Genomic DNA, 54,122 nt, shown 5'->3' with positions numbered 1-54,122 from the left:
AGAAAGGGTGTACTTGATTCAGAAGAGAGTTTTAAGAATTGTTTGTAATGTTAACTATCGCTCGCATACTACCCCACTTTTTTATGAGCATAGAATTCTAAAATTACAAGATATATATGATTTTCAACTTGGTACTCTAATGTATGCATACAATGCAGGCATCATGCCACCAGCTCTGGTCACAATGTTCATGAAAAATAGTGACATACATAACTATTATACACGAAATGCTTCCGCATTCCACTTACCCAAGTTACATACAAGTTTTGCTTTTAGGACAGTTGTAAATACAGGACCCAGGTTCTGGAACTCTCTCAATTCAAATATAAAAAAATCGGTAAGCATTTATACTTTTCAGCGTGTACTTAAAGGTTATCTTCTTAATTGTTATTTGTGAGTTGCTCTAGGTTAAGATATGCTTTTATATACTATGTTATTTTTAATTTTGGAGCCTATAAAACTGTATATAAGACTGGAGAATGTTATGATATATCAATATATATTTATCTTGTATCTTGTCTAACTGGATTCCTCTGCAGAGGGTCAGCCCATGTTTTTTTTCCTTTTGTATTCTTTTCTTGTGTTTCTTTTAACTTTGTCATGTTTTGTTTTTTTTACTTTACTATTATTATTTATACATACGATCGTCCTCTTTTTTTCATGCCATGTTATCCATACTTATTTCCTCTTCCATCATATATCACTTAATTATATCATATTGTTGTTAGTTTATTAGACTTCATAACTGTACATTCAAGCAATGTATTCTATTAGTGTGTGTTTTTTGTCATTGATTAGTTTTAGTTTGTCTTTTTTGTTTTATTGTTGCATTTTTTTTTTGTTTCTTATGTATTTTTTAAAGATATTACATGTCAACACTGAATACTATTCAGTCATGTACTTGAAACAAAGGAGACCCTAGCCTTACAAGCCTTGCTTTTTCAGGGGTTCTCCTTGTCTTTCTCTCAATACGTTTAGTTATTTGCTATGTTTCTTTTTTTCTACTGTAACAATGATTTATGGTTAATTGATTTTTTTTCATTTGTAGAATGTGAAATCATACTTGTAAGATAAAATGTATGTGCAGAAAGAAAGACGAATAAATATCTTATCTTATCTTATCTTTATCTTATACTTAAAATTGAATAAATATCCTGCAAAACAGATTTCTCTGACACTTGAGAAACACATTTATGCCTATGAGACAAAGCTCAGTTGTCAGTGTTCAAACATGCTAAAACAAATTGTCAAAGTTGCATGCCAAGAACCATATTATGTGACCTCATTATGATGTCATGAATATGTTTTATGATATCAGCTCAACCTGTGTAACTTGGGACAAAGTTTTTTTATTTTGTGCTAACTTTTTTTTTCGCAATAAAATGATCAGGCAAGAGCCTTTTAGAATCAATGCCTCATATCACATTGAATTAGAACACCAAACATTGATGAGCTTTATCTCACCATGTTTGAATGAAGCTTACTTTACAAATGTCCATGGAAAAAAATAATGCTGGAAAGTATAACTTTCAGTTGTTCTTGAGATTGAGATTAACTAGAGATTGAGATTGAAAATTCATTAAAAAACAATTCCAAAACAAAATGCTAGTTTTAGCTTTAATGGTTAAATTTTCATCAAAAGTGGATCTATTACCATTTGGAAGAGGACACTTCCATTGACGAAGCAACCGAGAGACAACTTTTAATGACCATTTTAGATTCTAAATACTTCTAAGTTTGTGAATATCTGCATTAAATTCATATAAGATTTAAGTATGCCTACAATACATGCTTAATGCTAACGTGCGCACGACATTTAACGCATTGTCTCAAGACTTAAATATTTGTGAAATACCCACTGAAGTTCACTTAGCTTGACAGTGAATTGACTGATTCAATATCCAATTCTATGTAATGAAATGCAAGGATTTTTAAACTAGTAGAAAAGCAAAGCATGTGCGCTGGCTTCATTGGGCTAATATATAAGTTTCGCAAACATACACATAGATAAACATACAAGACAGCTATATTTCAATATGACTACAAAATGAAGAACTAAACCTCTGATTATAAAAAAAAGAGTACTTGAAATAAGTAGCACCAGAAATCAAGGAAAGGCTGTACCATCCTTGGCATTTGAAAACAACTCTTTTAAAATAAGTTTACATAGCACCATGAATTGATACTGTGTTTGACATATGATGGTAAAATATTTCAAGAGGGATGCAATTTGATTTCCTCACATAGTTTTGGCTCTGAATATTGTAATCAATCCCTACCATGCCAATCACGTTTGAACAACTATTTCAAAATGAAATTTCAAGCAGTAAATATTACTTTTCAAATGCTTTCTTATTCTTGCACAAAAACAGACATAGATGTGTTGATGAATAATTAACACCATACTAAGTTTCAGCCTTCTGGAACTGGGTACGGGGTAGACCCTGTCAGACACCTATGGGAAACACTGAATTTAGTATTCGCTTCGGTTGGATACTATGCATGTTGATCGCATGAGGCAATACTTCATCACTTGTCATCTAAAGCAGTTGTTGGAGATTCTCTTGCATCAAATGTCCATGGAATATTTTCTTTTTCACATGTAAAGACCAGATGCTGGTAATCTTTGTCTCAGTCTCACTCTTCCACAGTTTGGGATGTGTATGCTCTGAATGATATATATAAACAGAAAATGATTATCATTCAATGAAAAATTGAAATGATGAAGGAAAGGAAACATAAACAGAAAATGTTTATCATTCAACAATGAAACAATATGGAAATTAAAAAGAAAATGAAAATGGAAAGGAAATATAAAAAGAAAATGATTATCATTCAACAATGAAACAATATGGAAATGGAAAATAAAACAAAAAGGAAATGAAAATGGAAATGAAAATTAAATGGAAAGGAAATTAAAAATGGAAATGAAATGAAAATGGAAAGGAAATGATAAAGGAAAAGTATATGGAAGTGAGAATGGACATGAAAAAAAAAATCAAAATCAAAATGAAAAAGAGATTGTACATGAAGAAATAGAGAGAAAAAAAATTTGATATGAAAATTGCTTTTGATTTCGTTCTAAGGCAAAGAGATTCGTTAATGGTCTTACAAATTAACGAATGTAATCAAAGTCATTGGGCAAGACATTCAATTATAGTCATTCCATTTAAAATCCTCAATAAGAGTACAAAAATAGTTCTACAACAGCAATGAACAATCTTGGAAATCTATATCACGCATGGCATTCAATATGATATTAAGACAATCATATCAAGGAACAGAAGCACATTCCATGTCAAAACTTACGCCATGCAAATAAGACAAAACATTCAAATGAAGCTGAAATCTAACTGATGGACATTGAAAAGTATAAATGGCATCTCTCAAATAGCCAATGCCAAAGCTCAAAACAAATACTTACCATTCTCACATAGTTCTTTATTTTGAAAATGGAAGGTCCGCTTACTCTTCTGAGGATGAGTCTCCTGATATGGGTTGCAGCTGACTGTAAAAGCAATCAGTTTCAATCATTATTAATAATAATCATTTTACTGTGAACATCTAAATAATCTATAATTAATGCAGATGATGTAAGATGGGCAATAAGGAAACATACAAACATGGATGCATCTATACATACATGTATATGTTAACAGTTCTTGCCATTTATATAATATTTTCTGAAGATGATGAAAAAAAATAGAGAAAAAATAACAAATGATATCAAAAGTCTAACATCTCATATACAAATAATGGCATAAATGTGGCTTGTCGGAAAAAGTGAAATTGATACGGGATAGGGTTAATAGCAGCAACTGTATGAATATAAAATTTGGATTCCCAGCCATGGTGTTTTTCTTTCAGCAAGAAATTGTGCTGCACTGAACCTCATTAACGTGAATGGCGACATGGAAGGAATTTAATCCTTGAAGTTGAAACACAGTGCACATAACAGCTTTTACAATATTAGCAGGAATTAGAAAAAATATTTTCTTCCTTTCTGGGTTAAAAAGGGAGTATTGTATGCAAAAAGAGCCGAGAGGTATTAGAAACTAAGATATCATACAGAACATGAACACTCAAGTGGAATGCCTCTGGCAGTCTGCATTACGCAATTCGATATAGCAGCAGTGCTGCCTTTGAAAACAGTTAATGAATAATTATTCACAGAAGAAAACACTAATGTGATAATGAAATATATCCATTGACCCAAAATGACCTTTAACCCTAATTCTCCCGGGGGGGGGGGCCATAATGGCCCCCCCCCCTTGACAATTTTCGCGATATATCTGCTGCGCAAATTTTTTTGACCTCGCCGCTCACTGACTTTTTACTTTCAAGTCTCGCGCAAATTTTGAGACCAAATTTGTGACGCCCGGGTACACGGTTACGACATTATGCAACATTATGTAAGTGCATGTCAGACCCAAAATTGCTCATAAACATGATTTCATGTACAAATCCAATGCAAATTGTGTATTTAGCCAAAATTCATAAATGTATCATTATTTCTACTTTTACTGATTAAACTGAATTAATTTTGCCTTGTTTATGATCAGAACTAAGTCTGGAATGATTTCCATTGAAAAAACAATAAAAAACAAAAAGTAAAAAAACAAAGAAATACATAAGAAATTCATAAAACAATAAAATACATAAGAAATTGATTTCCGAACCGAAGTTTTTTTAATTGCGATTGTTAAGATTGCTACAAAGAATTTTTTAAACAAAAATTAGCATTCTAGGAGCTTTATTTAGTGAATTATAGCAAAAAGTATGATTTATGCATAAATTAGCATAATTAATTCATATAAAATAAAATCTCATTATTTTGGAAAATTTTACCATACAGCCTTGTAGATTACATCGCACACTACCAGTGTGCAAATTTTTGCGTCGCTCGCGCAATCGGCGGCCGAGATCTTAAGGGGGGGCCATAATGGCCCCCCCCGGGATTGACAAGAATCAAAATACCCCGGGAGATTGAGGGTTAACAATGATCATGTGCACTAAGACATGTGCAAAACAATTATTCATACTTGATTACCATTATGTCTCATGAGCTAGATCCATAAGCTTTCTAAGTTATGATGCCAATTCAACACATGCTCCCAACACGGCAAGAATTCATTGACCTTTAAATGACCTTTGACCTTGGCCATGTTCCTGAAACGTGCACAGGGTATGCAGGGATACATTGCTGCTCTTATGTCCAAGTTTCATGAACTAGATCCATAAAATTTTAAAGTTATGATGACAATTCCTCAAATACCCCCAACATGGCCAAAGTTCGTTGAACGTAGGTGACCTTGGTCATGTGACCTGAAACTCGCACATGATATTCGGGGATACGTGGTTGCTCTTATGTCTAAAATTTCATGGACTAGATCCATAAATAAAGTTATGATGACAATTCCTCAAATAATCCCAACATGGCCAAAGTTTGTTGACCCTAAGTGACATTGACCTTGATAATGTGACCTGAAACTCAGGCAGGATCTCCAGTGACACACCATTACCCTTATGTATAAGTTTTATGAACTAGGTCCATATACTTTCGAAGTTATGCAACATTTCAAATACTTAACCTTCATTAAGATTTCGATATTGATTCCCCCAACATTGTCTAAGTTTATTGACCCTAAATGACCTTTGACCTTGGTCATGTGACCTGAAACTGAGGCAGGATGTTCAGTAAGACTTGATCACTTTTTTGTCCAAGTTTCATGAACTAGTTCCATATACTTTCTAAGTTATGGTGACATTTCAAAAAACTAAACCTTGGTTAAGATTTCAATGTTGACGACACCGCCGCACACTGGGCCAGAATGAGTTGAAAGTGCGCCAAAATTATAGTCTGTGTTAGATTTTTACTTTAACATGTTGATTAAGGGTAATTTTGGGCGTAAAATCAACTGAACATAATTTAAAGCCGATATGACGTCACCTTGATACCAAATTTTGATTGGCTACTTAACACCTATCTATAAAAAGACAAATTACGCGAAACAATGTGTAGTATATAAACTTTGTGTTATGTGCTATTTTAAGATTGACCAGAGTGAATGTTGGTTTATGCTTCTCACATGCCTAAAAAGTGTGTATGAGATGCCGAAAAAATAATTTTATGGCATCAAAATGATCATTAATTAGATTTTTTTTAAATAATTTAAACTCTGAAAAAATATTAACCGTGCTTTATCAAGCTGTGTTGACTTGTGTAAAACGCAGAGTATATGACGCCACGAATGTACATGTATCACCATGACAAGGGTTTTTGGCTGAAATTATTATACAAGTAAGTTTTATCTCTGGAAGAGTTGTGGGTAGCCCTTATTTGCGTTAGCAACCTTTATTTTGTTTACATTATGCCCGGAATTCAAGGCATTTTCATGGAATGGAAGGGGAATCGTCCTCGCCATGCAAAAGTGAACGGCAATGTACACCCCATACGGTGCGCTGACTGCGCGGTATAAAAATGACCGTTTCGGGGGTGATGTGTCAAGTAAAATCGGCTCTAACATAAAAACGGGCAGCTAAATTTGGTATCAACTTAACCAAATAGCACCTGAACCGCCTGAGACCGCCCTTCCTATTACATACTGAACCGCCCTTAACCGCCCGTACGTTTTCTTTGCGCTATAGTATCTCTTGTCTATGATTTACCGTGTTAATATTGCGTGTGCATACCGTATAGGTTGGCTGCTATATAGATCTGCATAGAAAAGTGTATGCTCCTATTGAGTATAATAGAGAAAAACCGATTGACATGCATCGGTGTGTAGCAAGTTCCAGACTGTTGCGCAGTCGATCTCAGCAAAGATGGCTGCGTCCATGTCTCGGAAAACCACTTACTTCGCCGAAGAAGCTCGGGCGTTGCTATATGTTCATCAAAACGTTGGATATCACACAGAGTGACATCTAGATGTGAGTTGGAATTAATTTTTGACATATTTGATCCAAGATTTGGCGAAAACTTTAGTATTCTGTCAGTGATACTTTACATTTTTTTGAAGGCGTGGGACTGGGGCGGCTGAAACCCGAACTTTTGTTTTTTTTCTTCTCGCTCTGCAAACGATTGTCAAAGGTCAATATTCGTACATCTGATTGAACTTTGCCATGTACCATTCTATTCAACAGGTCCTATGCTACAAAATAAATATAACTTGTAATGAACAAAAGTAAATTTATAACAAGTTGAATGCCTCTGGCCGTCTCACCTGCATCACGCGATTCAATATAGCAGCAGTGCTGATTTTGAAAACTACTATAACTCGCACAAGATGTTCAGTGATACTTGGTTACTCGTATTTCCACGTTTTATGAACTAGACCAATACACTTATAGAGATATGATGGCAATTCAACAAATACCCCCAACGTGGCCAAAGTTCTTTGACCTTACATGACCTTCGACCTTGATCATGTGACCTGAAACTCGCACAGGATGTTCGGTGATACTTGATTACTCTTATGTCCAAGTTTTATGAACTAGACCAACACACTTTCAAATTTATGGCTGTAATTCAACAAATACCCCAATTTGGCCAAAGTTCATTGACCCTAAATGACCTTTGACCTTGATCATGTGACCTGAAACTTGCACAGGATGTTCAGTAATACTTGATTACTATTATGTCCAAGTTTCATGAATCAGATCCATAAACTCTCAAAGTTTTGATGGTAATTCAACAGATACCCCCAATTCGGCCAAAGTTCATTGACCCTAAATGACCTTTGACCTTGGTCATGTGACGTGAAACTCATGCAGGATGTTCAATGATACTTGATTAACCTTATGTATAAGTTTCATGAACTAGGTCCATATATTTTCTAAGTTATGATGACATTTCAAAAACTTAACCTTAGGTTAAGATTTTGATGTTGATTCCCCCAACATGGTCTAAGTTCATTGACCCTAAATGACCTTTGACCTTGGTCATGTGACATGAAACTCAGGCAGGATGTTCAGTAATACTTGATTAACCTTATGGCCAAGTTTCATGAACTAGGTCCATATACTTTCTAAGTTATGCTGTCATTTCAAAAACTTAACCTCAGGTTAAGATTTGGTGTTGACGCCGCCGCCCACGTACGTGCAACCCGGAAATCTTATGGGCGCCGCCATTAATTTTCCATTTCGTCAAACTTCGCGCTGATTGCTGGATCCTTTTTTGGTCTCATGAAATCTGAGCCAATCACAACCATCGTTCCCTTACAAAATATGAATATGCATGATTATAAAAGAGATTTTCACCCTCTTTCATATCATATATATTTTGTTATGGTTCTTAGTTAAAAAATAAATTAAAATATCACTTTAAATGACCCATTTTTCTCATGAAAAAAATTGATTTAAAATAGCTATATTTTAGTCAATCATATAAAAAAACTGCAACTTTTTTATGAATTCTTTCAAAAAATATATTATTCTAAATGATCATCCCGATCTTTTTCTCATTTACAATTACAAGTGTTAAATTCATCCTGAGGCTGCAGTGCCATGTGAAGAACAGCAAATTCAGAGTGAAATATTGTGAGATTTGACATATGTATCTCTGGAGGACGATTTTTTGGAAAGTAAGGGATATTTAGAATTATCGCTCGAAGGATTCAAAAGAATACATTTCAATCGTTAATATTTGGGTGGCTTTTGAAATAATGTTGCTAATAAATATGTTTTTTAATAAAAACTAACGATAGATAAAGCCGCCAACATGTGAATTTCACCGTACGCTGCCTTCTTAGGCGCCCGTGCGTAGCGGCCTCGATTTTCCCTGGAACGCGGTGGCCTGTGTAGTCCCATATTGGACTTTCCGCGTTACATCGAAATTTAACCTACTCATAGTTATTCATGATCCTCTTAAAATATAACTAAATGTTGTAAGATTCAAATCTGTAGGCATATCAATAATATATGTATTCATGAATATCATTTGTGAATTTTAACCAGTTTGAGATACAAACACACTTTCAAATTCAATATTCAAAGTGAGTGACTGAGCTGAAATAGGTGAACAGCTCCAACTCGCGACTGATTGTGCAAGTCAAGCCAAGGCAATTGACTGTTAATATCTTCCATTATGCCGATTAAAAAATGTTCAGTTAGATCCATCTTACCTTTGTATTTTTGTGCTCAACGCCAGGTCAACGGTACTTGATAGTTGAGTTGCTCGCTGACCAGGCCAGGTCCACGTCCACACGGGGGAGGGGGCGGGGGTGGGGGATCAGTCCGGGGCATTTTCAATGATTTTCTTTAAAATTAGACAACCCCATATCTGCATTAACATTTAATGCAATTTTTTTTTTATAGATCTTTGATACAAAACTTTCTTAATTTCATCTCGATCACTACCAATCATCTCTCTCGCTCTCTTTCTTGGGGTTAAGGCCAGAAGGGTACGTGCGTTGAGGGCTCTTCTGTCAAGATAGCATATTCATCATGATATACGCACATGTTTCTCATTGATATCTTGCTCTTTGGGTCTGAATCAAAATTACCTCATCAATACAGTGAATAAAGAGATTGATCTGGGTACATATTGTTGCCTTGACTAGAGATCAGAAATTGATTTATCAGAAATTGATTTATCAGCATTTTCCTTTTTTCACATATGTTTCTGACATCTGCTAAATCTTGAAGATTTTGCAAAACACACGTAGTGGACAGCATGAAGAGTGATGAGAATTGATTACAATTATTTTGCTCTTTTCTCATCGAATATAAATTTTCTTTCAATTAATTTTGTATGGTTATTTACTGTAATTGAGATTGTGGTATGAACAAGAATATTTTTTTTTAAATTTTATTTAATATTACTTCATATTAATCTTCTTATCATGACCGCTGAATCCATAATCATATTCGGTTCAGAGTATACCAGGAGTAATCTGTCTAGCCAGGAGCAAGCAAACATGGTTCGCATGCTTCAGAAACAGATTTTGTTTCAGGTAAGAATGTTCATGCCCTGGCTACTGATGAAGAGCATGCATGTTTAGTTTTGTTTTTAGTTTGATAAAAATTGTATTTTAACAAGATTACCACAATGAGCATATTTTCCTTGCATGTTGAGAGTTAATCAGAATGTGTAGAAATGAGGGGGGGGGCGGTGGGGGGGGGGGGGCAACATTATGATTGTCTACATTAAAAACTCAATGATTGTATTAAAACTTAAAAGACCAGTAACAGTGAGAGAGAGAGAGAGAGAGAGCATAAAGGAAGATTAATTTGCTTTATGAAATTGTGTTGTTCACTTGCATTCAATACAGGTCTACATTGTTCTGTTTACCTTTCGTATAATAATATTTGAAATTCAATATCTATAATGTGTTGTAAATTTTTTTAATAGGGGCCAGCCAGATGAAGAGTTTTAAACATTAAATTCATTTATTAAATTCATTTAATAAATTTCTCCTCAAAGTTTCCAAGGGAAAATAAGAGACATAAGCTACCTCCAACTCCACTCGTGATAAACATATAACATTACCATGAAAAACATTTATATAAATACTAACACAAAATAAAAAAAGAATCAAATTACAAAATTGCAACATTTACATTATAATAGCAATAAATAATAAACATGATTTTTACATAAACAAGTACAAATTGGCAAAATGATTGAAGGAATAACAGCCAGTGGAAGAAGTTACATTGAACAGCCATTATAATTGTTATTATCATTACTATTATTATTATCATTGTCATTAATTTATTTATAATTATTATTTTATTTTAATTGTTATTATTATCATTATTATTATTTCCTGCTGCAAAAATATAAAACCAATCATATATTATCATTTCTTTGTGATTGAGTATATTGGCACAGCTACACATGTGGGGCAAGGGGAGGGGGGGTGTACATCCTTTTCATCACAATATTGCTCTTTTAGCTTTAATTTTCTGGTAAATGTTTCAGGAAAATTCAAAAATGGAACTCTCTTTGTCTTACGAGGTATTTTAATGCCACAGAATCAGCACGATTTTGTAAGATTTCGGATGTGGTGCTCCATAGACACACACATAATGACACAGTACACACAAGAGGGGCCTGCGGACAAGGGTAGATTCAAGACTCAATAGCGGGAAAGTTTGAAATTAACACTTGTAATTGTCAATGAATAAAGTGTTGCAAATGACCTAAATAATACAAAAAATCATGAAATTAGAATACAATAAGTTGCAGAATCGAGATATTATTGATGATTTGAACTATACCCAAAATGTGCAAGAGCACCACCGTAACTCGGGAGGACGTGCGACGCCGGGGAAGAAGGCTTTGTTTTACTCATTAAACATCATGAGTATTGATGAATTTTATATGTATTGATTCGTTATACATTCCTAAATTCGAAAATCGACACGACTTATTTCCCGGACCATCCCTAAATTAATTATTGTGGCCTAAAGTCACCTTATAATTACGAGCCTGTCTCTTACGATTTTTTTTGTAAAATTTGACGAGCGCCCTCTCGCAACGTAGTGGTGAAATTAACCAAGATGGCGCGACACATATACTTTCCATTGACTGCGTGTAACGTGCACGTACGTGCGCCGCCGTCGGAAAAGCGGCGCCTATAGTCTCACTCTGCTATGCAGGTGAGACAAAAAAACTATTTGAATTTGTTTGGAACAATGCCTACTTATTACCAGTTTTATTGTTTCCTCCAGTGAGTAATTGCCATTATGCATAGGAATCTGTAGGCGCTATAGGGTTAAAGCTTAGACATCGGGAAAAATTACGCTGATAGAATTTAGACGGAAATCCACAGAAATCCAAACGTTTCTAATGTAAATGCAGAAAACATGAATTTTCAGCCTATTTCAAGGAATAATCATCCTATAAACCTCCTGAAAGGTGTCCTTTATCTACTTTGAGCCCTTTCACACGAAAAAGGAATATATCAGGATTATGTGGGAGCAATTTCAGGTTCCTACATGAAAAACCTCCTGAGAAATGGCCTGTTTATCAACTAGGTTGTCATATACGCGGTATTTCGCAAAATGTCACATTTTAGGTTTTGAGGTAGGAAATTAACAACCTTTATGCAAATTCCGGAATGAAATATTTTGCTGAAGTATTCTTCAAAGTGTTGTCTTTCAGCTGGGCATGACAAAAATCAAAAATCTGAAATTGCCCAAAATGACTTTTGGCGCACTTTTGTTTCGCCCCGGCCCACTGTGCGCCGCCGTCAGAAAAGCGGCGCCTATAGTCTCGCTTGCTATGCAGGCGAGACAAAAATGCATGAACCAATACACACTTATCCTAATTTTTCAATGAGCACATATAAATGTCAAAGACAGTTACATGCTTGATGGTCTAGAGAATTTTCTCCCTTTTACCATGCGAGTTGCAACAGATTTTCCTCAAAACGTAGGTCAAGTAAAACGTAATTTACAATTACTGGCTTTTCTTTCATGATATCAGTGAGTGTATTACAAAGCAGCTTGTAACTTATACACAACCTTATATAGGACAGGAATAAGTTCATGGGTGCTGATTCAGATTCTCAAATATTTTCACTACCAACAGCTTAAATCAACATATGTTCTTTGCAGATCTGAATTTGTGATGTTAATGGAATCTAAATGCAAGATAATTCATCAAAATATGGTTAAGGTTATAGGAAGTTCAGTACCACTTTGTTAAAATATCAGGGTCAATTTTGGCTTTAGTGCTTAAAAACAAGTCACCAAACTCACATACCTTTTTATACTTTCTAAGACGAACAGAACACTCACGTAGGCGGGCACATCTTGACAAGTCCAACCTGTTCATCTGTGGAGAATGTCTTTTCAGGTCCTTGACTGCTTGCTCGACGGTTCCCTGTTATGGATATCACAGAAGGTACAAGTGTATACTACTAAAATCCATATCACCAAATCATACTGATTAACATTGATGAACAGACAGTATTCTTACTCTGTTTTAAGAGAAATGAATAGACAAGAGCAAACAGGGAGATTTTTATGGCCCTTTGATCTAGAGTGGATATTCTATAACTTTGCCTTTAAATCAATGGTTATTTTTCTGTACTTTCAAAGTGGGGAGTGCTGTTTTCACGTCCTTTATACTTGGAACATAAAATTGCCATCATTAAAGGACAAGTCCACCCAAACAAAAACTTGATTTGAATAAAAAGAGAAAAATCCAACAAGCATAACGCTGAAAATTTCATCAAAATCGAATTTAGAATAAGAAAGTTATGACATTTTAAAGTTTTGCTTCATTTCACAAAACAGTTATGTGCACATCTTAGTTGGTATGCAAATGAGGGAACTGATGACATCACTCACTCACTATTTCTTTTGTATTTTATAATATGAAATATGAAATATTCTAATTTTCTCCCCATTGTCCTGTGAAAAAAAGTTTTATTTCTCCCTGAACATGTGGAATTACCATTGTTTAACATTTTATGGTTCAGTCAAGTTTGTCCTTATTGTCAAACCTGTAAAAATTGAAATATTGTATAATTCAAACGATAAAAAACAAAAGAAATAGTGAGTGAGCGACATCATCGACTCTCTCATTTGCATGTAACTGACTCGTTCATTTAACTATTTTGTGAAAAATAAGCGAAACTTTAAAATGTCATAACTTTCCTATTTTACATCCGATTTTGATGAAATTTTCAGCATTATGCTTGTCTGATTATGCTCTATTGATTCAAATCAACATTTTTCTGAGGTGGACTTGACCCTTAAACAATTCAGTATTTTGTTATCAGTATATGAAGAAATATTCACTCTGAAGGGTTGCTCAGACATGGTCTGCACACATATTTGTGCACTGTCCTTGGCAATATGTGGAACTTGTGATATTGTGCACCGTCTTACAAAGAGTTACGATTGGCCCTTGCTGAGTTGATTAATCAATGGCTCTTTGCAGCAGTGAGATTTTAAAAAAATCCCTTCCCTTGACCAAGTTTTTGAAGGATAACCTCCTAACCCGTTGAGTGTGCACAAAATCTTGCAGAGATCTATCTTACCACATCTAAACAGAGCTTATTCACTACTTGCTTAGCATACCCCATTATCATGTTGAAGAAAAGGAGTGGCCTGGTCCTCGACTTCCTGGCCTGAGTCAGCGACGGAACAAGAGATAGGAGCTCCTTCCATCATCCCATTATGATCTAGAAGAAAAGAAGTGCTCTGGTTTCCTTCTTCTTGATCCGAGTCGATGATGTAAGGAGAGACAGGCGCTTCTTTTATAAATCCATTATGATCTTCAAAAGAAGACGAGCTCTGGTCTCCAATTTCTTGTCCTGGGTCAATGATGAAAGGAAAGGCTGCAGCTTCTTCTTCCATTACCTAGTTTCAGAATGAAATGTCAATATTGATTGAAAGAATCAAACAAAATAGTTTCTTTACATAGTGTTTTTACTGCATAAATATTGCCAATCAAATATAAGACTTCATAAATGACTAAGATAAAAGTCTCACACAAAAACAATAATAATAACAAAAAAATACAAATTCTTTCAAGGAGCGCAATGACAATAATTGCACAAACAGTAGAACCAAACTTTGGGATATGTGCCTGAATATTTGACAAGATAAACTGGATGCACACAATACAATGAAATTTAATAGTCCTCGGCTTGTTTCCTGTGATATAACACTTCAGACTATATCATTATTTTCTCATTATTTGCTAACCATGCAGGTTTAGGATCAGATCTGTATTTTCTCCTCAAATCAGAAGGTGACAGGGACTTCGGTTTCAGTCACAATTATTTGCAATCAATTGCTCCTTACAATGACTCCCAATAATAAGTAATAATTATCATACCCTATCATGATCTTGAATAAAAGGAATGTTCTGGTCTTCTTCTTCTTGGTCTGAGTATGAGATGGTAGGAGGGACAGGAGTTTGGTTTTCAGCTTCTTCTCTTTCCATAACCTAATTTTACCAAGTTAAAAAAAATCATATTTATTATTAAATCTCTGTATTTCCTTTAAATTAAAACGCGATGCTTGACACACACGGAAAGATATAATTCTTGTCAAAATTTATACCATTGTTTATAATGGCAAGGACTTAATTCCTTGAATGATGGAAGCACTATTTGCACCGTTGTAATAATATGTGGGAATGCCGAACACTATGTCCAGTGGATATGTGCAATACTATTACGATAATAGCAGAATATGCCTCGGTAAATACATGAAAAGTAATACATATGTTAAATGAATGTTGTTCATGTTGGTTGAGCCAATCAGTGCCCCCCCCCCCCTTCCCAATAGCTGAAAGCTGAGAAGGTCACTAGTTAGACAGATTTCACTTCTCTATGAGGGGCGAATTCTTACCTCAAGCTTTACCATGACAACCGAACATCGACGCAGACGAAGAGTTCCCAAAGGCGAGTCAGTGTTGGTAATTGGTTGAGATCTTTGTTTCACTTCATTGATAACTGCTGTGTCTGACACCTGGTTTGAGAAACAACAATCAAAATCAAGCTGTGAGTTGGTTTAAGGGTTAACACAATGTTGACATCACCTAATCAACAATTCACATTCTGATTACAAATGGAAATAAATTGGTAACTCATAATACTGCTATCCTGGTGAAAATATGGCATCTGATACCACATGGTTGCAGTCCATTCGGTACAAATTTAATAATTTTACAATTCGAAGATTTGCCCATCGAATAGAAAATAGTGTTTGGTATTTCGGTGATCACTGATAACAGCTTTGATCTTTTAATGATAAGATTTATCATGATATCGAGTATGTGTAAAATGAAAGTTTGTAGCACCTGTGTACTATTTCATTCTAAGGAACACTAAAACTAGAGATGCTCGGCGGGTCGCGCAGCCGAGCACATGTATCCCTTGAACCAACCGCGTCATCCGTCATTGCGATATATAGAGCTCACACAGAAATTTGACAAATAAATACAATTATCATGGCGACAATGACCCTGCCCACATTTTGCCTGTGGGTACCAAATTTGCAGAGGTACCACATCTGCAGAGTCACGCAGCAGCGTGACTCTGCAGAACCTAAAGTATTGTCCAGTATCACCTGTTGGGGAATACAATTATAGAGTAATCTGGATATATTTTGTAAACCTAACCCTAAGACCCCCCACCAAAAATGAAAGGCATCTTCGCTTCACCTTCTAATATTGCTTCTGTGTGCCAACTGTTATGACAAACTGGAAAAAAAGCAGAAGTTACAGGTTTTACCAAGTTTTCCACAAAAATATGTTTACCATGGCAACCATGTCTCCACCCACTCCAAAATCATTAGGTGGCTTTGCTTTACCATAATGGACTTTCATGACAAATTTGACGATAATTGGAGAAGAAATGCAGCCAGAAGAGCACTCACAAGGAAATCTCTGCTATTTCCACAAAAACTCTTGTTACCATGGCAACGATGTCTCCACCCACACCAAAATTAATAGGTGGCTTGCTTTACCATAATGGACCTTCATGCCACATTTGAAGATGATCGAAGAAATACAGCTGGTAGAGCGCTCACAAGGACATCTCTGCTATTCCACAAAAACTCTTGTTACCATGGCAACGATGTCTCCGCCCACAGCAAAATCAATAGGCGGCTTTGCTTTACCAGAATGGACCTTCATGAAACATTCGAAGATGATCAGAGAAGAAATGCAGCTAGTAGAGTGCTCACAAGGACATTTCTGCTATTCCACAAAAACTCTTGTTACCATGGCAATGATGTCTCCGCCCACACCAAAATCAATAGGCGGTTTTGCTGAACCATAATGGACCTTCATGCCACATTTTAAGATGATCGGAGAAGGATTGCAGCTGGTAGAGCGCTCACAAGGACATCTCTGCTATTCAACACAAACTCTTGTTACCATGGCAATGATGTCTCCGCCCACACCAAATCAATAGGCGGCTTTGCTTTACCATAATGGACCTTCGTGCCACATTCAAAGATGATCCGAGAAGAAATGCAGCTGGTAGAGCACTTACAAGGACATCTCTGCTATTTCCACAAAAACTCTTGTTACCATGGCAATGATGTCTCCGCCCACACCAAAATCAATAGGCGGCTTCGATATACCATACTCGACTTTCATGCCACATTTGAAGATGATATAGAAGAAATGCAGCCGATAAAGTGCTCACAAGGAAATCTCTGCGGCGGCAGACGCGGCGCGATGAGGCCAAATCCATAGTATCCTCCGAACTCTGTTCGGGGGATACAATAAGTGTACGCAAGTGTACATTACTAGTATGCATGATAAGGGCAATTAAATATGCCCTGGAAAACATACAAGTCAAAATCAACTGTCATATTTTGTGCTCAATTACAATAAATTTGCCAGAAATCATGGAATACCGATATGATTGTGCTTAGAATCCATGATCTTCATAAAAGGCGATTTGCCACTTTTTTTCAGATCAACATACATTTTGCTACTAAAACTTTTCCAGGAAATATTTTATTACATTTACAAAATCATGAACTACAAAGCAAAAAATACAAGATTACATTGTAAGTTTGTACCTTGACCTTCGATGTTGGGGTCAAGCCAAGCATAGCCATGAAAGAAGTGTGGCTCATTTCAGTCCTTGGTGGTGAAGATCTCTGTCTTACTTCTGACAGTTCTCCTTTACCTTGTCCCTGAAATCAATAAATGAAAAGGAAGTATCAACTTGAGAAAGTTGCATCTACATGCTCTATAAACATCGTGCGGTGGCCATGAACGACTGTGGTACGTTAAGAGTGGTTGTTACCCTTACATCACATGATTAGTCTATCTACATAGAGCAACTAGGCTTTAATTCTCTTTAGCCAAACCATCACAAAGGAAAGATTTGTATTACGCTAGATATTGCACATATAATTATCGTGTATCCGTTATAAGAATGCATGGATACCATCTTTAGAATGCTACACGATAGAAATGTCAGGAAACCAATTAATCAAATGTAGATTCAAGTGCTGTTAGGCCAAACTATTTTCAAATGAGGGATGGAATGAATTTGGTGACACAATGAATAGAAAATTTTTTCCAAAATTTGGAGATAGTTTTCTGCATATGGTGGTAACTTTGGGTGAAGTTATTTTGAAGAATTTTCGGCTAATCATCAGCCTAATTCACTCCTTGATATCCTATACAACGAGAATCAAAATGAAATCAGCTTTCAAGAATTTCCCGTCTAAAAGACAAATTTTACAGAAATTGGAACAAAAAAATACACAAAGTAAACTGCATATATTGCAGTGCATTATAAATTTTCATCATTTTCTTAAAATTAAAAAATCAATCTTCAAAATTTATCATTATGAATCAGCCAGTAATAGCATTATTACGTTTCCATGTACAATTTTCACTTCAAGTTCTCTCACCTATTACTTAAAAAAACACTGCCTGTCTCGTCTTTATCTACTGCATATACATTTACCTTTGTGTGGAATTCCTTCATAATAGAACAAGGTGGTAAACGTAACTGTCTGGATGGGAGATCATTCGATGGTGAATGCCCTTTAGTGACCTTCAGTGATTCCGCTACATTCCACTCTCCCAATTTCTGCATAAAGGTAAAGGAAGGAGGGAGCAGGAAAGCTAAAGTGAAGCCATAGATGTGACTTCTAATAAGGTACCTTAAACCAAAAACATCCACTCAGTTTCTGTCTTCTCTCTTTCGATTCTTAATTTCTGCACAGAGTCAGCAAAGAGGAAGCAGGAAGTCTGCTTCATAAATAAAATCAAATAAAGTATTTAAAAAATTCATGCATGACTTTACAAACAGCATTATGAAAAGCTAGTCTTGTGCAGTTTGGAGTATACAGACATCACAGCAGAACATGAACTTGTGTATTCCCCCAAATCATCAACATATAAATCGCTGAGTCAAATGACCAGAGCTGCAAACCTACACAAGAACATTTCAGTGTTACAAAATCAAAATCAGTATTTTAATGAGGAAATCAGTATTTTCTAAGAAATACCATAGGACAACACATAAAACTGTTAATTTAGAAATCAGTATTTTGCATGAAACCATCAGTATTCTTTTTCAAATTTCAGTACTACATGTAAATACGGAATATTCGTACTACTTGGCAGCTCTGAATGACTGAAAAGACAAACACATCTGAGGTGAACTGTGAATGTTTCAATTCTAAGGCTTCAAAATATTTATACATGACAGAGGCAAGAAAGAAACGTCTGGGAATAATTGTGTATTGTCTTATCATACCTCACTGCATAAATCTTTGCAGTCTTTTAGGATTACAGAACACCTTCTTGGCCTACACAAGGTCATTTCCGAAGATTCCTGTTCCTGCTTACAAGCTGCCCCTTGAACCTGCGTGTAGTAAATAATGATAAACAAGCAATCACAACAAGGAAACCAATTCCAAGGGTTCACATAACGTAACTGAGACACTAATATGGCAGTACGCAGCATTTTTTTCTCCTGGGGGTTTGTTTGTTTTATTTTTATTTCTGCGTTCACAATACATTATCAAAAATATTTACATTGTTTGTAATATACAAAATAATTCATGATGCATACAATATAAACATAATACATAATTTGAAGGAAAAAAATGGTGAGGGCATATACTTTACATTTGATGTCGAATTGATTTAGAGGTAATTAACAGTCTGGGGTTTGTGAGATGAAAGTTTCCAGATGTACGAGTTGGGTAGGTATGGACAGAACTATTGAACTTAAACATATCATCAAAAAGGGGTGAGGTGCAAGAATATTTCAAACAGTCAATAACACATGTGGAGCATTTTGGCCGTGTGGATTATTCTCCTGACTATGCAACAGACAGTTGCAGGTTCGAATCCCAACCATGGCGTAATTTCCTTCGGCAAGAAATTCATCCACATCATGCTGCACTCAACCCAGTTGAGGTAAATGGGTACCTGGCAGGAATTCATTCCTTGAAATGCTTCCGCGCTGTTAAAGGCTGTGGGGCTAAAGCCGGGGTTATAATATCCAAGTCCTTTGGAAGTGCATAGGGACGTCATATCATAATGTGATATGCGCTATACAAGAACTCTTATACTATTCTGTAAGTAAGGGACATGAGTCACCGAGATGATCACGGAGATGTTTTGAGCATTTTAATTGATATTGAAGATTTCGATGCACACTAATGTGTGAATTTTTGTTGAAAACTTGTAAATGAAAAAATTGGTATTTGACAATTTCTAACAAGTTTAATAAAGGGGCGACTGCACCTCTGTCCCTCTTTCCTACTTACAGGCATTGACATTCACACTTTTTTGTCTTTCAAACCCAATACTGATATTTCTCTTGAAGTATTCAATGTTGTTACAGTTTAGGTGATACAATTTCAAAGATTATGGGAACTGGGTAATTCAGTAGTCAATGGGATGAATATTACTTTGTAGGCACAAAATTACACATCTCATAATAATATAAGCTGTTAACTTCAGTAACTCTACACCACCAGCCAGAGCTACTCACCAGAATAAAGTCATCAGAATCAGTGTCCATTGGCTCCTCAATATCTTCATCAGGTCCTTGATATTAAAATGAATAATTCAGAAAAAAATACATATAGTTACTGAAAAAAATTATGGTAAAATAATTGATATGGCCAGCTAAAAGAGAGAGATACAGAGAGACATATAGATAGATAGAGTTCTTGAATCTAAACAAATTAAGTCATTATTATGCATTTTCTCTTCTCAATTAGATGACAGCAGTACTGAATACTTTTGTTTGTTTCCCTTTTTTTTCAATAAGAGGCAATATGCACGGATGAAACTTGGAATAAAGACTAAGATATTGGTGACAAAGTGTTATGAAAAGATAAAATTGGGTTCACTCTATTAAAATTAATTATTAGCATATAAAATTAGATCTTTTATTCTTATTCTCACCTTCATGATTATCTTGACTGATATCATTGCGGGGCTGCTTCCTCAGTGACTGTCTTCTAGATTCATTAAAATCTCTTAAATCATTAGGGGCTTGACTTCTAGGGGACTGACTCTTAGACTCATCAAGATTTATGATATCATCAGGGGCTTGCCTTCGCGGTGACTGTCTTCTTGACTTAAGATGACTGATATCATCAGGGGCCTGCCTCTTTGGTGACTGTCTTCTTGACTTCAGACGTCTGATATTATCAGGGGTCTGCCTCTTTAGTGACTGCCTCCTGGACTTGTTAAGAGATGTGATATCATCAGGGGCTTGTCTTCTAGGTGAGTGTCTTCTTGACTCATTAAGATCTCTGATATCATTAGGGGCCTGCCTCTTTGGTGACTCTCGCCTACATGTAGACTCGTTAAGAGATATATCTTCAGGGGCCTGCCTCCTTGGTGACTGTCCCCCATAATCATCAAGATTTATGATATCATCAGGGGCTTGCCTTCTCGGTGACTGTCTTCTTGACTTCAGACGTCTGATATCATAAGGGGTCTGCCTGTTTAGTGACTGCCTCCTGGACTTGTTAAGAGATGTGATATCATCAGGGGCTTGTCTTCTAGGTGAGTGTCTTCTTGACTCATTAAGATCTCTGATATCATTAGGGGCTTGCCTTCTTGGGGATCGTCTCCTAGTCTTAATGTCTCTGATATCATCAGGGAACTGTATCCCAGGTGACTGTTTCCTAGAATCTTTTCCATCTCTGATATCATTTGGGGCCAGTTGAAGATCTCTGATATTATTTAGGGCCTGTCTCCTTGGTGACTGTCTGCTAGACTCATTAAGAGATACGATACCATCGGGGGCCTGCCTCCTTGGAGACTGTCTCCTAGAATGACCAAGATCTCTGATATCTGGGGTCATTATAAGATCTCTGATATCATCAGGGGCCTGTCTCCTTGGTGACTGTCTGCTAGACTCATTAAGAGATACGATACCATCTGGGGCCTGCCTCCTTGGAGACTGTCTCCTAGAATGACCAAGCTCTCTGATATCAGGGGTCATTATAAGATCTCTGATATCATCAGGGGCCTGTCTCCTTGGTGACTGTCTGCTAGACTTAAGATTTCTGACATTGTCTGGGGCCTGCCTCTTCGGTGACTGTCTTCTAGACTTAAGATTTATGCTAATCACAGGAGCCTGGTTACTAGACTCATTAAAGACCCTGCTCTCATAAATTGAATGTCTATTAGATTGAGTACAATGATTGTTAGCATCTGGTGACTGCTTCCTAGCATGATTACAATGACTACCATCATCAAGTAATGATGTCCTTGATACACCAAGATGGTTGCCAGCTTTGGGCGATGGTGTTCCAGATTGATTAAGAGCTCTGCTATGACCATCAGGCGACTGTCCTCTAGATCTATTAAGATCTCTGGGTGAATGTCTCCTAGGTTGATGACGATCATTGAAGACACCAGGTGATGGGGTCCTTGATTGATTATAATCTCTTTCACCACCAGGTGACAGCTTCCTTGTTTGATAACGGTGACTGTCCGCACCCAGTGTTGACGTCCTAGGTTGAGGTACATCACTCCTAGCATGAGGTGACTGTCGCCTCGATCTAATCCCAGATCTGCTCGGGTAAGCTGATTCTATGAAGTCACGGTCACGATCCTGTGTAACACAATATGACTGTTCCATGCTCTGATCAAGATCTTTGCTTCTGTTGCTTAAGTCACTCCGGCCAAAAACCCTGCTCCTTCTAGTTTCCTCATTTCCAGCTTCATTATCGGATTCCATAACCTCTTTCATGATTTTTAAATACAGACTATCCGCAATCTGTCGACTCCTCACCCCATTCTCTGAACAGGTTGGTGTACTAATATCTCCCTGATAAAACACAGCTCCTTGTTGTAAATCTTCTGCCTCCTCTTCTCTTCTTCCATCCAAATTCTCCCCAACATTGTCCAACTCTTCAACCTCCTCATCCCCTCGCAGTTTTCTTCTTCTTGTTCTCCCACGCTTTGGACCATCTTCATTCCAGATTTCCCGGAGAAGGCTATACAGATCTTTTTCGCTAGGAGGACCAGCCATGCAGAGTGAGACAAGTCTCTTGTAAATGCCCTTTCTTTCCGAATTTCCATTATTGAAGAAATCATGTACATCACAATGAAAACGACCATTGTGTGAAGACAACTGCAAGGGAAAGACAATATAAAGGGTATTAACAGAAGATTACACGTTAATCTCAACATAAGAAGAAAAAGTTCTTCACAATTATATAAATCTCTAAATAATGAAAGATTGTTATCTTTCATCAAAAAATCTTTCAACAAAAAATCATAAATGTATGACTATTTTTACTTTTGTTGCTTCAAATGGATTTATTTTATGCTATTTATGATCGCAAAAGAGTCCCCGGCAAAGTTCATCGGAAAAATCAATTAAAAACAAAGGTTTGAAAAAACAAAGAAATACAAATTTAGAAAAAAATACATAAGAAATTACATTTTTTGCAATTTTTTATGGATATTTGTTGTAAAGGTAAAAATTGATACTCTCACCAGAAATCTACTAGCTTAATGAATAGAGTTAAAGGCAAAAACATACAAAATTTAGAGCAATTTCATATGCTTATTTGCATAATTAATAAAAAAATATAAACAGTTAATTTTTGTCATGTAACTTTGATGCAGAAGTACAAGAAATTGCTGATAGTACACTTAATTGCATGTAAAATCAAACACACACAAATAAGCGGAATTCTACTACACAGTGAGTGGCTGTATAATAGAAAACATAAAGTTCAACAAATCCACTTTTAATATTTTGAACTTGAAAAAAAAAAAGCAAATATGCTAAAACCATGTAATATTACAGTTGTAAGTAGTTTAAGGACGTTCCACAGTTATGTTTGTGCGCATCATGATCTGCGCATATTTTACACTCTGCGCGCTGACGTCACAATGGATGAACTGGTGATTTAACCAGCTAGCTGTAGGTAATGTGAGCTGAGTTTTCTCCTTATCTGCACTAACTTCAGATCTGATGTGTTATTTTATGAAGCTAATAAACTAGAATTATTCCATGGACCATTTTTTTTTATTCCTCTACAATTTCAAAATAGTTTCTCTGTAGTGCTGCAAAGTATGATGAATATGACCCCGAGTTTGAATTGGTTCGGAATTTTTCCTCACATAGATACAAAGCTTTTGGCGCGTTTTCAAGGGTGTTTTAAGAAGCAAATTTGCTCTAATAAGAGTGCTGATAGTTTGAAAACAAGCACATGAACCCATATTTTTTATATGTTTGCACCTCTTTGGTATACCTTCTTCTACTTGAACTTTGCAAAATTTGGTGAAAATGACATGGGTTTTGACTAAAGTGCAGCATTTCTTTTACTTCTCAAGTTTGTTATTGAAATTTGAAATGCTTGACGTTGAGTATCTTTCCCGCAATTTCTGAGAACTAAGAGTGTTGTTAGACTTTAATGAGCAAACAATTGACAACAATATAAATAAATCATCCATCTTACGGATACAATTGTTAATCATATTACAAAATTTGATGAAATCTTCATGGATTTTGACTGAGTAATATAGCTTTAAACTCATTGTTGTGATCTCGTGAGGTCTAAATATGCCAAATACTTTTGGATGCACAATTCTTAAGAACATCCATTTTGGGTTAACTTTGAAGCTCTATAGCAAAAAATCAAGCACATGGACCCATGTTAATTTGTGTATATTTGGAATATTCAGGTGCTAAAGTATCTTTGTGCAAAGTATGATGAAAATGACATGGATTTTCAATGTTTGGGAGCAAGACTGCGGAACTACTCGCATTTTAGACGGTATATCAACAGACTTTGCTTGTTTTCAACACATTTTGGGCTGTTTCAAGCCAACTCGCAATAGTCTGGACACTGATAATTTGAAAACAAGCACATGGACCCTATAATTTAAATGTCTTGACTTCTTCAGAATATATTCTTCTACAAATCTAGAGAGTATGATGAAAATGACATGGATTTTTAATATGGATGTTTGGGAGCAGAACTACGGAACCATTCGTATTTTAGACATTTTGGACGGTATCATCAGACTTTTACTTGTTTTCGGCGCATTTTGGGCTGTTTCAAGCCGACTCGCAACATTTTGGACACTGATAGTTTAAAAACGAGCACATGGACCTCATATTTTTAATATTTCAACGTCTTCAGAATATATTCCTCTACAAATCTAGAGTATGATGAAAATGACATGGATTTTGAATGTTTGGGAGCAGAACTACGGAACCATTCGTATTTTAGACATTTTGGACGGTATTATCAGACTTTTACTTGTTTTCGGCGCATTTTGGGCTGTTTCAAGCCAACTCGCAACATTTTAGACACTAATAGCTTAAAAACGAGCACATGGACCCCATGTTTTTAATATTTTAACGTCATCAGAATATATTCTTCTGTAAATCTAGAGAGTATGATGAAAATGACATGGATTTTGAATATTTGGGAGCAAAACTACGGAACTATTCGCATTTTAGACGGTAATATTACTAGACTTTTGCAAGTTTTCGGCGCATTTTAGGTGGATTTCAATATTTTCAAGCCAACTTGCAACACTTTGGACACTGATAGTTTAAAAACAAGCACATGGACCCTATATTTTTTATATTTTAACGGCCTTAGAATATATTCCTCTACAAATTCAGAGAGTATGATGAAAATGACATGGATTTTGAATGTTTGGTAGCAAAATACGGGAACCATTTGCATTTTAGACGGTATCATAAGACTTTTGCACGTTTTCAGCGAATTCGGCGCACTATAGGCGATTTTCAAGCCAACTCGCAACAGTTTGGACCCTGATGATTAAAAAACGAGCATATGGACTCTATATTTTAAATATTTTAACGGCTTTAGAATATATTCCTCTACAAATTTAGAGAGTATGATGAAAATGACATGGATTTTGAATGTTTGGGAGAAAAACTACGGAACTATTCGCATTTTAGACGGTAATATTACTAGACTTTTGCACGTTTTCGGCGCATTTTAGGTGGATTTCAATATTTTCAAGCCAACTCGCAACACTTTGGACACTGATAGTTTAAAAACGAGCACATGGACCCTATATTTTTTTATATTTCAACGGCCTTAGAATATATTCCTCTACAAATTCAGAGAGTATGATGAAAATGACATGGATTTTGAATGTTTGGTAGCAAAATACGGGAACCATTTGCATTTTAGACGGTATTATTAGACCTTTGCACGTTTTCGGCGCATTTAGGCGATTTTCAAGCCAACTCGCAACAGTTTGGACACTGATAACTAAAAAAACGAGCATATGGACCCTATATTTTTAATATTTTAACGGCTTTAGAATATATTGCTCTACAAATTCAGAGAGTATGATGAAAATGACATGGATTTTGAATGTTTGGGAGCGAAATACGGGACCATTCGCATTTTAGACGGTATTATTATACTTTTGCACGTTTTCGGCGAATTCGGCGCACTATAGGCGATTTTCAAGCCAACTCGCAACAGTTTGGACCCTGATGATCAAAAAATGAGCATATGGACTCTATATTTTAAATATTTTAACGGCTTTAGAATATATTCCTCTACAAATTTAGAGAGTATGATGAAAATGACATGGATTTTGAATGTTTGGGAGCGAAATATGGACCATTTGCATTTTAGACGGTATTATTAGACTTTTGCACGTTTTCGGCGCATTTTAGGCGATTTTCAAGACAACTCGCATCACTTTGGACACTCATAGTTAAAAAACGAGCACATGGACCCCATATTTTTAACTTCCCTACACCTTCGATATGCATTCCTCTACAATTTAGCAGAATTTGATGAAAATGACATGGATTTTGAAAAAAGTGCAGCTTACAAAATACTTTTTTAAATTTTTGAATAGATTCACGTCTTTGAATATTTGTTTTTTTCCGAGTTTTTGCACCATTTTTGCCAAATGAGGGCGCTGCTGACTCCAAATAGATACAGTTTTACCAATTAAAAGACTTTCTCTTACTTTAGTATCTACTAAGTTACATATCCTGAAAGTTTTATGAAGTTTGATGCGTTATCCACTGAGTAAAGATGACTTAAACTCATTTGGTGAATTCGTGAGGTCTAAGAGAGGCATAATTCTCTTGATTGTGCAACATTTCATATCATTCAAATACGGCGACTTTGAAGACCCGTAGAAAAAAAATAAGCACATGAACCTATATTATTTTTTGCATTTTCATAATGTATAGATACCAAAGTAACTCTCTGCAAAATTTGGTGAAAAAGACATGGACTTCATTTTAACTGTGGAACGTCCTTAAGTATAATTCTTAATTGACCATTCAGTGTTCCAACTTACCCCGATATGGGGTAAGTTGGAACACTTGCGATGGTCTTGTTCAAGGTCGATTTTTTTTTTCTGTAACCATCATAGAGTTAAACATTTTATGGGGTACATTTGAAGCCCTTAGATATATGCTTCAAGCTGATACATTGATTGTTTCTCAAATAAAATCTGTTTGGATTTTACAGCCATTTTTGTCAAAAATTTTCGAACTAACCCTGGTCTCCCCTATACACTAATACACTACAAGAGTATTTTGTGACACACTAAAAACTGATTCATAACATTAAGGAGAAAATAAAGATGATAACAGACCAAGCAATCCTAGCAAATTGTAATAATGAAAAGAATCATATAGGGATGAGTAAACACTAATCAGTTGCTTATAAATACAGTGCGTATCAATAAGTATACCCTTGAAATCCTTGTAAATTTTTGAAGCCTTTCTGCATCAGTATAATTATATTGATACAAGATTTTAAAAGCAAATGACAATACGCATGTCGACTAGTTTCCGCTCAAGTGAGCACCAAATACATTTTAAATGTCATGCAAAGTTACTTTCAAAACAAGTGGAACACCTCTAGCAGTCTCGCCTGCACTACGCAATTCGATATAGCAGCAGTGCTGACTTTGAAAACAGATATTAAATAATTATTAACAAAAGAAAACACTCATATGATAATAAAATACTATGTCCGTTGGCCAAAAATGACATTTGATTTGACCATGATCATGTGACCTAAGATGTGTGCAAAACAATCATTCATACTTGATTGCCCTTATGTCTGTTTCATAAACTACATGTGAAGATCCATAAGCTTTTTAAGTTATGATGCCAATTCAACAAATACCCCAAACATTTCCAAAGTTCATTGACCTTAAATGACCTTTGATCTTGGTCATGTGACGTTCAGGGATACATGGCTACTCCTATGTCCAAGTTTTATGAACTAGATCCATAAACTTTAAAGTTATGACGACAATTCCACAAATTCCCCCAACATGGCCAAAGTTCATTGACCCTAAGTGACCTTTGACCTTGGTCATGTGACCTGAAACTTAGGCAGGATCTTCAGTGATACACTATTACTCTTATGTCTAAGTTTCATGAACTAGGTTCATACACTTTCCAAATTATGATGACATTTCAAAAACTTAACCGTGGTTAAGATTTCGATATTGATTCCCCCAACATGGTCTAAGTTCATTGACCCTAAATAACCTTTGACCTTGGTCATGTGACCTGAAAGTCAAGCAGAATGTTAAGTAATACTTGATTACCCTTATGTCAAAGTTTCATGAACTAAATCCACATACTTAAAGTTATGATGACTTTTCAAAAACTTAACCTTGGTTAAAATTTCAATGTTGATGCCGCAGCCATCGCCGCCATCAGAAAAGCAGCACCTGGGCATTTTCACCACAGATGGGACACAGAGGCAAAAAAATCAAATTGATATGTATGTCAAATGCTTTATGTTTTTTAATAATACAAGACCTGAAGTTTCTGAGACAATTTTTTTTCGACTCTGGCAGCCATTTTTTATTTCAAAATGGCCGCCAAAGTATGGATACAAATTAGTGTTGAAAATGGTATATTGATACATATTTTGTTCTGACAGATATTTAAAGAACAGGTTTGATCAGGATGTTTTCCCCTGTGATTTAGCTTGCTATTATGACACTTTATAAATCCCATAGAAAGAATCACCAGTAATTCATTTATCTGATAAAAAAATATTGATGAAGTATGTGATATGGTATGTAATGTCAGTTACCAAAAACATGACCTTTTTTTCTCATTTTCCAGAAAAGAGGATATATTATATGAAACTTGGTAGATTTCCTCCTTAGGTAACACCCCTCCATTCTACACCAAAATTAAAGATAATCAATTAACAATCAAGCCATAGGGTACCATTGAATATGTGTAATGTCAGTTACCAAGTGGAAAATGTAATGTCAGTTACCGAGATGAAATGTCAGTTACCATGATAAAACGTTGGTTACCAATAGTGAAATGCAGATGTGGTCAATTTCATGGTGTAAAAATATTGTATACTTGTTATTTAAGTCTTTCACTTAATTAAATCACACCAGAAGGAGCTTGCTATTGACTTTAAAAAGGTATAGTTCACAAGGAATACTATATAAAATTATGAAGAAAGTTGCATTCCCATTGTGCAAAAAAAAATACTGTGAAATTGCATATGTACATGTACTTACCAAGTACCTAATTGTTTGTATCAGACAAAAAGTTTTTTTTTTTTTTGGTTTTCGGGGGGAGGGTACCGGTACTTTTCCCAACCTATTGCCTAAATCTGCAACATCTGGGGAGTGTTTCATCAACATTCTCATCCGACAAGTTGTCAGATCTGACATCTTTCTCTGATGTCGATTGGCTGAGAGGTACTGTTACTATGGTAACTGTCGGATAAAATGGGACTTGTCGGATAAAACGTCCGACAAGTCCTTTCATGAAACGCTCCCCTGATAAGCTTATATGAATGGGGGTTTCCAGGGCCCCTTTTTTTAGTTTCTAGGATTCTTATACCTGTTTTTATACCTGTTAGTAGGGTAGATGTGTGATACAATTTTTGTTTTTGGTTTAAAAGTGTAGATGAAAAGTGAAATTTGACAGTTCTGATCAATGTTGCATGGATCTACTAAAACTGTGTCTTTTTTCTAATTTACAAATAGTTCAGTTTCAGTTTAGAAGCTGGAGTTTATTTTTTGTTGACAGATTAAAAAAGAAATTAGCGAAGAGAACGATTAAACAAATTATGATAAAAATTGAAATCCGACAGATATGAACAGGCATTGCTTGCACTGACCAGAATATAAATCAATAAAACTGCATGGCTGCATGAGATTCGGGGAGGGGTAGCCTAGGGGAGGTGACCCTTATTCATTTTGCCTTTTTTGAGGGGAGGGGAAGGTTGAAGAAGGAAAAGGTTTAAAAAGTCAAAATAAAACTGATATGTAAATGGGTGCATAGTCAGAAAAATCCATGTGTACAGTCAATGCAATATCAAATTACTATAGAAATACATGTTGCTGCTATGACCCCCCCCCCCCCCCCCCCCCGAGTAAGTAAAACATTTTTTTTTTATCTTTCAATAATTTAAAATGTGAAGTATTATGAAACTTTTATGATTTACAAAAATCTTACATATAAGTACCAAGAAAATTATTTCTTTGGAAATTATATAGCACTGGTAAATGTTAATCTGTAATGTCAGTTACCGACAAACAATAATAAAATGTTCAAATTAAAGAAAAGGAATTAAGAAAAAGAAAAAGTTTTTTCATTGAAATGTTCTTAGTAACTCAGGTATACTTCCCCATCAAGCTCACTTTCATATGAAGCCCTGCACAGAAGATACAATGCAATGATTCCACACATTTGACTTCCATGTGTTATCTCTATTGGAAATTAAGTGTAACGTCAGTTACCGTAATGTCACTTACCAGCATGGTCATGGAAAAATTATCATAGCCCCAAAAAGACACATTTTGACACATCTTAACCTAGTAACGAAGATATATTTACATATTGAAATTATTACTCGAGCTACTCAGGGACATGAGATATTTCAGTTTTACTGAACACCCTGAAATTGCATGTCCTTTTTGCGTAATGTCAGTTACCGACACATTTTTGCTTGCTGATGCGTAACAAATGTGGTAACATTGAAAAACTTAGTATCAGAGTATACAGCAAGGTTCACTTTATTAACTCTATCAAAAGCAAACTCCCATCATTTGTTGTTTTACAGATACACACAATGAAAGGTGTGTAAGATTGTGCCGTGTAATGTCAGTTACCATGAAAATGCCCACCTATAGTCTTGCTCTGCTATGCAGGCAAGACAAAATCCGGTTTGGTGCTGGTCCCTATGGCCCGAATTTACAAAGGTGGTTTTGAAAACCACCGGTTGAACCCATGGTTTATTCAGATTTTCTGTATAAATTATGCTTAATTTGCCGCGTATACCGAAAAGTGTCCCAATGCTGATGCGCGCTTTGGTCACAGTGCGCTAAATTGACGCCTGTTGCCATGAGTCCATTGTTTGAATTAATGAGCCCACTGTAAAAGCAGTGGATTCATGAATAAAATAGCATTCTTAACCATGGCAACATGTGTCAATTTGACACACTGTGACAAAAGCGCACATCAGCATTGGACATTTTTAATATACGCGGTAAATAAGCGTAGTTTATACAGGAAATCTGCATAAACCATGGGTTCAAACAAGGGTTTTAAAAACCAACTTTGTCAATTCGGGCCTATGTATCCGGATAAGAGAGGTCGGACTGTATGAAATATAAACCCCTTATCAAAGGACATTGCATGAGAATAAGGCTGGAGACGTCCAAATTAATTCTTGTTAATAATATTGATTTGTTTCATTTATGTCCTCAGACATGAAATAGACAGACCTTAGAGAGGTGGCACAATCAAACACAATTTTTTTTAAACCTACATTTGGGTTAAAATGTTCATTTTGGTAGCAAAGTTATTTAGACAAGATGCAATTTATCAGTTTCATTTCCATGGACTACACAATGCAAGCAAATAATGAGAAATGCACTGAACAGCGAGTTCGATCTATCCCCTTCTACCTTGACATGTGTGTAAAATTAGCATTTTTGCACGAACCAATTTCTAAGAGCTATACAAAGTGGGCAGTGCTCACTCAATCAGGCATAAAACTCTGTCAACAATGATACTGCCACCTGAAAGAAAAAAACTAAAGCCCAAGAATATATATATATGTGAACAAATTATCCCATGTTGTAAATATTTAAATTGCAGGACTTTTTCAAATTGTAATATTATTTGAAACACAATGTATAGCGACAAAAAGAAATGCATAAATCAATCTTCAGAAAAGTCAATAAATTGTATTTCTTATTTATCATAAGACTAGAGATTGGGTGGTCCTTTTCAGGACCAACACTTGCCCAAGAAAGATACATGGCGTACCATTAATACCTACTACATCGTAAGACCATCTTTACAATTATTTTGAAAGGTCAACTGCGGATACCATACCTGCTCAATTTTGGTTGGCGCAAGATCATCATTGACCTCTCTGACATAGTTCTTCACTAGTTGAACGAGGAACTTCTTTTCTGCAGATGGTACTTCGTGGTGTCTGTATTCATTCCTACACACGATGGAAAGAAGCTGCTCTCTGACTTCTTGAGTTTGAAATCGATCAACACCGTCTCTCCTCTCTTTCAGGGTCTGCTTGTTAGGCTACAAGAATGAATAAACCAATGACACACCAAGCTGTTTCAGTCAAATAGATAACTACATATAGATGGATTCACAACTGTGTGTAGTCAAATTTATTACTCTGCCATCTCAAATGCATTCATTGCACACAAAAATACTTTCTAAATCTCATAGCTAATCAGCCATTCCCATGTTAATTTGTTAACAAAGTTTGATTTGGATTATCTATGAGATTAGGACCTATAACTTTGTCGCCTTCCCGCACAAAGGCCGTTAATGCGCACTGCGCTTTTCCTTCCCGCGAAAGGGCCGTTAGCACGGACTGTGCGTCGCCTTCCCGCACAAAGGCCGTTAACGCGCACTGTTCACTGCACGATAACAGCCCTTCCGCGGGAAGGTGACATGCAGTGTGCACTAACAGCCTTTATGCGGGAAGGCAACACGCCGTGCGCAGTAACGGCCTTTGTAATGGATGGTGACGACTTGTTGTGATAATAAGCCATGACTAAATTATGACCTTTGACTTTGTGACCCCAAAGCACATCACATCATCTTGACTTCCAAGTGCACACAAGCCAAGTTTGAATGTAGTCCATGCAAGAACAAGCTCTTTTCATAAATAAAATGATCCTGTGACTTTCAATACTTTACCTAAAAACCAGATTATGTCACTGTCTCATATGACTTATGTTTGACGTTCATCATCAAACAATTATTCATAGCAAGAACACATGCTAAGTGTGAAATCAGTCGTTTCTTCACAAGAACAGTCCATTTTCACAAACAATGAACACCTATGGCAGTCTTGCCTGTATTACGCAATTCAATGTCCTTGAATTTGGAAGCTAAACATATTACTATTTGTTTAGATTCCATATGCAAGGACATTCCTACATTATGTTTATGTCCATCCTGATCTTCACATGTTTCACGATTTGTGCGTTAGGAGTCACAATAACTTAGCAGCCGATTGATCAGCTTTTAACATAAGCTGATGTTTCTGTTGTCTGTTGCTAATCAATGCCATCTACTCATAAGCATGTACTACAACCATGTTTAAGAAAATCCAACAACATGTGCATATTTACTTTCAATAATTGCACAAAGAACTGAATTACTACTTACATGTATCCTAATATAGGGGAAGTACTTGTCAATCAAACTGTAGGCATCTTCTGTGGTCTCTTTTCGACCCATCTTGTCCAGAACAATCTGTAACAGGTTTAACACATTATTCAAAGGAGGAATAGGATATCATAAAAACTTCAAAATGCTGTCAAAATTGTAATCTAATTGCGATTGATATTTGAACTTGATCGAAGGGTTGGAGTTCCAATACTTAAACCTTTAAGCTTCATCTTATAGGTCACAATGTAGAGAATTTTAGTGTTATGAGAGCTGAGCTTCCAAACAACCGCCTAATCACATGGGCAAGTAGATCTGATATACACTAAAACTGGAGTGGTGATATTAGAGGTTGGCTACAAATAGGTGACATTTCAATACCATCTCGTTTTAATAAAGCAGATTGTTGTCCTGATTAATCAGGACAATATATATAATTGGGTGAAAAAATGAGGTGGGGCCAAAGAAATGATTTTGAGAGGGTGTGGCCAAAAAATGCTTAGTCATTGTCCATTGGGAGTAGAAAAGGTCCTAATTTTCTCATTTGATGGCCTACTGAACTAATTCTGGTGTCTAATTATAGGATTCCTTGCCTGATAAATCCATTGGCATTGTCAGAAATGCTTTAAAATATTCTAAAAACGTATTGAAGCAAGGTCATTTTGGTTTGAACCCTTTAAAGGGGAAATTGACGTCCCCACCTCAACAACTTTCGCAGTTGAATTAAAACCACTGCATTTCGTGCTGAACCACTCTATGGATTTTGACTTGTGCCTCTTTTGACACCAAATTTATGAAATTTTGTCAAACCATCACAGAATTATGAGACTTCTTGTGATTTAGTAAGATCACTCCAACCAATTTATGAGAAATCTTCTTTATAATTATATCACATTCATTGTATACCAACAAATCATTGAACAATACTGTCAATGAGAAGAAAAAATAAAAACGAGATTGAAAAACCTGCTTATACTGCCAGTGGAACATATATACTGTGGAGGCACAAAATGTCAGATAGTAAAGAGATCTGGGGAGCGTTTCATGTAAGGATTTTATCCGACAAGTCCTGTTTTATCCGACAATTACCATAGCAACAGTACCTCTCAGCCAATCAGAATCAGGGAAAGTTGTCAGATCTGACAACTTGTCGGACATAAATGTTGATGAAACGCTCCCCTGGGGAGCGTTTCATGAAAGGACTTGTCGGACATTTTATCCGACAAGTTCTGTTTTATCCGACAGTTACCATAGCAACAGTACCTCTCAGCCAATCAACATCAGAGAAAGATGTCAGATCTGACAACTTGTCGGATGAAAATGTTGATGAAACACTCCCCTGGTCTATTAAACTTACCCGTCGTTTTAACTCTCTGATGATCTTGGACGAATGTGATACTTTGAGATGCTTACTTTCACTGCCTTTCATTTTCTTGTTGATGAGCTTCAGAATCTTAATCACCCTCCTGAATACGACAACATCATCTTTCTCGATAATCACCAGAACAACAGCAAGGAAAAGCCGAATGGGAGCCAGAAAGAGTACTTGAAATGATTCCATTCCTCTTCTCTCCAAGATGTCTGTATTGAAATGAACATCATGTGGTTACTGATCCATTCATTAACTCATGGATTAACTCAGACCTGCCAACCTCTGGGAATGAAAAATTGTATTCTGTGATTAAAAAAAGTGTATTTTCCCCCCAAAAAAGTGTATTTCATAATAAAATGTGTGGCGCACTCGCTCATCGCGGCGCTCAAGCTGCATGCAAGCTTAAATGCGCACTGCTCTTGCAGATGAAAAAACATGTGTATATCTCACTCTGGTTTTAACAAAATGATTGAAAAAAAACAAGTTACCTGAAATTACAATGATCTAATAACCATATTTGTGTAAGTTTTATGAAATAGAGATATATAGAGATGATTTTTCTCAATAAATTACGATTTTGTAAAAAAATAAAAAAATAATTTTTTTTTATACAAAAACATATTTTTTAAAGAAAAAACGTACTGCCGTATTTTGGTTGAAAAAACATACTAAATACGCCAAAAACGGACTGGTTAGCAGGTCTGTTAACTACATATTCAATGATTCAAAACAGTATCCAAGGCTTAAAATTCAAGGAAATTAGTGGTTAGTACTTTTCATAGTTTAAATCACTGTTCTAATTAGGTGACTTTAAAATAAAATTTCACCCTACAACAGGCATGATATTCCCCTCTGAAAAAAAATCTGAAAAACAGTCAATGGTCGCTAAGTCACTGACGAAGTCCGAGGCACCCCGGTTGGGGTTACAAGCTCTTGCATAATAAAGAAATCGAAAGAGATTTTTCAAGGTGAGTCTGCATTTGACTTTGAAAAGTAGTAAAAAAGAGCATGAGAATGTTCTTGGGCAAAGGATTTCAAGTAAAAAAGAAATGAAAAAAATAATAAATCTGAAATAAAACTATTTATTAAAAAAAAATCAGAATTCTGAATTTAATTGAAAGAATATCATGCCTGCCCTACAATGTAATGTCAAGTTTACGCAACAGTCTTTCCTGATAGCATATTGGTAGAGTTGTACACACGGTGTTTCCCATTTCAGTGAGTATGGTAAGATGCCCCAAGTCTGTGCAGTGCCCCTTGTCTGCGCATACATTTACGTGTATCTGTGCAATTCTGATAACAGAAGATATGCAGTAAGAAATCTTACTCAAAACAGTGAGAAAATATTGAATTTCATGAATTTCATGTAAAGGCCTCAAATTGGAGCCATTCTCATCATAATCCTCGAATAATAAAGTAAATGGGTTCACAGGCATAGGGCACCAATTTTTTGTTCAATCTGAAATTAGCCGTTTTTCCCCAAAAAATCCTTCCTTTCCTTACTTCATTCTTTTTTCCTTCTATCTATCATTTTCCCTTTTCTTTATTTCTTCCTTAATTCCTTTCTTCCTTCTTTCAATCCTTCGTTCCTTCCTTCTTTTCTTTCTTTCTTTCTTTTCCTTCTTTCCATCTCTCCTTTTACCCTTTCTTTTTTCATTGCTTCTTTCCTTCTTTCTTTCTTTCATTACTTTCTGTCTTTGTTCTTTCTTTCTTTATTGCTTGCTTCATTTCTTTCCTTCTTTCCTTCATTCCTTTATTTCTTTTGTTCTTTTGTTCTTTCTTTCTTTCTTTCTTTCTTTCTTTCTTTCTTTCTTTCTTTCTTTCCTTCCTTCCTTTCCTTCTTTCTTTCTTTAGTTCTTTCTTTTTTCCTTCCTTCACAGCTATCCTTTCTTTACCTTTTCTTTTCTCTTCCTTCCTTCCTTTCTTTTATTCTTTATTTGTTTGTTTCTGTCTTGCTTTCTTTTTTTACTTTCATTCCTTCATTTTTTTTTTGGGGGGGGGTAACAAGAAAGGACAGCAAAATAAACTCGCGCCTTATTTTAATGTTTTCTTTATTTTTTGGGACCAGTAGATTTTAGGTTCGGACCAGTAAAAAATGGAAAAACTTGGTATCTACTGGTCCGACATGAATAGGTTGGACCAGTAGAAAAAAAGGGTTAGTGTGGAGCCCTGGCATATAAATGACCTTGAAATGTGATTGGATAACTTTTTACATTTGTGAACAATTACTGGTGGTAAGGTATGCTGGTAAGCGGCTGGTGCGAAACTGCATTAGTGCTACAAAACTTCTCACGTACCGTATGTGCACCGCGCATTGGTCTGTGACCATCTAGATGCAGTGAGCCATCTTGTGTTGGTTGTGGATAAAATGCGCCTTCTCAGATTTTTTTCACACTCAATCATTACCCACGACTAAACATTGACCAATCAAACACTATGGTTCTACCAGAAATGCGAATATTCATAAATGAAAATATAAACATAGGCAATTCATATTCAAGCAAAATTAAAACACTGGAAAAATGGGTGAATTTTATGCCTCTGAAATATTAAAAAAAAGCCTTATATTTGACAAGATAAAAAACAAGGTTTTCCCCAAGTTACCATGGTAAAGTGGTCAGTAGGCCTGGGAGTAAACATCGATTGATCAAATGGTTCGAATGGCTTGCTGCCGATCGCTTATTGATTAGCAAAATTTACAATGTTCGAATGTTTGGCAGATCCCGTACTTGGGATAAGTCGAATACTCAAGTAATTGTAACAAAATGACAAGATAACAATTGTTTTTAAATACTTGATACAGGTTTAAAAAGGATGTTACCGATGTAATTTGTCAAAAATGAACAATGAATGTATCACATTCACATTTAAACACCAACCTAAAAGAGGTCCGAAAATGTTAATCCCACCCGGCCTTGCCCTCGATACACATTGTATGGCAGTGTATCCTATTGCCGGACACCTTTATTTCAGTGCTTTAAAAATGACAACTAGAGGAAATACAATCAAGAAAATTTTGCACTTGCTATTCCAAATATGAAAATTATGAATATGATGAAATTATTTTATATTTACCTACCATTTTCTTTGCATTGCACTTGCCACATACATGTACCACTCCACGAAAAACAATTATTTTCGTGCGTGAAAAATTACATCATGATTCCGGACGTGCGCCGGACGGGTAAAGATATTCTTGATTATAATGATGTAAAGAAGAATTGGTGAGATTTTTTTCTTCATATCATAAATTCTAAGTTTTGTTTGATTTTTATATCGAATCTGAGCAGATGTTGGTAATAAATTTGTGTTGCTAACTAATTCAATTTTTTTCTTTTTAACTGCATATTCCATGGCAGTTTCCAATATTATGCTCGTTCGTATCGTGACGCTCATCAAGTTCTATCGATGCGCCGTCGATGGCTCTAAAATAAAGCTCTAATCACGCTAAATCTCACGCACAGGTACCTTGAGAACTAGCCGTCGACGATCACCAACAATACACCACACCTCAACATACAGTATCGGCTGATTGAATTGGAAATGCGTGCTGTTGACGCACGTGCACTCATTTTCAGAATGTAGTCGCGCACAGCTGGGCGAAGACGTCCAAAGTTCAGAGCCGAAAGAGGTCCGTTTGGTAAGTAAATTATCATTATTTACCGATTTCTGTATCAAAATTGATAATAATCATTAAAATCGGCATTTGTGCAGCTAAAATAAATTATTGTATCAACAACTAAGCAATTGTTTTGGGGTCTAGAGCACGATTTAAATCGCCGAAATTAATAGCGGTGCACAACTCTATGTGTCCGATATTTGAAACTGCGTCTGATTTTTGGCAAAAAATAAGCTTCTGGTAGTAGAATCTGACTAACCTCAGAGTCTAAGTAAGTCAAATAGACAATAGACCTTCGAGTACCTGCACCGGTTTGCGGCCGCTTAAGGGTTTTCCGCATCCTGTAACTATTTTGCACAAACTATTTTAATCCATATATATCATATAAAAAGGACTGATGGTACTACCTGTAATGATATGGAGTTATGCCAGGCAAGCACACAGTGTGAACACTCCCTTGGTCATTGTATTTGAAATCACTTAAGTGTATGTACCAAATATTGTAATGCAGGGATGCCAGTGAATGTACTAGTGCATTGAATTCCACACTAAGTCTTATAGCTGTACATAGGCACACATGTACTAGGGTTAACATTACACAACAGTTCCAACTATAGAGTATTGACACTCATCTTTTTCATCGCGAAAATTGGCCGATAGCAATCGTGGAGGTCAAGATTGACCACCAATTCTGACCGCGATAGCATTCTTCTGTGTGCGATGTACAATTCCTATGGCGCTCCCGCTAGCTCCGTGAGGCAGCTGCAATTCACCTCTAAACGGCGCGCGAACGCTGCCAAGTGCGCAGTTCCATTGCAAACGCATGTGAAAATGGCGAGCGTATACGCAACGGCCGCACTTAGGGCGCTACATTTTGAGGTGTTGTTGTTGTATATTTCATGTTTTTTATTATTTTTCGATCTTAGTATTGACTTCCGGAAAAAAATGGCGGCAGACATCAGCTCGCGAAAGTGCCAGTTTTAGTAAGGACATGTTTTCAAAATCCACTCATTGGGGGGGGGGGGCACCAGCAAAAATTTTGAGTCACTCAGTTGCTAGGTAGACACATTTTAAGTACAGTGCATTACACGGATATGTATGTCACTGATCAGATAATGCGAGCGCAAAGCGCGAGCTGAAAATATTTGATATTCAGACCCAAAAAGGGACATAAGCAAATCTTTGTAATCATGATACGTACCTGTCTCGCAAAACAAACAATGCGAGCGCGAAGCGCGAGCTGAAATTTTTGTATATTTTGACCCCAAACAGGGATATTTTAGGGATTTTTTAAAGGAATCCATTAATAGTATACATATCTCACCATAGTCATCTAATGCGAGTGTCAATCGCCTATTTGTAGTCGTAATCATGATTATCATACGCATGTCACTAATCAAATATTGCGAGCGCTAAGCGCGAGCTGAATATTTAGGAAATTCAGACCTGAAGAGGTGCATTCTAAGGCTTGTTTGTAGGAATTCACTAGACCACACATGTACGTATTTCATAAACCGAATGATGCGATATTCAGATTTAACTTAGAAATAAGGGACATTTTAAGGACTGATTTTAGAAATTCATGAAGAGCAGGCATATATCACCAATCCACTAATGTAAACGTAAACACGAACAGGAAATTATTTGTATTAAGACCTTAAAATGGGGCGATCAAGTAGTCATGAAAGAGAAGTATATGTCACTACATAAAACAATAATAACTCGAAGTGCGTGGAAATATATTTGGTTGTACATTGACTTGAAAACGGGATGTTTTAGTACAGCAGGATTATATATCTCGTTAAACAGACAATGCGAGCACCAGGAACAATGAAGACATATGCTCTGAGCAAATTATGTTTCATAATTATTATTATAATTATAATGAACAATAATTTCTTCTTTCCCGCAACGTTTCTCTTCCTTTCTCTCTCTTTTTCCCCATTTTTTTTTTGTCAGCCGATTGGGGGGCACGTGCCCCCCCCATGCCCCCCCCCCCCCCCGTAGTTACGCCACTGACCGATGGTAATATTTTTGACGCGAGATATGGTGATTTAGGTAAGAAAATTTCACTTTTTATTTGAGATTTTGCCCAAGTCGCCGGATGATGTTGTTGTGTGGGAGTGAGTTAGTGAATGTGTAGTGTTAGGGAGTTATGTGACTTTTTGAAATCTTGAAGGAATCCAAACAAATTTGATATCATTGGAAAGCTTGTGAAATAGGAAAAATAATGGTGCTTCAATCAACTTGTCTGATATATTGACAGAGATATTCCAATTTACAGGAGAAAATATGCAGATTTTGTTCTGTCAAAAAAAAATATTAAAGGCTTGTTTGAGAGGGGAGACAGTGGCTTTTTTAAATCTTGAAGGAATACCAACAAATTCGGTACCATTGGAAAGCTTGTGAAATAAGAAAAAGAATGGTGCATAAATCAACTCATGATGTCAAATATCAATAATAATAGCTGGATTTATAAAGTGCTTTTTGCCTAAGGATACAAAGCCCTGCTATTATTAACCCGGCTCCTGGGGGGGGGGGGGGCCAGTCAAATATATTGCTGTAAACACGCGTGACCAAAAAAAACACGTTTAAAGGGGTGTTTTTTCAGTTTTGGACACGGTCCGAGCGTGGACTCGTTAAGGGTATCAAAAACACTGATTTTCAAGAAAAGGGGTGGTTTTGAAAAAACTGGTCAATGGTCAATCGCGGGTTCAAACCTATTTAGGGTATGTTTTTTTTCCCAAAGCTTTTTTTTTTTAAATAAAGACTAGCCAAACGAGTTTAGGGTATGTTTTTTCCCCAAGCTTTTTCCACCGAGGTCACATTTTGGCGACATCTTGTTTAGGGGCCAAAATGTGTAATAAAGCCCACAAAAAACTTGTTTAGGGGGTTATTTTGCACAGAGAAAAACTTGTTTAGGGGGTGTTTGGAAATTTCTTGGTCACGCATGTGTACTGCAATATATTTGACTGGCCCCTCTGGGCCCTGGCTTTAGCTCGAGCTACCATCACCGGCGCTTAGTGCATGCAAGGAATTACTCCTGCCGGGTACCCATTCACCTCACCTGGGTCGAGTGCAGCACAGTGTGGATAAATTTCTTGCTGAAGGAAAACACGCCATGGCTGGGATTCGAACCCACGACCCTCGTTGCAAAGGCAAGAGTCAGAACCACTAGACCACGACGCACCAACAGAGACAGAGATATTTCTATTTAAAGGGGAGAATGTGCAGATTTTTTTAACAGCAAAAGTAGGTTTTCCTAACTTACACAAAATGCAATGAATGGGGCTCAGGGCTCGAAATTGGTGGCGGTCCGGGGGCCATTGACCGCCTAAAGCTCAGTCGGGTAATAGTGCCCGGGCTGACCATCAGAAAAAATAAATGTAGAAAACCGAAAATGAGTACGGTAGGTCTAAAACGAATCGTAGGGACAGTGATTTTCCGTTAAAAAAAAAATTGCCTTTTTCGTTCGCGTCCGTAACGTTGGGGAAGTACAATAAGAAACAAGATGGCGGCGTAAACATCGGGCAAGTCTCTTCCGTCTTTTCACAATATTTTTCTAATTTTTTTGATGAATTCTTGTTTAAAAATAACAACGAGAGCGTAGAAATGTCGGAAATGAAGTTTTATCCCATGTACATGATTTAGAGCTAGATCTTTTAGAAGGAAAGTAGAAATCTCGGGGGTGAAAGTTTCAGGTTTTGGGGTCCTTCGTGTAGGTGAATAGGAAGGACTCCCTGGCTTCATTGAGAGTAAGCCTACGTTAGTAAATGATTTTTACTCTCAAGAAGCCGCCTGGCTAGCTTCATGTCATGTCATGCATGTGTTTATCCGAACTTAATACATAAACATATGGCCATGATCACCCATGGGTTCATATCGTCTCGCGTGCGAAGGAATGTCAGTCATATTCACACGACACACACGACACATTGAAAATAGATTGGGCTTTTGCCCACATAAAATATCACGCATAATCTGGTATTTCACATTCTGCTATGACATTTACCGAATCATTTAGATCCTTCCGTGACTTCTCCTTGAAGTTTCTTTAAAAAAATATGTATATTTTCTTGATCTTTAGTGAAGATTTCACGGAGATAAAAATTGGTTGGCATGGATATCAATTTTCTCCTAAAGAGGGCGCGCGATTTATATTCATATCAAAGACACGACAAGGGAAAGACTAGGCACCTACACTATTTTACACGCAAATCCACGCAAGGCATTACGCAAAGTCCGTGAAGTGTCCAATCTTTTCATTGTATAGACTTTGGTATACCGTATTATTGACGTTCGTTAAAGCTTTTACTGCTGGCTTCGTTCCAGGCATGTGTATTTTTTTCAATTTTATTTTATTAGTCATCGTTTTAAATTAATTGCAAAAAAGTGTTATCATTGCCAATAGTAATCTTTAATTATATTTTTTAAGGTGTTTCATTTATTGGTGCCCATAATTATTAAATTAATCATAAGAATTGCACATTCAAAGAATTTAGACACAGTTATAAAATTACCGAAGAGCTGAATCAAGGTTGTGAAATTTATTAGCGCCACCAACGGGCTTCCTTGTGTTTCCGTAGAAGAGACAAACAAAGTCACTTGCTAGGCCAAGGTAAGCGAAATTTGCTCTTTTTATCATGAAATTATTTCAAAATCATATGTATAATTTTTTATGTATTGCTACTTACCGGAAAGAGCCCCGGTGCGTAGCGAGAAGGAGTTTCGGCAAATATTACTTCAGCAATGAAGCGATGTTTGCCGACTACTTCAAATCCAGGGTCAAACACGGTCCCTTGTACGAGGTTAGTATATATTACTAACCTCGTATTAGTATTTTTTAGTGTGAGTGGGCCATGATGGCCATTGATGATTGAGTCCCTGTAGGCCTACTAGTAGACAGGAATAACCGTCGTTTCTGGGGATTTATTCAACAATTTCTGACATTTTACTGTAATCCCCATTTACCGACGGTAGGGTGTACGTGTGGGCTCGCATGTGTTCTCATTCCCTCCCTTTTGTCAATTCACAGTCCAAAAGTTTGATGTAATTTTACACATCGAATTTGCAATCTAAGGATGTATAAACAACAAACTTTTAAAACTTGATATTTCAATGTTTAAATACTTTAAACGATATAGATGAAAAAGGCATGAAAAATATACTTTACCGATGTTTAATTGGGTTGAACACGATAAAAATGGTCAAAATGGCAGCCAAACTATAAAATATTTACAAACGAACGTCAACAATCACGAATGTGATATCGATATTGCTTTCGATATTATACGATCTGCTCCATATGCGAACGAAACCGAAGATAAACGATACTAGTTATACTAATGTTGTAAATCGGATCAAAAATCAGATCGAAAATCGGATCGGCAGTTAAGCCTCTAAAATCGAAATCGAATCGAAAATCGAATCGGCGATGTTTAAAAACAAAGGAATAATGACATCAAAATGTTGTTCGCGGTCGCGCGCATCTTCCTGACAAAGTCACAAAGACGAATGCATTGGAATGGAAGTCGCCAACATGCGCGATCGTTTGGAACATGTTTTAAAGCCAGGGGTTTTGAGGTGTTATTGCTTTAAAATAAACCGAGTGATTTTTATTAGAAAGATAAACGAAAGACGCATCTTCCGAGCAAAGGCGCAAAGGAAAATAAAATGAAAATATTTCTCATAGATCACAGGTTAATGAACGATCGGCGGGACATCTTTTAGAAGTATTTTTAGGTGCTAGCGATTTAGAATTATTGGAATGATCTCTTACGACGCATCATCTTAAAGTCGCAAGTGCAATTAAAATGAAGTAGAAGACGCAAGCACGCACGATGATTTGAAATATGTTATTAAAATGTTTTGGGTAGCTAGCGTTTTCAAATCAATTTGAAGTTCACGGCGGGGTCCGCTATCACCACGAGGTTGAAGAGAAGATGTCTATCATAAAAAAAGGGGGTAAGAGAGTAGCGCAGTGAGCTCCGTCGGTAATACGACCTTTCAAAGTTCAAGGCGGCATCCGCTATCACCACGAGATTAAAAATAAAATGTATATCATCATAAACGATGTAAGAGAGTAACGCAATAAGCTCCGTCAATAGTACAGTCTTTAAAAGTTTATGGCGGGGTCAGCTATCACCACGAGGTTGAAGAGAAGATTTATATCATTATAAGGGAGGTAAGAGAGTAGTGCAGTGAGCTCCGTCAGTAATACGACCTTTCAAAGTTCACGGCGGCATCCGCTATCACCACGAGGTTGAAAATAAAATGAATATCATCATAAACGATGTAAGAGAGTAACGCAATAAGCTCCGTCAATAGTACAGTCTTTAAAAGTTTATGGCGGGGTCCGCTATCACCACGAGGTTGAAGAGAAGATTTATATCATTATAAGGGAGGTAAGAGAGTAGCGCAGTGAGCTCCGTCGGTAATACGACCTATCAAAGTTCACGGCGGCATCCGCTATCACCACGAGGTTGATAATATAAAATGAATATCATCATAAACGATGTAAGAGAGCAACGCAATAAGCTCCGTCAATAGTACAGTCTTTAAAAAATTTATGGCGGGGTCCGCTATCACCACGAGGTTGAAGAAAAGATTTACATCATTATAAACGATGTAAGAGAGTAACGCAATGAGCTCCGTCAGTAGCACGATCTTTAAAAGTTCACGGCGGGGTCCGCTCTCACCACGAGGTTGAAAATAAAATGTATATCATCATAAACGATGTAAGAGAGTAACGCAATAAGCTCCGTCAATAGTACAGTCTTTAAAAGTTTATGGCGGGGTCCGCTATCACCACGAGGTTGAAGAGAAGATTTATATCATTATAAACGGGGTTAGAGAGTAGTGCAGTGAGCTCCGTCAGTAATACGACCTTTCAAAGTTCACGGCGGCATCCGCTATCACCACGAGGTTGAAAATAAAATGAATATCATCATAAACGATGTAAGAGAGTAACGCAATAAGCTCCGTCAATAGTACAGTCTTTAAAAGTTTATGGCGGGGTCCGCTATCACCACGAGGTTGAAGAGAAGATTTATATCTTTATAAACGATGTAAGAGAGTAACGCAATGAGCTCCGTCAGTAGCACGATCTTTAAAAGTTAACGGCGGGGTCCGCTATCACCACGAGGTTGATAATATAAAATGAATATCATCATAAACGATGTAAGAGAGCAACGCAATAAGCTCCGTCAATAGTACAGTCTTTAAAAAATTTATGGCGGGGTCCGCTATCACCACGAGGTTGAAGAAAAGATTTACATCATTATAAACGATGTAAGAGAGTAACGCAATGAGCTCCGTCAGTAGCACGATCTTTAAAAGTTCACGGCGGGGTCCGCTATCACCACGAGGTTGAAAATAAAATGTATATCATCATAAACGATGTAAGAGAGTAACGCAATAAGCTCCGTCAATAGTACAGTCTTTAAAAGTTTATGGCGGGGTCCGCTATCACCACGAGGTTGAAGAGAAGATTTCTATCATTATAAACGGGGTTAGAGAGTAGCGCAGTGAGCTCCGTCGGTAATACGACCTTTCGAAGTTCACGGCGGGGTCCGCTATCACCACGAGGTTGAAAATAAAATGTATATCATCATAAACGATCATAAACGGGTTTAGAGAGTAGCGCAGTGAGCTCCGTCGGTAATACGACCTTTCAAAGTTCACGGCGGGGTCCGCTATCACCACGAGGTTGAAAATAAAATGTATATCATCATAAACGATGTAAGAGAGTAACGCAGTGAGCTCCGTCGGTAATACGACCTTTCAAAGTTCACGGCGGCATCCGCTATCACCACGAGGTTGAAAATAAAATGTATATCATCATAAACGATGTAAGAGAGTAACGCAATAAGCTCCGTCAATAGTACAGTCTTTAAAAGTTTATGGCGGGGTCCGCTATCACCACGAGGTTGAAGAGAAGATTTATATCATTATAAAGGGGGTAAGAGAGTAGCGCAGTGAGCTCCGTCGGTAATACGACCTTTCAAAGTTCACGGCGGCATCCGCTATCACCACGAGGTTGAAAATAAAATGTATATCATCATAAACGATGTAAGAGAGTAACGCAATAAGCTCCGTCAATAGTACAGTCTTTAAAAGTTTATGGCGGGGTCCGCTATCACCACGAGGTTGACGAGAAGATTTATATCATTATAAACTGGGTTAGAGAGTAGAGCAGTGAGCTCCGTCGGTAATACGACCTTTCAAAGTTCACGGCGGCTTCCGCTATCACCACGAGGTTGAAAATAAAATGAATATCATCATAAACGATGTAAGAGAGCAACGCAATAAGCTCCGTCAATAGTACAGTCTTTAAAAGTTTATGGCGGGGTCCGCTATCACCACGAGGTTGAAGAGAAGATTTATATCTTTATAAACGATGTAAGAGAGTAACGCAATGAGCTCCGTCAGTAGCACGATCTTTAAAAGTTAACGGCGGGGTCCGCTATCACCACGAGGTTGAAAATAAAATGTATATCATCATAAACGATGTAAGAGAGTAACGTAATAAGCTCCGTCAATAGTACAGTCTTTAAAAGTTTATGGCGGGGTCCGCTATCACCACGAGGTTGAAGAGAAGATTTATATCATTATAAAGGGGGTAAGAGAGTAGCGCAGTGAGCTCCGTCGGTAATACGAGCTTTCAAAGTTCACGGCGGCATCCGCTATCACCACGAGGTTGAAAATAAAATGTATATAATCATAAACGATGTAAGAGAGTAGCGCAGTGAGCTCCGTCGGTAATACGACCTTTCAAAGTTCACGGCGGCATCCGCTATCACCATGAGTTGGAAGAGAAGATATTTATCCTCTTAAACATCGCCATAGATAATACCGCGTCTTTCTCCCTGAATAATGCGACCTCTAAATAGCTAGCACCTCAAAAACAATCTTGAAATACGTTCTGAGCGATCACGCACTGTAACCAGATCTACGCCGATTTTTTATTTTCGATTTTTTTCCTTCAAGGGGCATGATCGAAGATCGGCAAGTGATTGCAGATTGTGGTGAAATCGAATGGAATCGGTTGCCGATTGCAAAATCGGTTACAAGCTTAAGTTATACTAGTACTAGTACTAGTTATAATCGCGATATATCGATTCGAGACATTAAGTTAATAACGATAATGACGTCATTCAAGATGGCAACTTGCAAGAAAAACCGTCAGGTCAGGTGAAAATGTCTTAGATGACAGATTTCTCAATCATCCAGAGGATTTTTTTCAATAACTCCGGCCCAAGGTATGCAATTACTTAAGTTATTTATATTTCCCTGATAATGGAAACCATGAAACTTTCAATTTTGCTTAAAAAACAGTTTTAAAGGGGAATCCAGCCCTTGGCCATAAAATGTTGTGTTGGAAAGGAGAAATATAAATTAAACAGAATGGCGAAAGTTTGAAAGAAATCGGACAAGCAATAAGAAAATTATAGCTGCTTTAAAATTGAGATCAATAATAGTATGTAGGTTTCAAATTGGCAACTGGGTAAGTAAATTATGACAAGGGGCAAGGACAACTTTCCCATAGGCCATGTACTTTATTATCAGGGATTTGTGGTTTTCTCCTAAGTACTCATTCCCCTGGGGCAGTAATCTAAATATAATCCAGGTAGAATATTGTTTTATGTCCTCATGAAAGAAAAATAAAATTTGAAATAAAACTTTTGGGGAAAGTGACATTTTAGCCATAATATGTATTGGAGTACATGGAAGAGTAGTCCTTGCCTTACATCACTATGACATCCCATATGCGGCCAATTTGAAGTCTCCATGGGTATAGTGATTACCAATATTTACAACTTTAAAAAATTCATAACTTTCTTGTTGTTTGTCCAATATTGTTCAAACTTTCACCTATCAACTTGTCTGATTTTTATTTTTGTTATAAAAACAAGTTTTTATTTGGGTTGGATTCCCCTTTAAATCGCGATCTATAAAACGCTAGTTCACTATACGTTGGCTGTAGGTACCGGGCCCCATCCCCTTCAGTCTATGTATGGTGAGTGGAGCCAACGTAGTTCAGCGGAACAACCAAAATACAGAGACTGAAGCTTTTGGTCTAGCCTACTAGTAGATTGAGCTAACAGTACACTACAGTAAAACTAACAAGTTAGAACTTCGGTCTCTGTAAAGACTGTTTTTGGTGAGTGGAGCCAACGGAGTTCAGCGGAACATCCAACATAACAGAGACCAAAGCTTTTTTTGGTCTAAGACTAAGAGTAAGTCAGAGTAGTATTAGTAAGACGCTAAATAATTTTCTGTTTAGCCTACTTTATTTTTATCAATTCTATTTCTAATTTCTATTTTTTATAACATTAATACCGGTATTCAACATTTGTACTACGAAAATAAACATGATTTTTATTTGATTCGATGATTGTATTGTCCGATATTTGGGCACTTTACTCTAATTTAGATTGTATTTTCCAGGTGTAGAGAAACGGGCCGCAGCATCGCGCAGGGGCCAGGCCAGGCTGTCTCTCACGCCGGCAAAGCCGGCTTCGCTCCGCTGGCGTTGGCGTGAGAGCCAGCTGCACAGCTCGGGTTAGTTCAGGCACAGCTCAGCTCAGGCATGTCAGGAGATGATTTTTAAAAATCGAGTGATTTTAAACCTCACCTTGAAGAATTCCTGTCATGCCTTTCTTTGCAGCATATTCAAGAATAAATTCTTCCACTCCTTGCTGATCCATGGTATCCAAAAATGTACCCTGAATTTGGATAAGCTTACTTCACAAAAAGGCACCCATCACGGCATACTAGCTAGCTAGAATTAACTCTGACCAACGAACGTAGAGGGATTTGACAGTAATCCATATACCGTGTTTACACTTAAAGGGGAATCCAACCCAAATAAAAACTTGTTTTTATAGGGATAAGAAAAATCAGACAAGTTGATAGGTGAAAGTTTGAACCGTTATTGTGCATGTCGGTACAAACAACACAAAGGATGGCCCTAACTGTCTGCACAATTACAAGATCTTGGACGTAGGAAATATTGCTGCTAGAAAGGGGTTGAAGGTCATCCTATCTGGCATCATCCACAGACGATGGGAGTCGCGGTAGCAATAGAGTCGAGGATCGACTTCGTCAACTCCACCCTGAGGGATACTGCGAGGCGAAACTCATGGGGGTTCGTCATCAATGACAACATCGGTGAGCAGCACCTAGGTCGTGATGGGGTCCACCTTAACAAAGTTGGCCAGGGTATCTTCGCAGCAAACATCCGCCGTGTACGTCTTACCAAACCCCCGGGGGGGGGGGGGGGGCACTTCCATTGACGAGTGGATACCATGCGCAACCATGGGGTCTCGAAAAGCACCCTAAACACGTATTTTCCATATTCTGAAAATGCACCCCTTAACAAGTATTGGCGTGTGAAACCCTACCCTTAACAAGTATTGGAAACAAAACGATACTCTTGACAAGTATTCCCTGAAATAAACCCCTAAACAAGTACAGCGATATGTCACGGGTCCGTCGGTCGTCGGTTACTTTTACACATCACTTGGTTTAGAACGGCCCTACCTTCCACACGTCGCGCAAATCGGACTCTAAACACGTAGTATTGGAGCAAAAAGGACATCCTTTATAAAACATTTTAATTTTGTTTTATCATCCCCGCAAATTTGACCCTAAACACGTAGCTTTCCTAACGAAATAGATACCCTTTTTTCATAATTTTTGTGTTTTTGACACCCTACGTTACGTACGTAACGTGCCCTATCTTGAAAAAGACATCCTTTTTACGTGTTTTTTTGGTCGCGCATGGTATCCACTCGTCAATGTAAGTGGCCCCCCCGGGACCAAACCACAAGCATCGACGTCCAAACTTCTTTGATGGAAGGTCCCCGGGGGGGCCACTTACATTGACAAGTGGATACCATGCGCGACCAAAAAAACACGTAAAAAGGATGTCTTTTTCAAGATAGGGCACGTTACGTACGTAACGTGATAAGGGTGTCAAAAACACAAAAATAATGAAAAAAGGGTATCTATTTCGCTAGGAAAGCTACGTGTTTAGGGTCAAATTTGCGGGGATGATAAAACAAAATTAAAATGTTTTATAAAGGATGTCCTTTTTGCCCCAACTACGTGTTTAGAGTCCGATTTGCGCGAGGTGTGGAAGCTGGGGCCATACTAAACCAAATGGTGTGTAAACTGTAAAGGTAAAACCGACGATCGATGGACTCGTGACATAACAATCAAATATTGCTGTACTTGTTTAGGGATTCATTTCAGGGAATACTTGCCAAGAGTATCGTTTTGTTTCTAATACTTGTTAAGGATAGGGTTTCAGACGCCAATACTTGTTAAGGGGTGCATTTTCTATGCTGACGTAGCTGCTCCTACGAGTACGACCAACATACACGGAGATGTCAGAAGGCATGGTGAGACAACCGGATCGAGGACTTCGACAAGAGAGTGGCAGGACTATTTACTGTTAGTGAGATCATTACTTAATGGTTAAATACATGTATCTCCATATATACCTCTTTGATTGATGAAAGAATATGATACTATGATGGCAAAGATGGAAATTGGAAATTTTGATGTATATAACAGATCACTTGACCTGGTGAGTTCTGTGTTCTATATGCACGACTTTACCTGCAAAACAATTTGTTATGAGAAAATAAACTTCAGAATGATATATCCCAAATTGTACATTTATTATTTTCAAAACAAATGGATCCCTTCCATAGAATTAATGAATAGGGAAGTGACCAAAATCATTGTTTTCCTTCTCTTATTATTGTCTGGTGATATTGAATCAAACCCAGGCCCACAATTTAAGTTTCCATGTGGAAACTGCGAAAAACCAGTAAAATCAAATCAGTGCGGCCTTCTTTGTTCCACTTGTAAAAGATGGTATCATATTCACTGTCAAGAAATAAGCCTGGAAATATATTCAAATTTATAGTTGAGCCCCGATGAAGAATGGTTTTGTTCAACCCGTTTTTTACCATCTTTCTGTGAATCATTATTTGACGACTACAATAATACTATTGTAAACTGTGAGAAAGAAATTCGGGTACCCGAAAACATTCCAGAGCCAAATTTGCAACAAAAAAAACTCGAAGGATTCAAGTTTACTTTATCAAGATTTTGAAAACATATTTGCTGTAAAAGGTCTTCACTTTGTACATCTAAATGTTAGATCTATTTTACTAAAAATTTTAGAACTTCGAATTCTATTTAAGAGAAATAATCTTGCAGTCATTGCTTTCACAGAAACATGGCTAAATGACTCGGTGAACGATGAAGAAATCAATATATACACAACAAAAAAAGTAAGTCCCCCCTAAATCAAATTGCTGTAACTTTTGAACGGAATTATTTTGAGATATGATATTTCGTAGGTGGTTTTCTGCACTCATTAGGCAACTCCTGGGGAAAAATGAGATTGATCGGTGGAGTCATGCATGAGTAATTAAAGATTGAATTAAAAATGACCATTTTTGAAAGTCACAAGAGTCGTTTTTCAGATTGTGCAAATACAAAGTTGGGCAAAAGTTGTTTTTAGGTGAACTTATGGTGTTAATGCTGTTTTACTATCCATCATTTAGCCACTCCACACACAATTTTGATATTGTATGTTTATGGTTGAGTGAGCACAATATTGCAGGGGCCGCGGAAGCGGGTTGGGGTGGGGGGGGGGGGGGGGCTCAGCCCCCACTTTTTTCCAAAAGCATGTAAAAAAATGTAAAAATGACCATACGATTGTGATTTTGTGCATGGTCAGCCCCCTCCCCCACACTTTGAAAACCGTTCCGCGGCCCCTGTATTGTGACGTATCATCATAGGGTTTTTTGGTAGTATCCTCTACAACTTGTTAGGTCATATTAAAATTTGAAAATGTTGGTGGCTCCCCCGATTATAGACCCCTCCCCCATTTTAAAATTCTAGATCCACCACTGATTTGCCCATAAATTAAACTGATCATGAGAAAGTGTTAGGAAAAGAATACATTTATGCAGTATAAAGAATATTCATTCCTAAGTTTCGAATGTGCTCGCTCAACCATGAAAATGTTAGGAAAGTTCGGAAAGTGTGTGCATGGTGATAGAAATGATGGATGATAAAAACAACAGCAATTAAAGTCACATTTGAAACCGAATTTGCCCCCAATATTCACCTTATTACCCTTTAAAATGAGTCTGTGACATTGAAAATACACATTTTCCCACTTTGATGCGTGCTCACTCATCCATAAATGAACAAATCGATTTCATTTTTGCACAGAATTCTGCCGATAGGTTGATAAACATTACTGCCAAATGACATTGCTAAAGACAGCCTTGAAAAAAAGTTCCACCATATTGAATAAGGGGTTACTTATTCTTAAACATATGCACCCATAATGTACACACGTCTATGAGAGAGGAAGTCAAATTTTTAACAAATATGAAATGAGGGTTTGTTTCATGGACGGTTTTTGTTACTTCTGCCAACAGTTATTTCATGAAACTTCGCACATGGCTTCAGAGTAACACTATCCAAAAGGCGCGCACACCAAAATAATAATTCGATACGGCACAGAGTGGGGCCAAGGCCTTAAACTTTCTTCTCATTTGCATAATTTTCGAATATTGTGTGCTCACTGATGCATTAAACACCGGGATTTTCATAACAATCAAATCAAATGAACCATGCAAGGAGGTTCGTGACAGATATCCATAGTTACAAATTGCATTTTTTCCAATAACGTAAAAAAAAAGCGATTCACATTCCACATGTTCATTCAAGCGTGAATGTTTAATTAAACGCCTTTGAATCATTGAAGCATGTTAATTGGTCATGAACATAACGAAAAAGTGGATAAAAGATCAGTTTCAGTTACCAAAATGAAACAATACTTGCCTATGATATTTGAAAATCGTATTTTTTGTTTTCAATAAATGTTCATTGAACCGTGAAACGATGAATACTGTTGAAGATACTCTTCCCAAAAATAACTGTCATCATATTCTATCATTTTTATTGATAAAAAAGTGTAAAAAATCAAATTTTAGCAAATTTTGACTTGTGTTTATTCAACCGTGAAATTTAGCCAAAAAAGTTGTATCGTCTTTTAGAAAGTACCTTTTACAAGCCTTCTGACTCTTTTTCATGATGAGAATGTAGAATTAGTTCCAATAAAATGGAATCAAAGTCATGATATTTGGCTTGTGACTTTTGAAAAGTGACATTTTTGCCTTCTGACGGTGCTCACTGAAGCATGACGTAAAATACGTCCATAACATTTACTCAGAGGGTAGCTTATAAAATTACCTATACGCTCATGTAAAAATATATTTAAAACTCGCATTGGTTAGGAAATTATTGATGTTTGTATAAGGGGGGACTTACTTTTTGTTGTTGTGTATAGATGGATACAAAGTAATACGCAATGATAGATTATCAGGCTCTGGGGGTGGTGTTTGTCTTTATGTCAGAAATGATATTGCATTCAATATCATAGATGTTTTAAGTACAGGTGATTCTGAATCACTGTGGA

General features: G+C 36.8%; 1 protein-coding gene across 2 annotated transcripts; it reads right to left on the bottom strand.

Moving 5' to 3' along the window:
* Positions 1-616: 616 nt before the first annotated feature.
* Positions 617-35,191, bottom strand: LOC129280144 (uncharacterized). Of its 2 annotated transcripts, XM_064115698.1 has the most exons (15): positions 34,972-35,191; positions 33,615-33,701; positions 32,304-32,510; positions 30,716-30,775; positions 20,873-23,060; positions 20,454-20,509; positions 19,206-19,313; positions 18,408-18,533; positions 17,506-17,622; positions 15,319-15,438; positions 14,801-14,911; positions 14,038-14,319; positions 12,713-12,832; positions 3,425-3,508; positions 617-2,668 (listed from the first exon to the last, which is right to left on the bottom strand). In XM_064115698.1, the coding sequence occupies exons 1-15, from the start codon at positions 35,173-35,175 to the stop codon at positions 2,597-2,599; spliced, it is 3,942 nt and encodes a 1,313-aa protein (XP_063971768.1). In that variant the 5' UTR covers positions 35,176-35,191; the 3' UTR covers positions 617-2,596. The 2 variants fall into 2 exon arrangements, with proteins under 2 accessions (XP_063971768.1, XP_054772174.2); XM_054916199.2 differs by lacking the exon at positions 30,716-30,775.
* Between the last annotated feature and the right edge of the window lie 18,931 nt (positions 35,192-54,122).

The sequence above is a fragment of the Lytechinus pictus genome, chromosome 2, assembly GCF_037042905.1.
Source record: "Lytechinus pictus isolate F3 Inbred chromosome 2, Lp3.0, whole genome shotgun sequence".
NCBI classification, from domain to species: Eukaryota; Metazoa; Echinodermata; class Echinoidea; order Temnopleuroida; family Toxopneustidae; genus Lytechinus; species Lytechinus pictus.
Note: the sequence above shows the minus strand (reverse complement) of the source record. Positions and strands in the feature narration are given on the sequence as shown.

What these genes read in the sequence shown, in the direction of transcription:
- LOC129280144 (XM_064115698.1), bottom strand. Translation starts at nt 35,175, where the DNA reads ATGGAATCATTTCAAGTACTCTTTCTGGCTCCCATTCGGCTTTTCCTT. An exon ending in TCAGAGAGTTAAAACGACGG is followed by an intron (nt 33,702 to 34,971) that starts GTAAGTTTAATA and finishes AACCTGTTACAG; the next exon opens with ATTGTTCTGGACAAGATGGG. An exon ending in CCCCAACATCGAAGGTCAAG is followed by an intron (nt 15,439 to 17,505) that starts GTACAAACTTAC and finishes TTCTCAAACCAG; the next exon opens with GTGTCAGACACAGCAGTTAT.